The sequence below is a fragment of the Prionailurus viverrinus genome, chromosome B2 (assembly GCF_022837055.1).
Source record: "Prionailurus viverrinus isolate Anna chromosome B2, UM_Priviv_1.0, whole genome shotgun sequence".
In the NCBI taxonomy this organism is placed as follows: domain Eukaryota; kingdom Metazoa; phylum Chordata; class Mammalia; order Carnivora; family Felidae; genus Prionailurus; species Prionailurus viverrinus.
In genome coordinates this window covers 89,477,759-89,539,086 of record NC_062565.1, presented here as the reverse complement: position 1 = coordinate 89,539,086, position 61,328 = coordinate 89,477,759, and the positions used below count along the sequence as shown (strand labels likewise).

Genomic DNA, 61,328 nt, shown 5'->3' with positions numbered 1-61,328 from the left:
AGCCCAGAGCCCGACGCGGGGCTCGAACTCATGGACCGTGAGATCGTGACCTGAGCCGAAGCCGGAGGCCCAACCCACATAGGGAAGATTCTTTAACCTTTGTCTGATTTTTCCTTGACTGTGATGGCAAAAACTTTAGAAAGCTTCCCAAGAATCCATGTACTGTCTTCAGATTTAGGAACATGGCGGCATGCCATTGCTCTGGAGAGATTAGTGGGACTTGACAACGTAATCACTGCTGGTGAAGAGTGGGAAATGGTGATGTCAGGGTAACTTGAGCCTAGGATGTGAAGGACCAGGAGGGCCAGGCTAAACCCCGTCAACTTTATCCTGTGGGGGGTTTGTGGACATCAACATTTTTTTAAACATAGGAAGGCATGATTATAAGAAAGTAGAACTGGGGTCTGTGTGCAGGATGAGGTGGATTCTAAAGACACCAAGACCTGGGTCAAGAGACTATGGTAGGAGTTTAGGTATCAAGGGGATGGTGAAGGGAATCTGCAGTAAGAACTGGTAATAAGCTGGGGAAGGCACAGGCGTGAGAGACATTGAGGCGGATTGAGAGCACCTGGTCATCACCTACATCACTCTATGGGGCAGGCAGTGGTGGCAATAACCTGACCAAAAAAACCATGATTCCTACGATTTATATAGTGTGTACCATGCACCAAGAGCTTTATATGGGTACTTTCATTAATTCTCACAGTAGCCTTGGAGGCAGATACTCTCAGTATTACCATTTTACGGAAGAAATAATTGAGGCACGCAAGTTCATGCCCAACCTTCCCTGACCAAGGAAACAAATCGATTACGTTCTGGGTCTATGGAAGCATTTTCTGAAATAGGATCTGTGTGGGTCAGCCGAGAACATATTAAGTGATATAACAATATCATTACCAACTCTTCACCACTCCGATTCTGTTTTGCTGGATATTTGCAACAATAATTGCTCTATAAATCCACATGTGAAATTTGCTTTAAAAAAAGAGCGAGGGAGAACCTCAAAAAAATGTGACTTTCCTAGAGTTCTTTAAATGTCATGCAAAGTTACATTTCAAGGAGACTTAACTTCAATAATAGAAGCATCATTCATGGAAAAGGTGACCAAAAGCACAGCTATAACCAGAAATAACCTGAAAACTACATTGTTAAATATAATATAATGAAATACATTTTTATCATTCCCTGAAGTTTGTGAGATGTAATCCAATAAATTAAAGCACCTTGATAATTAAATGTATGTTTTTTGGGGGGTAGAGGTCGCAACAGGTGAGAAGTGAATTTTGAAAATGATTATAACTACTTTATTTATTTATTTTTAATTTTTTTAATGTTTATTTATTTTTGAGACAGAGACAGAGCATGAATGGGGGAGAGGCAGAGAGAGAGGGAGACACAGAATCCGAAACAGGCTCCAGGCTCTGAGCTGTCAGCACAGAGCCCGCACGGGGTTTGAACTCACGGACCGCGAGATCATGACCTGGGCTGAAGTTGGACGCCCAACCAACTGAGCCACCCAGGCGCCCCTACTTTATTTTTTTAAGTTGATTTTTGAGAGAGACAGAGAGGGAGAGAGAGCAAACAGGGGAGGGACAGAGAGAGAGGGAGAGAGAGAGATTCTCAAGCAACCTCCACACTGTCAGGGCAGAGCCTGATGTGGGGCTTGAACCCACGAACTGAGATCATTGACCTGAGCTGCGATCAAGAGCCAGACACTTTGCCGACTGAGCCATTCAGGTGTCTCGATTATAACTACTTTACATCTGCATGGTGCCCTTGCCACAGGGGCCTTCATACACTTCAAGATGACTTAACAAATGTACATTGATCCTCCCACCATCCTCAGAGAATATGTGAGAAGTAAACAGTGTTTATCAATAAATTTTGTTCTCTTGCAAAAAGAAACCCAAACCTTGGCAACCTAAAGGTGATAGAACACCTTTTGCTGTGACAATCTCGTAAGCTCATTGACTGTGGACACAGCCAGAATATGGGGACTGAACTGCCAGGTTCCAACGGACCCCTAAATGAAATAGGTTGAGGGGTTTGCTTGCTTAATTGCTTCCTCCCTCCATCCCTCTTTTGACACTTTCTAAAATGGCTCATATTCTAAGCGTTGAAAGGAAATCTAATTCTTGCTTTTTCTCTTTTTTTCTCCCTCTACACTTTCTGTGAAAACACAATTTCATCATAGTAGTTCCTGATTTACATTTCTGCTCCATTGGTGGATTTTCCCCTTGGTGTTCAGCAACATCTCACTCCTAATGACTATTTATAGCCCCCCAGGGTTTCTGTGGCCCTAAGTATCACCATTGAATTTATCAGAGTTCTTGCCTATCCTGATTGCCTAGGCGCACCTGCTGTGGGATTTATAGCCTTGAAAATAAGTACCAAACACCTAGTGGCTTCTAAACTTTTTTTTTAAATCAGTCTTTTGAGATAGGTTGCTTCCCACCCTTTCCCTCCTTAGGAGGTCCACAGTAGCTGTTTCTACATGATGTTGAATCATCCAGATGAAAAGTGAAAATTCTGTCAATCTCCTGTTCTCAGCTGTAGTTTAATGTAAGAGGCATTTGTGTGGTTGTTGGGATGAAAACAAGGTCGGGAGGGGAAAGGAGCTAGATCTCTGCCTCCCAGGCCCTCATGTCTCTTGTCCTGAATTACTCAGCCCACTTTTCCCTCCATCACCTTGAGATCAAAATAGGTGTTTGCTTTCAAACCCCAATCCTGGGTACCAGTGGCTTTTGTCCCCAAGTCGGCTCCTTGTCACCCTGCCCCGTGCACTTGGTCCTGCCACGCACCTCCTCTGTAGTCCTTTGCACAAAGGATGAGTAATTGTTACACAAATTTACTTCCTTTCCATTCACAGGGAATGAGGATTATGTCAGCTAAAGACCATTTGGATGAATGTGTTCTGCGGCATCTGTCAGTTCAGAGCAGGGCAAACGTGAAGAATGAGAGGCTTCTGATGAGAGATGATGGATAACTTGTTTAATCTGGGATTGTCGGCTCCATTTCTTACGTGAAGGAGTGGGAGACTGCATGCATAAAATCCCTGGACCAAGAGAATGGAGCTGAAATCCAAAGGTCCGTTTCTTCTGTAACTCAGACCTCCTATTGCATTCAGTGTACATGATTTACCCTATCACCCAGTTGGTCTTTGTTTAACCCACTTGGTTTACCTTAGACAGGTAAACCTTTCTGTCCCCACGCACTTCTCTGTCCTGTAGCCACTATCATATTTGTCTGGATAAGTTCTTGCTGTCTTGGTAAGGGTTCATCCCTTTGGCTCCTGGTCACTACATAGCTCTCACTGCAGGTCTAGCCTGGTTCCTGACACCTGGGGAAGAAGGCTTGTCAGTGCCTCTTGGCTCAGCAGAGGCAATGCCCTAACTCCCCAGTCTGGGATTTCTCTGTCTCTCGTGTCTAGGAAAACTCGGTTCTGCCCACTCTTTACTCTTCCGTTGAACCAATATAGGTGCTGCTGTGCTCCTTACTGCTTCCAGCGAGGTGGACTTGCTTTCTGAGTTTCTTCTACTTGAACTGTTGTATGCTACTCAGCGTAACCTATACCTGCCTCTGGCTACCCAGACAAACCCCTTTCCCCACTCCCAAGCTCTTACTTTCCACTCTGCTCTGTGTGAGCAGTCCTAGCTCATTGCATTGACTGATTTATATGTTCTGCATATAAACCCTCTTTTTTTATTTTGGGACCCCTCATGCTGGTGATGGTGACGTCATCACTCTTTGCCCACCTCCAGCAACTTCCTTGGCATCTGTATCATTCGTTAGTTATCATTAACAAAGGCGTGCAGCTTTACATGGAAACATAAACAATTGTGTGTGGAGAACCGTAGTTTCTTCACAAGTCTTGTAAAATATGTTAGCACCAACACAGGCCTAAGCAACCACTGAAGTCCATCATACTAGTGGAAAATATCTGGCATGTGGGCTGTTGGGTGTTTTTATTTTTGGTATTTTAACTGCAAATCGGGTGCTGTGAAGTCAAAGACACGGTAAACAAGAACCCATCCAAAGCTGCCTGTTTGGTTTGCTTTTGCCTCGTGGGCTGGACGTTGACCGTCACAGGACGCCAAGGGGAAGGAAATGCTATGCCTTGGACTCATTAAAATCATTCCCAGTGATTTCACTTCTTATTTTTGTTCCAACTACACTAATATTTCTGACGTGACTGATCCCTGTGGTTTACTTCCGTAAACTCTTCCACTCTGACCTTGTCGTCCCTGTCTTTCATCTTTTTCCCAAGAGATCAGAGACACGGGAGCAAGCAGGCATCACGAGCTGCCCATTCATCTGGAGTGTGTGCGAGCTGCCTTCCAGCTGATCTCTTCCCCAATTTCCCTGCATGGCAGCCAGAATAGAAGGCAGACGGGTGTCCCAGCACCCACGAGGATGCTAACAAGTCGCCCTGAGGTTGGTATCTCCAGGGTAATGGGACCTGCGAGAAGATGCACTCTTTCCATAGTCCCTGATATCCTGAGCTCTCTCCCTCTCTTCTGCTGCCTTCTTCTCCCCTTGGGGCCATCGGAGGGGGAGGGGCGTGAAACTTTGGAGACTTGCATGGTGAGAGAAGTGCCACACTTTCCAAACTGTGGCTGTGGCTCTCCACCCAAGACCCAATCAAGTAAAATACTTATCGGGGAGGAAAGGGAGATGTGAGGTGTTATAAGAAGAAAATGTTCCGAGAATTTAGCTACCCCAAGTGATTTTGCACACATTTCTGTTCCCTCTGCTTCCCTCATCCGGGCCAAATTGCCGACTTTAGGCTCGCATGTCACCATGGGCCTCTGCTTGCTAGCACTAGCCACGGCTGCAACTTTATATTTGTTTGTGTGTTTATTTGATTAGTGCTTCTTTTGCCCCCGTGGACTGTAAGTTTCACGAGACCAGGAATAGAATCTGTGGTTCAAACTACCACAGCATACCTGACACAGTGCCGGGCACACAGTAGTGCCCAATACATATCATGACAGATTAAATGCAATTGGTTGTGTGCATATTACCCAAAGAAACCGGGCTAGAAGCCCTTCCGCTAGGCCTTTGTTGCAAATGTTACTGATAAGCAAAACATGTAGACTGTGTGGTGAAGTCTGGCTCCACACAAGATTACCACGCCTTGTATTTGAGAATCTCCCCGTGGAGTTGCTCCCCCACAGGTGACTAAATTAACTAGTTCAACGAAAGCGTTCATTTGGATGGTTTGATTGGTCATTGGGGTGAATCGACCAAATGTTCATTTTGGCTTCAGGTAGCCAGCGTAAACCTTAACCAGTTCCATGTACTAACTAATATTCGGTCCAATATTTAATCTTCTGACTTGCTAGTTTTTCAGCAAAGTAGTGGAAGTCCTTGACACATGAAGAGTGGGCTTCCTGGGATATTTCAACACAATGATTAGGCTCTTGGCATTAACTTCCCACCCTGCCCTTCTATTTGTTTTATGAAGCTGGGGAGGTGGGAATGTTAGGGTATTTATTTATTTTTTTTTTTGATGTTGAAGACAGGTAACACACTTTGGACTCTCCCCAGCAATTCGTTCTCTGCTGTTTCTCCCTTTCTCTAAACCTTTCTGCCAAACACATCATGCCTTCCTTTTGCAGTGCCCGATTCCTGCTCTGTCCTTGAAAGCACTCTTTGATCTTTCTTCTTTTTGTCAGCATTTCATTTTGGTTGAGTTGCTCAATGAATTACTGCATAAATGCTCTTATCAGAGTCTGAAATTATATCCCTGGAGATCTTTGTAGTTTTCTGGTTTCAATGAATATTCAAGTATTCATCCAAGAAGTCTCTTTCCTACTACTGAGAAGTTTACGTTTTTGCCATATATAATTCAATTTCAATTATGCACACACACACAGTGTAATTATTAGTGAGAAGGACACTATTCAGCTGTTAGCTATTGGCTTCATTAACTCATTGACAGAGTCTTAATTCATATATTCATATTCTAATATAGTGGATGAGCTACTTCAAAAGGTGATTATGGTACTACATTCATTCAATAGCTATTTATTGAGCATTCCTTATGTGTCAGGCACTCCTTAATCACTGGGGGTATAATGTTGATCAGACATGATAAATAGCCACACTAAGCTCATTGTATAATAGGAGAGAGAATTTAATCCAATAATTACACTAATAAATATCAAATTGTACCAGTGATGACAGCTAGAAAGTAGAGGTGAGTGTGGTATCCTGAAAGCCTATAAGAGAGGGTTGGATCTAGCCAAGGATGTTGGAGTAGGCTTCCCTGTAGAAACAATGGTTTAGGTAATATCTGAAGAAGAGTGGTTACTAAATAGGTGAATGAGGTGGGAATATGTTGTAAGAGGGGACAAGAGCATGTACCAAGGCCCAGAGTTAGGAGGAAGTATGGCATATTTGGAGCCTGAAGAACTGGATAAAAGAAAAGAAAGAGTGTTTGAATGCATCAGAGGGCCATCAAGGATGCCAGGATGTGCAGGACCAATGTCCAAGAGAGAAGGAAAGAATATTCAGATAAGCCTCACTCTTACATCTGTTAATGCCTTTGCGCATTTGCCAATCCAAGAAATGGAGAAAAGAAGGCAGGCAAAAAGTGATGGCCTGAAGCTTTCTGTGGTTTCATTGAAATGAAAGATAAAAGTCGGAGTTTAGAGTTTCCAAGGTAGCTAAGACTTGAGAGGCCAGGAGAGGAGGCAACCACAGAGAAACGATCTAGAAATTTTCTCTGCAATTTCTTTTTGAGGCATTTGCTGAATTGTAAGCAGTGAAGATGTAAGGAGAGACGTCGAGATACCAAGACACAAAAAGGAGCATTTAGGAAGATACCGAGCTCAGCAGAGACGTAAGCAGTCTCCTGGGTCTGGGGAAGCAGAGTGGGGGTTCTGAGCCCACCGGGGACACTGGGAAACAATCCAAGTTTTCAGTTGAGACCCTAGCAAGGGTATACCCTAAGTATACCATAAAGGCAAGACTAAATCAGAAACATATCCAGTCTAACAAAGCTTGAAACTCCACTTTGACTAGATCAAGGTGGTCTGTCCATATTCTACCTGCAAGAAGAAAATTAAAACTTTTCTGGGAAAACACCAGGAGCCTCTATAATTTCAAAAATATATTGTCCAGGATTCAATAAAAACTTACCAGGAATGCCAAAAACTAGACCAAATGTCCAAAAACAAAGAGAAAAAAAATAGAAAGAGAACTATAGATGATCCAGATGTTAGAATGATCAGGTAGGGACTTTAAAATAGCTGTGGTTAATATATTCAAGAAAGAAGAGAGAGAGACTTTCACAAGAAAACTGGAATATATTTTAAGAAATGGAAATTTTCAATGAAAAATAAAAGAAGGTAAGAACTCTAGACTGTTGTGCTGTTTAGGTCCTCCTAGAAGATGACCCTAAGACAGTAATAGATGTGCAGGAGATTTACTGGGAGAAACACTTGTGCAAGAGGGAGAAGAGAGCAGGAAAAGGTGGAAAGAAGCTTCAAACAATAATGCAGGTCTGATTCCTATGGAAGGAGGGAGGAGGGGTTGATATAAAGTCTCAGAATTCAGTACAGTTCCAACAAAGTTTGGTCAGGCTGATGGGGGGGGTGTGGATCCTAAGGTCAATGTTGCTTTATTGAGGAGTCCTGCATTTTGCTGGGGTGGCCTTCTGTTAGCACCCTTCTGTGCTCAGTCATTGGCTGGGAGTTGCCCACAGGAAGTGTTGCTTCTGTGTAGATGTAGTGGTAGATTCAAAGGGACAGCAGCTGGGGTGATCAGTCAATTATGGTTCCCATAAGAGGTGATCTGACTGGTGTATTTTCACTGCCATTGTGTTCCACCCTTTGTGCCGCACAGCTCTCCTTCTCCATGCAAGTGCAGGGAGCAGCTCCTTCATGGTCCCATTGGCCTCTTTCCCTGAGAAGAAAATTAGAGATAGGAATTAGTGGGATGAACTACTGACCTCATTGCTGCAGTCCATCTTGGGGTGTAAGTGGGGGTAACTTTTCCACACAATCTGTTCTAAATTGCTCTCATCCTCAGCTATTGCCTCAGCTGGTCCTTGTGGCCTTGTGGCTCCATCTCTCTTACTATGGACATTTCATTTGTAGGCCCACCATGCCAGTTTTCAGTTGGCTGATGAAGAAGGCTGACGAGGGTCATTTTGCCTACTTGGTTATTGAGTGCCTCTTGCTTGATGGATACTTCCTGGTGGGCATTAATATGTGATACACAAACTCCCACACTTCGTGCCCAGGCCCCTGTATCACTCATATGCCCCTACCCCAGATCTCTTTGCTTCAAAACTTTCAGTCATTTCCTTCCAGGCCTCTGACTGGCCAGCCACGTCACTAGTCACTACCCAGATATCTCTATATAGTCTCACCTGGGGCTACATGTCCCGTTACAAATCTTTCCCCTCTCCTCTGTCTTTCAAAGCTACTTCTGAATGCAGCTGTAATGTAGCTGCTATGCACATGCAGCTTGTATCCATCTACAGAGGAGACCCATCCATAAACCAAGTTTGGGCCTTCTCCTCCTCCTTCACCTAGTCACGCAGGAACGCCCATATGCCTGTATGTGTGAGCTGGGGGATGGAGGCTGGACACCTGTGGTGGGTGACGTAAGACTTACTTGCTCTTGCAGCCTACTCTACTCCTAGTCTTGATCTGGGTGTTCCATTTCCATCTTTTAATAGACTACTGTTGGGCCCACCCAAATTTATGGCTTGGTGGGTCTGACAGAACCCAGTTTATAATTAACAGTTTAGATACTTGGCCATTTGGTACTTCATTGTCTCTACTAAGACAGAGCAGGAGCTCTGTTCCTAGGTGTGGAGTGTGTTGCCTCCAGAACCCCTAAAGCCCCACTGGACACTATGTTTCCTTCTTTGTTGTAGGGAATGCAAGATTCAACAATTTGTCTTTTTTTTTTTTAATTTGCCTTTTATTTTGTAGGAAATATTCCAGGTTATTTCTGAACTCCTAAAAACTGGATCCCTACAAACTTCACTGAAGTAGAAGTTCCCCTGAGTTTTCACAGCGTTTACTTCCTTACTCTGTGGAGTGCAGGGAACCTAGCAAGGCTTCAAGCATGTTAGCCATCTCTTTCTCATCCTGTCCAATAAGCATGATGTCACTGGTGTAATGGAGCAGTGAGATCTTCTTTGAGATATCCAGGCACTTCAGACCTCTTCAGACTACACAATGACAGAGGGCAGGAGAATTAACATAGCCCTGAGGCAAAATTGGAAACAAATATTGTCCATCCTGAGTTCATGTGAACTGTTTCTTTTCTTCTTTTCTTTTTCATAAAATTTATTTATTTATTTAAAAAATTTTTAATGTTTATTTTTGAGAGAGAGAGAGAGCAGGGGAAGAGCAGAGAGAGAGAGAGCGAGAGACAGAATCCGAAGCAGGCTCCAGGCTCCGAGCCATCAGCACAGAGCCCGACGTGGGGCTTGAACCCACACACCGCGAGATCATGACCTGAGCCAAAGTCAAATGCTCAACCGACTGAGCCACCCAGGCACCGCTATTTATTTATTTTTGAGAGAGACAAAGACAGTGTGAGCGAGGGAGGGGCAGAGAGAGAGAGAGAGAGAGAGAGAGAGAGAGAATGCCAAGCAGTCTCTGCACTGTCAGCATAGAGCCCCATGCGGGGATCAAACCCACGAAACCATGAGATCACGACCTGAGCAGAAACCAAGAGTCACACGCTTAACTGACAGAGCCACCCACGTGCCCCTATGCTCTTTTCTAATTGGAATTCAAAAAGAATATTTATTTGATCAGTGGCAAGATTCCATACATCTGAGGCCTTGTTTCTTTTTGTTTTTTTGTTTTTGTTTTAAAGTTTATTTATTTTGAGAGAGGCAGAGACAGTATGAGTGCTGGAAGGGCAGAAAGAGAGAGAATCCCAAGCAGACTTCACAGCTGTTAGCCTGGGGCTTGAACTCATGAAACCGTGAGTGAGATCATGACCTGAGCTGAAACCCAAAGTCAGATGCTTAACTGAATGAGCCAGCCAGGGGCCCAGAGGCCTTGTAAATCTGTCCCAGAAACAACCTCATGGCACAGCAGATGAAGCCGTGTGAAGTAGGAAGTTCACTTCTGTGAAGTAGGAAAACTACTTGGCTGAGCTAGCAGTAGTCTACAGTCATTCTCCAGGATGTATTCAGTTTCTTCGTTAGCCAGACTGGTGAATAAAATGGACACCTGGTGTGGCCACCAGCTCTGAATCCTGTAGGTCTCTAATGGGGACGTCAATCTCCTGCCAATACTCCTAAGTAAAAGTACTGTTTTTGACTTGCTATCTTGGCTGGCATGGCGGGCAGTCTCAGATATTCCTATATAGCCTACCTCACTATGAGAGCTCTTAACCATGCAAGCTAAGGACCCAACATATGGAGTTACTTCAATTACCAAGTACATTATTTCCAGATGTACATTCAGGACTGGGAAGTGACTGTTGAGTGGGTCTTCAGACTCAGTGGGCCCACTGGGAACTGAATTTAGCCAGGACTCCCTTTATTACCTGGTCTCTATTACTCCCTGAACTACTGAAGGGGTCATGATGACACTTTGGCTCTCTGGGTTTCATGATCAAATATGTCAAATAATTTTCAAAATTCCTAGGACGAAACAACAGTTTACTGCTTAATGGAGACACATTTAAGTCCATGGGCTTAGAAGAGTGTAAAGAAAAAGAATGGGGAGCGATGACAGCAAGATGGCCCAGTAAGATGTCTTCCACTTGTATCCCCCTCCCCCCACTTAACAACAATAATTTGGCATCCATCCATGACAGAAGTGCCTTTGTGGGGATCCGGGATCCAGGCAGGACACTGTGAAACCCTGGTGCAGTTTGAGACTGAGGAGAGCTGTTATGAGAAGGCAGGCTTGCATCCAGGCAACCAATCACTGACTGTGATCCTGGCTACGGACTCAAAAACAGCTCAGTACCCTAAGGACTTGGCTGCAGCCCCTTTTGGCTTTGGTCCTGTCACCAACACTATTCACCAAGGGACCAGAGAGGCGTCGCACCTATCTGTGCATCAGGTAATACGCATACAGACCTTGGACCTAGCCATGGACATGAAAGTGGCCCAGGAATATCTCCAGACCCTCTTAGGTGCAGTGTGGGGAGCACCTGAAGGTAAGCTTGCCAAACCCATTCAGGTTGTAGATCCTTAAAAGGGCCTCTAACTGGGCTTGAGCCCATCATAGCCACAGTCCATGAACAGACCTACTGGCACAGGGACCTGTCAGGAGATACCCCATCTGCTTTCCTGGAGTACCCTGTACCAGCTTCAGCTCCCTCTTGGTCACAGTATGCCAGCAGTCCCACAGGTCCAGGGACCCAGTGGGAGATACTCATGTCTACAACCTCAGAGATTCTGAAAGAGTTCTTTTCTTAGCTTCTGACCCTCCAGCCACAGTCAGGGAACAGTCCAGCCCACCCAAGGACCTGGTGGGAGATATGCCCATTCTTGCCTCCAAAGCCAGGTCTGTAGACCTCAATCTTGCCTATAAACTGAAACAGCCCTAGGGCATGGTTCTAGACCCTCTCAGCTATGGTCAGAGATACTCCTGCCCACCCAGAGGTCCATCCAGTCCCAAGCAGAAGCCTGCTCAGGGATCAGTAAAGACCTTCCATTGGTTTTCTGGGTCAATGGAATTACCTCTGGAAGCACAGTCATGCTAGATTGAAGCCAGTTATGAGGCTGCCCCTGGGTCTGCAGTGGGTCTGTGGTTGGTGGGCTTACTACCAGGGGCTTGGGAAGGTGTGGATACTGTCTGACTTCTGCTGGATAGGATTGCCTCCAGTACCTTGTTTAGTATGGTCATACTAGGAGAAGTTTTCACTTAAGTTTCCATGACTGGATTCTCACACAAAGGGCCTTTAACAGGATCCTGAGAAGGCTCCTGCCTGGTCAGTAGATGTTCAAAGTATAAATCAGAAAGTATCTTGAGGCAAATGAGGATGAAAATACAACATGCCACAACTTATGGGTTAAGTTTATAGTAATAAATGCCCACATTAAGAAAAAAGAAAAATCTCAAACAACTTCACTTTTATAAGGAATTAGGAAAAGAAGAACAAACTAAGCCAAAAGTTAGTAGAAAAAAGGAAAAAATAAAAATCAGAGCAGAAATGAATGAAATAGAGAATAGAAAGACAATAAGGAAAAATATCAGTGAAACTAAGAGTTCATTTTTTGAAAAGATAAAATTTACAACCCTTTTTTAAAAAACAGATTTTTTTAAGTTTATTAATTTTGAGACAGAGGCAACATGTGTGGGGAAGGGAGAAGAGAGACAGAGAGAGTGAGAGAGAGAGAGAGAGAGAGAGAGAGAGAGAGAGAGAGAGAGAATCCCAAGCAGGCTCCACACTGTCAGCTCAGAGCCTGACATGGGGCTTGAATTCATGAGACTGTGAGATCATGACCTGAGCCAAAACCAAGAGTTGGATGCTTAACCGACTGAGCCACCCACGTGCCCCCAAACTGACAAAACTTTAGCTAGACTACCCACAGAAAAAATAAATAGGACTCAAATAACAAAATTAAAAACGAAAGAGGAGACATTACAACAGACACTGCAGAGATACATCAACAGAGGTTATTTATGAGCAATTGTACAATCAACAAATTAGGTAACCCCGAATAAATGGATAAATTCCTAGAAACATACAACCTAACAAGACTGAATCATGAAGAATTAGAAAATCTGAACAGAACCAATAATGACTAAGGAGGATGAAGCAATAATCAAAAACCTCTTAACAAAGAAACACCCAGGACTAGATGTTTCACTGGTGAATTCTACCAAATATTTTAAGAAGAACTAATGCCGATTCTTCTCAAATTCTTCCAAAAAATTGAAGAGGAGGGAACACTCCCAAAATCATTTTATGAGTCCAGCATTACTCTGATAACAAAGCCAGATAAAAACACTGCAAGAAATGAAAAATACAGGCCAATATCCCTGGTGAACATAGATCTAAAAATCTAACAAAACACTAGTAAACCAAATTCAACAGTGCATTAAAAGGATCATACGTCATGATCAAATGTGATTTTTCTCTGGGATGCAAGGATGGTTTCAATCAATAAACATGGTGCAAATCAATAAACCTAATACACCACATTAATGGAATAAAGGATAAAAATCATATCATCTCAATACATGAAAAAATGGCAGAATTCAACATCCTTTCATGATAAAAACTCTCAACTAATTGGGTATAAAAGAAATGTATCTCAACATAATAAAGGCCATATATAATAAATCCACAGCTAACATCATACTCAGTGATAAAAAACTGAAAGCTTCTCCTTTAGAGTCAGAAACAATGATGCCTACTCTTACCACTCCTCACTATAGTCCTGGAAGTCCTAACCAGAACAATTAGGTAAGATAAAGAATTAAAAGACATCCAAATCAGGAAGGAAGAAGTAATATGACTGTCTTTGTTTGCAAATGACTTGATCTTATATTACAGAAAATCCTAAAGACCACCAATTAGACCTAATAAACAAATTGAATAAAGTTGCAGGCAAAAAAAAAAAAAAATCAACATATATGAATCAGTTGCATTTCTATACACTAACAATAAAATGTCTGAAAGAATTTTTTAAAAATCCCATTTAAAATAGCATCAAAAACAACAAAATACTTAGGAATAAATGTCACTAAGGAGAGGAAAGATCTATACACTGATAACTATAAGATATTGAAGAAAGAAATTAAAGAAGACAAAAATAATTGGAAAGATATCCTGTGTTCATTAATCAGAAGAATTAATACTGGGGAAAAATCCACACTACCCAAATCCATCTATAGATTCAATGAAATCCCTATCAAAATTCCAAAGGCATTTTTCACAAAAATAGAAAAAACAATACTAAAATTCATATGGAACCACAAAAGCCCCAAATTGCCAAAGTAATCTTGATAAAGAACAAAGTTGGAGGCCTCCTGATTTCAAACTATGCTGCAAAGCTGTAATAACCAAAATAGTATATTACTATCTCATAACATAGCAAAACATAAAAACAGACGTAGATATAGACCAATCTAATGGAATTGAGAACCCAGAAATAAATCCATATGTACACAGCCAACTAACAGTTAATTGAGAAGGGATTGAAGAATTCTCAATGGGGAAAAGATGGTCTCTTCAATAAATCATTTTGGGATAATATTCACATGCAGAAGAATGGAATTGGATGTCTATCTTACACTCTCAAAAAAAAATTAACTCAAAAATATGAAAGACTTAAATATAAGGCCTGAAACCTTGACAGGGATCTTGAAATTCTTTTTAAGGTATGATACTGAAAACACACGCAACAAAAGCCAAAGTTAAGAAATGGGATTATATCAAACTAAAAAGCTTCTGTAAAGCAAAAGAAAACAAAATCAATCAAATGAAGAGGCAACTTACAGAATAGGAAGAAATATTTGCAAATCATATATCATTTAAAGGGTTAATATCTAAAATACAGAAGGAACCCATACAGCTCAGTAGCAAAAACAAAAACAAAAACAAAAACAAAACTGATTAATAAATGGGCAGAGGAACTGAAGAGACATTTTTCCAAAGAAGGCATACAAAAGACGAACAGGTACGTGAAAAGATGAGCAACATCACTAATCAAAACCAAAATGTGATACCACCTCACACCTATTAGAATGACTATTATCAGAAAGACAAGAGATAACAAACATTGGTGAGGATATAAAGAAAAGGGAAAACTTGTGCACTGTTGGTGGGAAGGTGAATTGATACAGCCACTATGGAAAACAGAATGGAGTTTCTTCAAATAATTAAAAATAGAATTCCATATGACCTAGCAGTCCCACTTCTGGGTATATATCCAAAAGAAATGAAATTTGCTATTTCTAAGAGATATCTGCTCCCCCATGTTCATTGCAACATTATTCACAATAGCCAAGATGCTGAAACACTCTGTCTATTGATGGATAAGCTATTTAAAAAAAAAAGAAAAACCCTTTCATTTGTGACAACATGGATGGCCCTTGAGGGCATTATGTTAAGTAAATCAAGTCAGAGAAATGCAAATGCTATATAATCTCACTTATATGTGAGATATATCTTTAAAAAGCCTGATTCATAGAAACAGAGATTACAATGGTGGTTGTCACAGGCTGGGAGTAGAGGTGGTAAATGGGAAGATGTTGGTCAAAGGATACAAACTTCTAGTTATGAGATGAATAAATTCTGGGAATCTAATATACAGCAAGATGACTATAGTTAACAATATTATATACTTGAAAGTTGCTAAGAAAGTAAATCCTGGGGCAGTGCCTGGGTGGCTCAGTCAGTTAAGCATCTAACTCTTGATTTCAGATCAGGTCATGATCTCACAGTTTGTGAGATAGAGCCCCTCATAGGGCTCTGCACTGACAGTAAGGAGCCTTCTTGGGATTTTCTCTCTCTTACTCTTCCCCTCCCTGGCTCACATGCTCTCTTTCTCAAAATATAAATGAATGAATGAATGAATGAATGAATAGAAAAGTAAACCCTAAATGTTCTCACAACACACAAAAATCATAATTATGTGAGGTTAACCAATCTTTGTGTGGTAATCATTCCATAATACATATGTGTATTAAATTATAATGTGGTCCACCTTAAATTTATACAACGTCTTATATCAATTATATATTTTAAAGCTGGAGCAAATAAAAATAACTAAAAAATAAGAAAATAGAAAAAGGAATGAGAGGATATATTGTACAAAGTTAAAGCAAAGAAAGAAAGCTGGTATAACTTTGGTAATATTAAAGATGAATTTCTGAGGTGCCTGGGTGGCTCAGTTAAGCATCTGACTCTTGGTTTCAGCTCAGGTCATGATCTCTCAGTTTGTGAGATTGAGCGCTGCATCGGGCTTTGCATTGACAACGTGGAGTCTGCTTGGGATGCTCTCTCTCTCTGTCCCTTCTTTGCTCACTTTCTCTCAAAATAAATAAGCATTAAAAAAAAGATGAAATTTGACCTGTCTTGTACTGAATTCAACACTCAGAGAAAAGTAAGTTTGTTGGGGCACCTTGGATGGCTCAGTCGGTTAAGTGTCCAACTCTTGGTATTGGCTCAGGTCATGATCTCATGGCTTTGTAAGTTCCAGCCCGCATCAGACTCTGTGGTGAAACTGTGGAGCCTGCTTGGGATTTTCTCTCTCCTCCTTTCTCTCTGCCCCTACCCCACTTGCACTGTCTCTGTCTCTCTCAAAATAAATAAACTTTTTAAAAATGTAATTTTTTCTAACACTGCAATGCCCAAATAAGTAAATGCGTATCTCAAAAATATCTTGAAAATTATTTCGATGGGTTGTTTAAGTAAAAGGTCATAATTTGAGGCATACTAACTACTTGAAATGCACTCTGAGTAAATATTGATAATGTCAATAATTATGTTCAACTTTGAATGATGTGTTTTTAAGTCCAGAAGGTTTGTGAAAGTTTAATGGTTTAAGGCCCAAGTGTGCAAATAAAAGTAAAATTAAAAAGTATGCTATATCATCATTGTTTCCCAAAGCACTTTTTAAAATTATTTTTTAATGTTTATTTTTGAAAGAGAGAGAGAGCACAAACCAGGGAGAGGCAGAGAGAGAGGGGGGCAGAGGATCCAAAGGGGGCTCTGTGCTGACAGCAGAGAGCCCAATGTGGGGCTCAAACTCATGAACTGTGAGATCATGACCTGAGCCAAAGTTGGGTCTTTAACTGACTGAGCCACCCAGGAACATCCCCCCACCCCCAACCCCTCCCCGCCCAAGGCACTTGTAAAATTTCAATGAAAATCCTATATACAGTGAACCTCTCATTAATTTGAAAAGCAGCAAAAGGCTTTGGAAAGTTCTGAGTGAACTAGACTTAGACCATCCAATACTTTAGTGATGAACAACCATCCACTTAATCCGGTAGGAAATCGCAATTGCTTCAAATTACTCTGTGTTTTGATAAACCATGATCAGACTAACAAGGTATAACTTACCTCATGTGTTGATTGAATGGTCAGTGCTAGTATTTCAGAATTAGTTTCAAAAGTGAAAGAAAGTTAGTGAATATGACAAAGGAAGTCAGGTCAGTATTAGCTTGATTTGACCTTCAACTTGAAAGTGTTTTGCGAGACACAAGGATATTGGCACATTTTACACATTTATTAACCCTGTGTGAAGGCTATTTTCTGTCATAAAGTAGTCTTCTTTTGAATAAATTGGGCTTCATTTGCAAATATAAACACAAATAAGTCAGAAATGGAGCTTTGTCACCAATGCTTTAGAATGTATTAATTAGACGAGACCACATGTATAAAGTGGCTAAGAGTATGGGCTCTGGAGTCAGACTGCCTGGCTTCAAATCCCTGTTCTGCTATTTGCTCAGTGACTTTGGGCAAGTTACTTAACCTCTGCATTGGTTTCCTTACCTTAAAACAGGGATGATAATAGTACCCAATAAAACCTTCCCTGATCAAATCCTACAATAGCATTTTTTTTTTATTTAAAAAAAATTTTTTTTAAATGTTTATTTATTTTTGAGACAGAGAGAGACAGCATGAATGGGGGAGGGTCAGAGAGAGAGGCAGACACAGAATCTGAAGCAGGCTCCAGGCTCTGAGCTGTCAGCACAGAGCCCAACACGGGGCTCGAACTCACGGACCGTGAGATCATGACCTGAGCTGAAGTCGGACTCTTAACGGACTGAGCCACCCAGGCGCCCCTACAGTAGGATTTTTATTTATTTTTTATTTTATTTTTTTCTTCAATATATGAAATTTATTGTCAAATTGGTTTCCATACAACACCCAGTGCTCATCCCAAAATGTGCCCTCCTCAATACCCATCCCCCACCCTCCCCTCCCTCCCACCCCCCATCAACCCTCAGTTTGTTCTCAGTTTTAAATAGTCTCTTATGTTTTGGCTGTCTCCCACTCTAACCTCTTTTTTTTTTCCTTCCCCTCCCCCATGGGTTTCTGTTAAGTTTCTCAGGATCCACGTAAGAGTGAAAACATATGGTATCTGTCTTTCTCTGTATGGCTTATTTCACTTAGCATCACACTCTCCAGTTTCATCCATGTTGCTACAAAGGGCCATTATTTCGTTCTTTCTCATTGCCCTGTAGTACTCCATTGTGTATATAAACCACAATTTCTTTATCCATTCATCAGTTGATGGGCATTTAGGCTCTTTCCATAATTTGGCTATTGTTGAGAGTGCTGCTATAAACATTGGGGTACAAATGCCCCTATGCAACAGTACTCCCAAGTACTCCTTGGGTAAATTCCTAGCAGGGCTACTGCTGGGTCATAGGGTAGGTCTATTTTTAATTTTCTGAGGAACCTCCACACTGCTTTCCAGAGCGGCTGCACCAATTTGCATTCCCACCAACAGTGCAAGAGGGTTCCCGTTTCTCCACATCCTCTCCAGCATCTATAGTCTCCTGATTTGTTCATTTTGGCCACTCTGACTGGCGTGAGGTGATATCTGAGTGTGGTTTTGATTTGTATTTCCCTGATGAGGAGTGACGTTGAGCATCTTTTCATGTGCCTGTTGGCCATCCAGATGTCTTCTTTAGAGAAGTGTCTATTCATGTTTTCTGCCCATTTCTTCACTGGGTTATTTGTTTTTCGGGTGTGGAGTTTGGTGAGCTCTTTATAGATTTTGGATACTAGCCCTTTGTCCAATATGTCATTTGCAAATATCTTCCCCCCCCCCCATTCCGTTGGTTGCCTTTTAGTTTTGTTGGTTGTTTCCTTTGCTGTGCAGAAGCTTTTTATCTTCATAAGGTCCCAGTAATTCATTTTTGCTTTTAATTCCCTTGCCTTTGGGGATGTGTCGAGTAAGAGATTGCTATGGCTGAGGTCAGAGAGGTCTTTTCCTGCTTTCTCCTCTAGGGTTTTGATGGTTTCCTGTCTCACATTCAGGTCCTTTATCCATTTTGAGTTTATTTTTGTGAGTGGTGTGAGAAAGTGGTCTAGTTTCAACCTTCTGCATGTTGCTGCCCAGTTCTCCCAGCACCATTTGTTAAAGAGACTGTCTTTTTTCCATTGGATGTTCTTTCCTGCTTTGTCAAAGATGAGTTGGCCATATGTTTGTGGGTCTAGTTCTGGGGTTTCTATTCTATTCCATTGGTCTATGTGTCTGTTTTTGCGCCAATACCATGCTGTCTTGATGATGACAGCTTTGTAGTAGAGGCTAAAGTCTGGGATTGTGATGCCTCCCGCTTTGGTCTTCTTCTTCAAAATTACTTTGGCTTTTCGGGGCCTTTTGTGGTTCCATATGAATTTTAGGATTGCTTGTTCTAGTTTCGAGAAGAATGCTGGTGCAATTTTGATTGGGATTGCATTGAATGTGTATATAGCTTTGGGTAGTATTGACATTTTGACAATATTTATTCTTCCAGTCCATGAGCAGGGAATGTCTTTCCATTTCTTTATATCTTCTTCGATTACCTTCATAAACTTTCTATAGTTTTCTGCATTACAATAGGATTTTTAAAGCACCATGCCTGACATTTTGTAAGTGTTCCCTAAGTATTAATTCATTGTTATTATAAATACCTGGCACAGGGCAGACCATTAAATATACATCTACACATATATACATATACTTAATATATATGTAAATATATCAGTAATATAACAAGCCATATTATATTACACAGTATCTAATATTATTTTAGATATACATTATATTATATGTATACAGATTAGATATCTAGATGCCTTTAATTCACAGCAAAAAGTATGCTGACAGCCTCTTAATTTCTAAGCTTTGCATGCCCAGTTTGAGGAGATATTTATTCCAATAGTTTCTTATACCACTTACTATAAATCTCTGGAAATCTCTGCTAAGGAAAGACTAGCTTTCCTAGGAAACTCAAGAATTTACATGTGCAAATGTTACCTTTCATTGTAACTATTAACATTGGTTAGAGCTTCACTATGTTGGGAAAAGACAAGTAAGTAAACTGCTAATATCACAGTGTGAGCCACAGGCTATATTTCCCTCACAAAAATCTCTGGATAGTTCAAGGGAAATAAAGAGGTGGTCTCAAACATACATAACAAAAACTACATACATTACTGCTTCAATTTTCTATCAAATGTTTACTAAAGACACTTTCTAAAAACATCCATTATTCCTTCATAGATGACCATTTGAACAGCGATTTTGCTATAGAAATTTCCCTGCAATGAAGTTAATAGCTGTAATATGGCCTCGCTCCCCAGTTAATAGGACAATAGCACATTTTATGAAGCCATTCTTTGGATGTTCCCTTGGAGAATCTTCTCATTCAGTTTGATCTCCAACTGATGATAGAGTAGTGTAAAGAAGAAAAAAGTTTACCCAATTCTATGGGTAGTTAAAATTTGATTTAAAACCTTAAATAAGTAATGCATCTTTTGTGGTGTACACATGTGAAAAAACGGTTTTCCCTTGCAGAAAATGAAACTGTCCTGATAGAGACAGACCCATACAGCCGTGGATCTCTAGTTTGTACTTTACAAAATGCCTAGCACACAGCAAGTGCTAAATAAATGAGTCAGAACCCTGGGATAGGAATTTTCAAAAACATCCTTCTCATCAAACTTACATTCTCTGTCTTCAGTGTCCAACTCAATGCCTAGTTAATTTGTCTGAGGAATCAATGCAAACAAATATGCTAATGATTGACCATTTCTTTTCTTTTTTAAAAAATATTTTATTTATTTTTGAGAGAGAGAGAGCACGTGTGAGCAAGCAGGGGTGGGGCAGAGAGATGAGGAGACACAGAATCCGAAATAAGCTCCAGGCTCTGAGCTGTCAGCACAGAGCCCGACGCGGGACTCAAACCCACTGACCCACTGACCGTGAGATCATGACCTGAAGCAAAGTTGGGCGCTTAACCGACTGAGCCACTCAGGCGCTCCTATTTTTTTTTCTTTCTTGAATGCTATCTGTATGGTTATAGGCTTTTAGGACTAGTGTAGGAAGCAGGATAGAATAGTGCTGAAAAGCCCAACCTCTGGAGCCAATTCAGATCTTTACCAGATCTGTAAACTCAAGTCACTTTGCCTCAGGTTCCTCAACCATAATATGGGAATAGTAATATTATCCTAAAATGAGATAATCCATATAGAACACTTAGCTGCATTAGCATGGCCAGTGGAAAATGTGTGAATTGAGGAGATTCAGAAATTCAGGAATGTGGAGATATTTTGGAGCAACAGAACATTTTTACATCCCACAAATCATGCATCGTAAGAAGCTATCTGGGCAGCTACAGTTAAGGCTGGCCTCAAAAATACTATAATATACGGCTTCCCGCCTGGTTCCCGATTGTGATTACATTAGAGATGAAAAAGTCTGACATTCATTCATCAATATTTATTTAGCACTTACTGTGTGTCAAGCATTTTGTAAGGTACTAACTAGAGATATAAAAACGAATAAGACAGGGAACAGATAATTTGCAATTCAGTGTGATTAATGCTTTGGGATCCTACTTCCTCTCTTCCTGCTTAACTAGCTTTATTCACTGAGAGAGTCGCCTGGAACAATTTACCTGGTCTAATGTAGACGTTTTTTCTGTAGTTCCTTTAGGGCTGACTTTACCTTTAAAAAAAAATCTAGGTACATTTCTTTTCATCTTTCCAAAGTGGCAAAAGCTTTTTCTCATCTATTCCCAGGTTGCTGCCGGGGTCTGACCTCTCACCGCCTGGCAGAGACCCCTAATGAGGGCTGAATTGGCCATGTCTCATTCTGATGAATAATGGGTCTCGTCACCCCTCAGTGCCCTCTAGATTTACTCACAGGTCCCTGGAGACATTGCCAGCAAATAAATCCCCTGACCTGCTGCAAGATCCTTTTCTCCTACTGAGACCCTTCCTGGGGCTCCTCGCCGACTCCTTAGCTGGGCTGCCTCAGCCGCAAGCAATCTGGATGTCAAACCCCAAATGCCCTCAGTCCCCCAGATGCATGTCTGCACCAGCCAGAATTCCAGATGCTTCGGTCTGATGTAGGCAGAGCCACTACCCCATGAGTCTTCTCTTTTAACGTCAGTATGTCCTCAGTCTGTGATCTATTTGTTTGTTAACCTGTAAGAATAGGTTCAATCCCCACATGGACTCTCGTTTCACTGTAACTTATGCCCAACAGAGTCAACCATGTCTCCATACACAGTGTGATCAACCGAGTCCTCTTGGCTCCTCTGAACACATAGCTGATCAGGGTTGACCTCGAGTTACTCTTCTGCTTCCAGACCTTGCAGTGGATTTGATGTGAAATGGGAGACGAACTCAAAGACATGGTGTCAGCTGGGCTGCTGAATGGTTTTCTCCTTGTTTCCGGTTGTCGCAGTGGCTCTGTGACAATCTGTTGGTGCCAAACTCTGCCACTGCTACCGTCAGGCCCTTTGCAAGGCGGTATTTTATCTGATCGCTTTAGAGGAATACTTTTGCATGCAGAGCAGGAGTCCACTTGAATAAACCAAGGTACCCGAAAGAAATCACATCAGGTTGCTTGTTAGGCTTGTTAGCTGTTGTGTGGCATAGCATCCCACGGCCCCTCACAGATGATCCGGGAGTGATTTTTGGCTTTCAGTGCAGTTAGATCAAAGAGACGCCCATCAAATGTTGCCTCTAATCACTTCAGACAGTTCAAGCCTCTGTAATGCCCCAGTGTTTCAATTTAACATTTACTGTTGTGTGCCTCGTGGAAATAGATGCATTTGAAATTTAAGCCCGGTATAACAGGGGGTGGGGGAAGGGGAGGGTGCTGACAACATGGAAAAGAGGAAGGAAGATTTCTACCCAAATTTTAGGTGGCCAAATGCCAGCTCCATGTCTCACACTCATCCTCCCGGGTAGTAACCTCGGGGCACCAGCTTCCATTCATTTCCTTCCGCTCCAAGCCCAGAAGCCCATGTTAGCAGTGACTACAGACTGGATATTATCTAAACTCTCAGTGAATCACAGCTGACAGTGCTGCTATTTCTAAGCCAGAGAATCACTCTTTGAACAAAATGCAAGCGCTGTGTCTTTTCAACCTGTTCTTCAACAGCCCAAGCAGCAGGATTCCAGCAGTGTATAATAACTGTCAGAAACAATTTCTGCTCTGTAAGTGAGGTGAAGCAAAATGTCAAAATATTTGAATACATTTCATTGAGGATATCTTCTTTTAAATTAGTGAAGGCTAGAGAAGAAGAATCCCATTCTCTCGCATAATAAATATGCATGGAACTGAGGAGCCACGTGCATTCTAATAAAGCCGAGTCCTGGCTTGTTAATGCGTTATAGGTCCACAACAATAAAACACAATAATTACTAGTTAAAGAGATGCCAGTGTTGGCCTTTTACCAACACCCCTGAACATATAATTCATAATAAATTTAGTAAGGCTGAAGTCGGCCTGTTAATTAACCTATTTTCTGCAGTGCCTGGGATGGAGGAAATGATTGTGCGATCCGGCAAGGCGCCCTCCCAAATTTGCACATATCATCATTGGCTGGAAGGACTCTGCAATTTGGACTCAGGAGCCTCGCCACAGAGTCCTTCCTTGTGCTAATACAGGTGAGAAAGTTTGGGGAGAAATGGTAAGGGTATATCTCACTGCGCAATTACCATATTTAAAAAAAGAAATGTCAGGACTATATACTGACTGGCGGGTGTAGGGGATTTTTTTTTTTTTTTAAGCCAACAATTTCAGGCAAAGAAAGCTGAGCAGAAGGGATCAGGGACCCAGGGGACCGAATCAGCATGAACAACTGAGGACACAGTCTTTTCCATTCTTTGTATTCAAAACCCATTAAAATAACAGAAAACAGACAAACATGTCACAGTGCTCCTAACAGGACAGGGTACGATTTTCTGCCAGAGACCGAGAAATTTCCGGACTATAGAGAATGGAAGGGATAGAAGCAGCCAGAACAGAGAACACCACAGTTGAACATAAACCAGGAAGAAAGCTGATGAACTTCTACTTTTCTGAACCTGCTAATATCAGCCTGTAAACTCATGGCAAGAGGAGGAAGAGGTGCTGGGAAATCATCAAGATTGTTGTTGGTTCTTTTTAACCCGTGTCAGGACATGTAGGCCAGCCCTCCCTCTCCTCACTGTCTCACACTGAACAACAGGTGGCAGAGGTGCTTGCCACCAAGCTCCCAGGTAGTAAGGCAAGTAAAGATGCCACCCAAGGAGCCCTCGAGGTTGGGTATAGGACTGGAGGGAATGCTGAGCTCCATGACAGATGTAGGGTAGGAGGCAAAGCCATTAACGTCCTCAAATGAGTAATAAATTCTTATTTTACCGGTGGAGAGGAGGGGTTTGCTGTATATGGACATAAAGCAGGCCGGCTGATGGAGACTCCTCTCCTCCTTCAGGGCAGAAGAGAGGCATGATGGAGAAACACAGGAATCCCACTCCACCTCTATGCATTAATCAACCTTGCTCATTATTCGCAGAATGAATGGGCAACCAAGGATTGCCAGACATTGGATACAAACTAACAATATAAAAGACAAGAACTAAGCGGACTAGCATAATGGTTGAAAACAGATAATTTGAAGAACTAAAGAAAATATCGAATCACTTCTATCCTCAGGATATCCTCAGGATGCTAATTCAACAGTTTTTCGAATAGAAATTCTCTTTTAACATCATTATGTTATGTTATGTTAACTTCATACCATAACATTGTTAGGAAAAAGGAGCAATCAGAAAATAAAGATTTCTTGGCAATTAGAATTTTGATCACTGGAATTTTAAAATTAACAAAAGAGCTAAACAGTATAAAGGACATAGATAAAAATATATTACTAATTTGAAAAGTAAAGCTGAGAAAATCTTGTAGAATATAACGGGCATTAGAGACAAAAGTTTTAAGAACTGATTTTACATGGAGGGTCATGGAGCATCAATATCTAAGGTCCAACATCCATCTAATTGGTTTTGTTTTTGTTTTTTTTAGTAGGAGAGAGTCAAGGAGAAGTGAAGACATAATAGAAATCATAGAAAAAAAAATTCCCCCAGTATAAACTTGAGTTTAAGAAAGTTTACTGAATGGGGCACCTGGGTGCCTCAGTGGTTACACGTCTGACTTGGGCTCAGGTCATGATTTCATGGTTCGTAAGTTTTAGCCCCGCGTTGGGCTCTGCGCTGGAAGCTCAGAACCTGGAGCCTGCTTCTGATTCTGTGTCTCCCTCCCACTCTGTCCCTCCCTGCTCACACTGAGTCTCTCTGTCTCTCTTTCAAAAATAAATAAACATTAAAAAAAAATTAAAAGAAAGTTTACTGAATGGTAAGGGACTTGCCATTAATCATATCCTAATGAAATATCTGAGCAAGGATATGTCAGCATTAAGACATTTGTTAATGAGGGGCTCCAGGGTGGCTCAGTTGGTGGCTCAGTGACCGACTTCAGCTCAGGTCATGATCTCTGGTTCGAGCCCCGCCTAGGGCTCTGTGCTGAACACTTGTTCAGAACCTGGAGCCTGCTTTGGATTCTGTGTCTCCTCCTCTCTCTGCCCCTCTCCAGCTTGTGCTCTCTCAAAAATAAATAAATGTAAAAAAAATTTTTTTAAAAGACATTTGTTAATGAAATTTACTACTCTGACAGGTTAAAAGCTAAAAGCTGTGTTAATAGTCAAAATAACAGTTGTGTACACATTCACCATTACTATTCACATTATATTGGGTGACTAAGACAAGAAGAGTATTTACTAGATATAAATACCCGTATATAAACTTAAGAAGAGTTCCAACTTCCTGTCAATAGGAAAAAACAAATTAAGGCAATACAATAGGAATGCATACTCTTCCCTCAAGCATTTCAAATCTGAGAAGGTGGAAACAGGCCATCTCAAACATTGTTGCTGGTAGTGGAAAATGGAAAGCTTTCAGAAAGGGGCACTGCAAAGGCAGAGATTTTTAGAGACAAACTATCCTTCTAGGTGTCTATTGCAGAGAAATACTGGTGGGTTTGCATGGAACTACATGTAGAGGACATTCATTGCCACATTTTTCATCAAAAGAAGGCTAGCAACGCAAATGTTAAAAGTGGAGAAATGTGTAGAAGAAACGAGGATATATTACTCCTGAGAAATAGGTTGTAGTAAAATGTAATAAAATGGAAATGCAGTTCTTTAAAATCCTCCGAAGAAAAATAGTGTGATGTTTGGAGAGGAGATAAAGAAGCACTGGGGTGGTGGGTCTGAGAGCTTGTCTTCTGTATCCCGCGTTTGCCTACTGCTCACCGACCTGCAGAGCCCCGGCACCCCGCCAAGCCAGGATCATGCTTTACTCTATGCCTGCTTGCTTCTCTACAGTCTTGCTTCTCTACAGCCGACGTGGTGCCACAGCAATCGTAACAACACTCTTGTCCTGGTGCAATTTTCCTTTTTAATTCATTCTCCTTCTAACTCAGAACTATGCAGAAGGAAGCATTTTTCCCCCTTAACTTGTGTTTCTCAGAGAAACTAAAGCTCATAGAATTGAGATTCATTGAATTTTTCTGCAAAACAACAACAATGACAACAACCACCACCTGCATCTTAAGGATTTATGTTGTAAGTCAACCCAGTGCCTTGGTATCTTCGGTGAAGGTCACTGCTGGGAGTGATGAGAAAGTAGAACAGTTATGATTCGGGCAGTGGTACATAAGCTTGTAGAAGAATAAAATTCTCTTTGTTTTGCTTGCAGAACCTAAATTTCTTCCACCTGCTTCCCTTCCTTCTTGGTTTCAGAGAAGCTAACCCTGTTATAGCTGGACATTACCGTATTAAAATTTAATCTCCTTTCATCAGTCTGGTCCAGAAAATCTTTCCATTTCAGTACGAGTATTATTACAGCTTCAGTCCGTATCCATTTTGGAGCTGAGCTTCTGAGTTTTCTCTCCCTTAGAGATCCAGTGGGCCCGGGCCTCCATCCCAAAGCATGGAGTGGGTGGAGAAGGTGGGTGGCTGAGATGAAGTGGCCTCCGTTCTCGGCCTCATCTGGTTCTGTGAAGTTGCTGCTGCCTGCTGTGTGCAATGGTGACCAGGACTGAGGCTGATGTTGCATCACCGGATAGCACACGAGATGTCCTTTGGGTATCCTGCCCAACTTCCTAGGGTGAGTAATCCCAGGGAGAAACAGCCACATCTCCCTGCCTCCCCCCAGCAGGGTCCACTTCATAGGGTCTTCATATGCCCAGTGGAATGGTTTCGGGGTGGATCCTGGCAGACTGTGCTTCAGGCTACCTTCTGTGCCACATCCCAACACAAGATTACCCATCTGGGAGACTTCAGGAGCAGTCTTTGCTCAGGTCCTTCAAGGGAGGCCACCCCGTATTCCTGCTGCCCTGTCCATTCTCTGGCAACAGGAGATAGGTTGCAGGCTTTGCATGAGAGCAAACACCAAATGAGATGCCAAATCCACTTTATTTAGAATCACTGCAAATTCAGAGTTTCAGGAGAAATTCTCTTGGGTACCTTGCCTTTAACCACTCTCTCAATCCCCCACTACAAAGCTCCCTCAAAGAAGGGACAACACAAGTGGTTCTTACCTTCCTTCTCAAATTGAGTGCCCATATTCTTCTGCAGCTCTCTCACACCACCATGGCTACCTGCGCATTGTGAATGGTGCTTCAGAGTGTGTTTCCATGAGCTTGGAACCTGAGGAATTCTAAGTTGTCATCAGTTTTGTTTTTTGGGTTTTTTTTCCCCAACTGTGAACGTCTCCATAGTAATCGATGCTCTTTCTGTTTAAAAATCAGATGGAGGAAAGTTCTGTTGGCAGTCCAGAATGACAGGGCAAGGCCCTTTTAGTTAATTATTTATATCATCTCTGCAAGAAAGCAGTACTAAAAAGAATTCAGTGACTGAGAAAGTAAGACAAAATTGATATATATAATGAGCAGCTTGCATTGTGAAGTGTTGTCCTCAATAAAAATTTACAGGTGCACCTGTGTGGCTCAGTAGGTTGAGCATCAGACTCTCGATTTTGGCTCAGGTTGTGATCCCAGGGTGGTGGGATGGAGCCCCATGTCAGGCTCCATGCTGAGCCTCTCCCCTGCTCTGCCCCTCTCCCCTGCTCATGCTGTCTCTCTCTCTCTCTCAAATAAAAAATAAAATAAATCTACAGAAATCTGTATTTTTGCAAGTTCCCTAGGTAAGGCCCTTCATGAGCCAGTTTTGGGCTAGTGACAGTTGACAGTGTTCTCCTTGCCACTGTCAGATAGATAGAACAATAAGATGTATGCTAGCCATTCCAGAACATTGGTGAACATCTGGCGTTTGGGTGGCTGATCATTCAGACTAAGAGAAGCAGTAAGGAAAAGATGCCTAGAGAAAACTCAGATATGAGATGATGAAGCCAGCTGTTGTGTGAACGAGTTTTCACTTCTTATGAAGCTGGCTGTACTTGGTATAATTGGGGTGTGGAAGATCCACTACTATCTTTACGATGAGCCCTCTCTCCTCCTTTTCCATTAGTTAATGGGTATCTGATCCTTCATCTCCCCAAAGGGATGAAAGTCGGTTCTTGGGAGGCAAGTGAAAGGAATCTTAGATATTACAACGGTTCATGGCCCTCCCAAACTCAGCCCTCCTCTAAAATCTTGTTCCTTAGTTTTTAATTCCATTCCTCTCTTTAGGGAGAAAGTTAATCTAATCTAAATTTTAATTAATTAACTAATTAATTAAAATGATTTAATTTAAATTCATTGATTAAAATAAAATTTGCTCTTTGGGGGAATGGTAGAGGAAAAAAAAGTTGAGAAACATCCAACATGACCTGACAGAGACATATATGCTTTCCTCCAAGTATTTCCAAAAAACCAAAGCAAACCAAAACAAAAATTCAACACCAAAACACAAAGAAAAGCAAGGCAATTCTTTCCTCCAAAGTTCCTAAGATTCTCTTACAACATCCACAAAAGTGAATGTTGAGTTAGATGGATCCAGTCCATTCGTAGCCCATGCTTAGAGCAGCAGGAAGTCATCCACATTCTTATCCTGTTGGAGAAAGAGAACTTAGAGTTGTCTTCTGTCCAATACTCAATAAGCCATCTTGCATAGATACTAACTAAACACTGATCTTCAGTTCTCTGTTTTGCACCTAAGATATCAGAAGATCAGTAAGCTTATATGACAAGAAATAAAATTTGACTATAAAAATAATAAGCCAATTGCCTGTTTTATATAGTTCTTTTTGTTAGCAAAATGATATTCTTACTCCCAATACTGATAAAACTTGAGAAGAAGGATTTTATATTTCCCTGTGTTACCATCTTTCCCATGTCACTCTCCTCTAAACTCAGGGAAAAAATTATCTATAGGAGTTTGAAGTTTCTGTTAATGTGTTGTGTTACGTTATGCTAACATAGTCTTTTATAAAACCAAATCAAACATATACCATCTATGGAGGAAGACAAATTCATACAGTGGAGGAACTCTCTTCTATACAGTATAATACTACCACAAGAATCATTTAAATTGGAAAATAAACCAGATAATGAAAGCCATTTTTCTGCCTCATTAAAAATCACCACTTGAAGGTAGGTTGGTCCTGTCTACTTCTACATAATCTTAACATTTGATTGTTGCACCATTAAAACGTTTACCCTCTTATTCATTTCAATAGCTGAAGAACCTCTTTGATGAAATAGATGAGACTCTACTTGGATCCTCACCTATATCTGGGTGATTTTAATCCTAAAGTGGAGTGTGTTTTCTAGGCTAATTGGCTAAGAGGCTCTTTTCCCTTCCACACACTTTTTTAAAAATTACCTTGAGTTCTGAAAGCAGTATGTGTTCTTTCAAGTTGCCTTGTTCACTCCTCTTGAAATCAACTATAAACATTCACCTAAAAGAAACCCGGAATATGGGATGTTTTGAATTTGTAAAAGACACAGTAGGAGCACTAATGGTGGGTAGATTTCTCGATTCTCTGGCTTACCCCATTGATTTAAAACAAAAAAACTCTGACTAACTTTTCTTTAAACCTTTCACTTCATAATAGGGTAAAGTCTGAGTCCTGTGTGTACTCATCTCTACTCATTAGGTAACATAAATGTCATGGATATTTATTTATAAATCAATAGGAAATGTTGCCAGTTTAAGACCAAAAAAAAAAAAAAAAAAAAAAAAGAAAGAAAAGAAAAGAAAAGAAAAAGACATGACTCAATAACAGAAGAGTTAAAAATATTGAATATTTAGGGGCTTTTACTGACATTACAGATCAAGGATTGCCATTGTTATTGATCATCTAAGCTACAGGTAGGCATCATTTTTGTTCATATTAAGATTCCTTTCTCAATAATAAGACACAATAAAGATGAAGAAGATTGTAATTCGTACCCATCTGACTGAAAGGGTCTCTTTCAGATGTGAGTTACAGAAAAATCCCAAAGCGTAGGGAGGATTTATTGGCTCCTGTAAAGCCCAGGGGTAGAGCTGGCTTTCAGGTACAACATTTACAGGGGGAAGTTTCCCTTTGTCTCCTGACTGGGCTGTCTTACTCTCCTCTGTGAGTTGGCCTCTTTTCCAGGCTCTATTCTGTGGCGAGAAGATTGGAAGAGATTCTGAACAATCCTGTCGGGACCTATACTGGGTATTCCCTGTTCCTCCTTGACCTACCTTGACCCCTAGCAATGTGACTTAACACTATGCCTGTTCGGACTTGTACCACCCAATCCCACTTATTCAGAACCCTAGACTATTTCTTCCTGACTAACTTATTTTATTGCCTTCTAGACATCAGTGTGATGTTCTATGAGTGGTTACTTTATTTTTTAGGGATCCATGGTTCTTGATCCTGACTGCTTACTCAAATACCCAGAGAGCATTTAAAGAATACAATTGTCTAGGGCACACCCAGAGCAAATAAATTAAAAAGCTAGGAATGGGACACAGACACTGATATATTTAAAAAACTCCCCAATAATTTCATATATAGCCTTAATTGTTGGTATGCTGGTCAATGTTTAACAACCAGCTCTCTGGAGTGGAGGGATTTGTAGTGTTTGCTGATTTCCATGGTGTTAGTTCCTCCACCATGGCCAATTCAAGCTTCGAATGTGACATCACTTAGCGTGGAGATGGGAAGAGATGCACACTGTCGGCTCTGGTGAGTTCTGACATGTCTACAGCACACAATATGTGCAAGTGGAATCATAGGTTTGGATGACTAGTAGCTTCTCCTCTGCAGCACTTAACACTGTTGACTAATACCTCTTTCCCCCAAGTTGTCTCGGCTTGGTTTCTGGGATACAACAAACCTTTCTTGAATTCTCCTCCTGTTTCTCTGAATGCCCTTTCTCTAGTCATCTCTTCAGACCTACCTTCTTTAACCAAACTTAACGTGGCTGGTCCTAGGTTCTCCTCACCTGACACTAAATTCTCCCTCATTCTTATGGTCTCATTCCTGCCCTTGCCCCAATTACTATCTATGTAATTAAGGACTCCGAATACATTCCTTCAGCAGTGACTTTTCTCCTGGGCAGACCCCCAATATCCAACTGCCTACTCCACAGCTCCACATGTATGTCATATATATATATACACACACACACACACACACACACACACACACACATATATACATATATATATACATATATACATACATGTATATATACATGTATATATACACCTATGTATACATATACATATATACACATATATGTATACATATACATATGTATACATATATACATATACATATATACATATATACATATATATACATATATATGTATATATGTATATGTATATATATATCTGAAATTCAACATTATAAAAATGATATGGCTCTTCCTTCATCCCCCGAAAACCCATTGCCTTCTGGTTTTCTCTAGCTCAGTGAATGGCATGATCGTTCACACTGTGGGACAAGCCAGAATCCAGGGCATTACTGTTGACACCTGCTAACCTTCATATCAAACAGTTGCTACATCCTACAGATCTTCACTTCCTTAAATTGCTCTTGAAATCATTCACTTCTCCCCATGGTCAGTGCTGAAACAAACCATAGAGGAGAGAGATGCTAACTTCCAAGAGAGGTGCATTTGAGCTGACACTTGAAGGCTGAGCAGGATATTGCTGATGAAGGGAAGGAAGGTGTTTGGGGCAGAGAAAGCAGCATGCTGACCGGACCACGACAGACTCACAGATGCCATTTACCTGTCTCCTTGCCTGTCTACCAAACATCACAAGTTTAACACAGGAAAAACAGAGACTTGATTCTGCCCACTTCTCTGTATTTTGAATTATTCTTCCCTATCTCAGGAAATGGCCTAACTTTCCATTCACCAGTTGCTGAAGGCAAACACCTTGGAATCATCTTTCTTTCATCACCACATCCGGCTCCTCAGGACGTTTTATCTACTCTACCTAAAAGGTGTCCTGAATCTACCTTTCTCTACCTGCACTGCCACTATCCTTGTCCAAGCAATCTGCATATCTTGCTTGAATCATAGCAATGTGCTCCTTAGTAGCCTCCGTAAATTCCTTTTTCAACATAGCCGGATGATTTTATAAAGATAATCAGATCATATTTCTCACTTGATGAAAGTCTTCCAGTTGCTTCCCATTACACTAAGAATAAAGGCCATCTCCTAGCCCTAGCCTATGCGTCTCAACATGACTTGCACCCTGATCACCTTTCCTACCGTGTTCATTGCCAACTTCCCTCCGGGCTCCACCAGCATTGGCTTTTTTTCCTGCTTGACAAACATGCAAATCTCCCTTTCCCCTCAATATTTCCCCTCCTCCTAGGTCTTATGAACCTTCATGCCTGTAGTGATCTTCTGGAATGATCTGACCCCAAATCTTCATCTCTTCAAGAAGGCCTCCCTGTCCATAGAAACTTCATGAGCTCCTGGCCTGCCCACTTTTCTTACTGACCACAACATTGCTCTTTTCCATTTTCTTTTTTTTTTAATTTTTAAAAACTTTATTTATTAATTCTGAGAGAGAAAGGGCAGAGAGAGAGAGAGAGAGAGAGAGAGGGAGAGAGAGAGAGAGAGAGAGAGAGAGAGAGAGAATCCCAAGCAGGCTCCACATCATCAGCACCGAGCCCAATGCAGGGCTCAAACTCACAAACTGTAACATCATGACCTGAGCTGAAATCAAGAGTCAGATGCTTAACCGACTGAGCCATTCAGGCACCCCTTTTCCATTTTCTTTGTGGCACCTCTCATTGTGCTCAAAATGTATCCTTTTATCTGTTTACCTCTCTGCCAGCATATATATATATATATATATATATATATATATATATATATATATGTATACACACTCCTTCCTACCTGACCAAAAGTCTCTTTGAGCGCAGCAATCTTGTCTGTTTTATGTATCCCTATTTTCCTAGTATCTAGAATTGTTCCTGGACCATAGTAAGTACTTGGTAAATATTTACTGTTGACAAATATGTACTGTTGAAAATGTTTTCAAAGACTAGGATAAGAATAAAAGAACTATTTGCTTTGTATATTTCTTGTTCAAATGACTTAAATAGCCTCAAGAAATCAATTATGTCCCTTCTTTCGTTGGTCCCTTACTCTGTAAAATGCAAATAATGCTTCCTATATATTTGCAAATATGAAGAGTTTAAAGATGTCTGAGAATATAAAGTATTTTTATGGCATAAATATATGGTAAATAAATATGGGGTAGGGACACCACACCAACTATTAAAGCATGATTATCTACACCCCGTCCTCACCAGCTTCTGAGGAGTCCATTGTGGCCTGATCATGTACATCAGAGAAAAGAACGCGGAGGAAATTGAAGAGGAAAGGGGGTTAATAAGATTTGTATTGTAGATGGAGAGTACTAACTCATTGAAGAGAAAAAAAAAGGCAAAGAGAGTGAAAGAAATAAATGAGCTAGAAAGATTGTTCTGGCTGAACTAGAGGGCAGGTTTTGGATTGCTGGGAGAAAGGAAACAGAATTAGGGTGGGCCCTGGCAGCAAGGAGTTGTGTGTGGGGAGACCGGCAGTGGAGGGGAATGGGGGGGATAAGTCGGGGGAGGGCATGTGGATAGGGAAAGAGGATTTCAAAAAGACTTTCTGTGGTTTATGAGTCCTTTTTGGAATTTCCAGAGATGACAGTAAAGACTTAATTTGCTTTTCAATTAATTTTTTGGCTGCCAGTTTGTTTTCTTTACAGCAAAGCACACCCCCCTTCTGCGAACTGGCCCTGGGGAGAGAGCAAGTGGTCTGGCTTTGTGAGGAATACAAGGGAAATGTGTCATTGGCCAGCCCCCGACCTTCTTCCCTATTACACTTCCCATAGACTTCAATGGGCCATGGGTCTCAAGAGCAGCACCTTGCATGCTGGAAGACTGGGAAGACAGATTAGGAATTCAATTAAATGAAGGCCTCCAATGTGGAGGGCACTGGGCTAGGAGCTTGGGGAAGTTTATTAACTTGCCCAAGGTTATACAGCTGAGCCAGGATTTCACAGGGCTCTATCCAGCTCCAGAAGAGCCTTATGACACAGTGCCTTCCAGCAGCTGATAAAGTGAGAAAACCTTGCTCTTGGCACTAGAAAGCTGGGTGATAGATCGGGCTCCGGCCCTTACCAGCCATGCAACTTTGGGAACCACATGGAACCATATCCGCACTTCTAAAATAAAACGTTGGACCAGGTCAGTGGCTTCCGGACACCAATTTGAGTGCCAGTGACAGTCTGAGAGGAAGTTTCCATTGGTCAGAGGCAAGAAAAAAAAAAAAAAGATAATATTACATCTATGTCATTATATATTTGTTACTGGAACATTGCTAAGTGGCTTTTCTTGGAAATGGCTGTTCTATTTTTTATTATCAAAATAACTTATTTTAGGATATCATGCTGATATAGACACTAATTACTTCTGAGGAAAAATATCGTCTTGGTTTATCAATATAGAAACACCACAACCCTTTGTGGGTCCACCAACAGCTGTGAATTCATTGAATTATATTATATCTGATGTCCCTGCTGCAAACTGAAATGCTTGGTTTGGTCAAGCAGTTAAAATTGAATAAAGTGTAGGACAGCTGGCACTCAGCTGTTATAACACTGCAACTGTAACATTTACTAGCTGCATTACCTTTTAAAAAGCTTGCTCATCTCAGGGCGCCTGGGCGTGGGACTTTGGCTCAGGTCATGATCTCCTGGTTCATGAGTTCCATCCCTGCATGGAGCTCTCTGCTGTCAGCTCTGAGCTCGCTTCGGGGATCTTCTGTCCCCTGCTCCCTGCCCCTCCCTGGCTCCAGCTCCAGCTCTCTCTTTCTCTCAAAAAAAAAAAAAAAAAAAAAAAAAGCCTGCTCATCTCAAACAAATAATAGCCAAATACAGGTATCTGTGGCTAGTATGCGACTGCTGGTTACTACTTTGCAAACCCTACTCAGTTAATTTGTAACGGTTTTCTTGCAGTTCTGATGGTCTGAGGTTCTGTTTTGAATCCCCTACCCAACATTTTAAGCACATAATTATTTTAATAATTTCATGCATTGGTTAACATGGCAATCAAATTATATTAGGGTGCGTCCTATAAGTGCTTCACATCATTGTGGAGACTGTTTGGCAACAACAAAGAGCAGGTTTTTACACACCATTATACAGGCTCTTTGCTTGGGTAAAAGTGTGAAGTCAGGGCCTGTTCAGAATGTTTGACAAAACATAAACTGAACTTATGTATTGACTATGTCACAGATTATGATTGAGCAGCAGAGTTACTAGGTCTCATTCTTTACATTTTTATTTTATTGTTTCTTCATGAATATGATAATAGCATTCCCACCAAATTAATGAAATAAGCAGTCAGGCTATCGCCTGCATGATAACATCTCAAAAGCAAGAAGTGAAGCCTGCTCTAACGATTTTCCAGTTTCGGGACTAGCAACACAGTCTTTTAAACATTTTCCAGAAGTTCTAGTTTTTTTGGCTTCTTCAACTTTGTAAACTATTGGAAACTATCCTTTTCTACGATGTAACTTTAATCCGTCTTCCTTTCTCAGGGGGAAAGAAAAGAATCAGCCAACAAAAGAAATTATTTCCTGGAGGTATGCAAAATGAGAAGACACGCCATCAATCTACGTAATTCTTTGTTTTGATGTGTGATTGTAGACGGGGCTACAAAGGAGAGCTTCCAGGCATGGTAAGTGTCCAACCCTGTGGGTGTTAGTTCCCGCAAAAGTCCAATAAGGAAAAAAAAAAGTGTGATGGGTTTGAGCATTATTTGAAGGAGCACTGAGAATCAAGAACAGGCAGCTCTGAGAGATAAATGACCTCAAGGCTCTCATTTAGAAATGAGGCCCTCCTGGGATAAGGGACAACTGGAGGCCCACCGGCCACTAGAAGCATCAGGATCATGAGAGCACACCTCTCTCTGGCGTGTGAGTGTTCTTTCTACGAGTCCAGATTAATCAGTGAGTAATCGTTGTCCTTCACCATGCTTACAAGTCCCAGCCTCTTCCAGTCTAAGTCTCCAATGTGACAACATTATCCTTAAAATCTTACCCTTGGTCCTATGCCCTTTGATCCATCTTTCAAATTTGAGCTTCTGAGAGAAGTCTTCTGTGACTACCCCTGCCTCCCTGTGCTCATCTTTGCCTTGGTCCAAGTGCAGTGTCATCTACTGATTTATGTGTATTTGGGGATTCTCCAGTCTGAACTACGTTCCCAGTGAAGTCTCAAGGCATGGGGATCTGTCCTGATTTTTCTCTGAACTTTCAGAAGCCATGTATATGACACGTAAGGGCACAATATATCCAAAGTGAGGTCCACACAAAAGTGAAGTTCATGGGATAATTCCATGAGCTTCTGCTATTGTGGGAGCTGAGTGGAAATAGTATTCCATGATTGAGTATATCTAAGAAACAGTGAGTCAAATAACTTCAAACACCTTTTCCTGAATGACTTCTCAGATGGTGCATTTATAAGAGGGTAATTAGTAGGGCTTCTTGTACCGATTTTATTTTAGAATCCTTTTTTATTCAAGAAATGTACTTAGAAAAATTCTAGTCTTATGACAATGATTACTAGTGCATAGAGAATACCAAATACTGGTGCATAGAGAATAACCTGGGGAGTTGACAAATATTTAGATTTGTAAGCCTCATCTTCACAGTGAGTGAGCCAACAGTTCTTCCAGGGAACTCAGGAATCTGCATTTTAAAAAGCGTCCTAAGCGGTGCTTCTTAAACTTTAACTTGAATAGGAATTACCTGGGATTTTGTTAAAATGCAGAAATTGATTGCATAAAAATCCAGAATGCTGGGGCGTTACTAGATTCTGCATTTCTAACAGTTCCTAGGTGAAGTTGTCGCTCCTGGTCTGAAACCCGCACTTAGAGTAGCAAGGCTTCCATGATTCTGACCATCCAGTGTTCTCCACTTCTGTTATCATCACAAATGTCACTGTCTTCCAAGGTTTCTGTCACTTTCAATTCATGAGTAAGTGTTGCCTTATTGGTTCATAATGAAATTCAGAGTTGTAATTTCTTTCATTGCTTATTCTACCATCTGAGAAGTGGAACAGTTAGCAAATATGTCAAGATTTATCAGGTGCTCTTGTTCTAACCTTAACACGATGTCCAGATAGCTGCAGTCTTCATAACTCACTATTCCATCGCCAGTCTGAGCCAGGTTTCTGATCTGACTCAGATACTGCCATCCAGACCTCCAGTTTTACTGAACGTATCTGCTACTTCCTTTTTTTGTTATTGTTGTCATATATTTGACTGTACATTTGACTTCTACATATGTTATAAGCCCCATAAATGTTATGAATGTTTTTGCCTGTAAGAGTAAATTGTCTTTTCAAGAAATTAAGGAAAGAGAAAAATAATCTTTTATATGTGTTTGTGTGTTTATTTTTTCTGGCTCTCTTTTTCCCCATTGTGTAGATTTCTATTTCCGTGGAGTATCATTTTCTTTTACCCTGAAGAGATTTCTTTTGCATTTCTTGGAATGTGGATCCGTTGCTGAATTCCCTCAGCTTTCATTTATCTGAAAATGTGTTTGTTTCACCTTCATTTCAACCCTTGTTTGTTCTTTTTCTCTTAAAATTTTTTTTTTTATTATTTACTTATTTTTTAATTTTTTAGAGAGAGAGCACGTGAGCAGGGGAGAGGAGCAGAGAGAGAGAGAGAGAGAGAGAGGGAGGGAGAGAATTCCAAGTAGTCTCCATGCTCAGCGTGGAGCCCTATGCAGCACTCAATCTCATGACCCTGGGATCATAACCTGAGCTGAAATCAAGAGTCGGATGCTTACCCCACTAAGCCACCCGGGAACCCCTTTTTTCTTTTGAAATAACTATAGATTCATAAGAGGTTCAAAAAACTATGTGCAAGACAGTCCTCACAAATTCATCTTCATTTTAAATGTTATGAATGTGGATACATCTGGGACTCTAAGTTTTTGTATGTTGGTACATTTGATGTCCTAGAAGTGACTGGTGTTCTGTTTAATTTTAAGTCTTTTTCTCTTTTTGACCATTTGAATAATCTCTAGTGACCTGTTTTCAAGGTCATGGATTTTTTTCTTCTGCAGTGTCCAATCTCCTGTTGAATCTATCCAATGATTGTTTGTAAATTTCAGATATGCATTTTTCAGTTCCTGAGTTTTCAATAGTTGTTTTAAAAACAGTTGCGTTGTTCTCCTGCAATAACTCTCTTCTTTCTCCATTGTATCCATCTTTTCCTAGAAGTTTCCTAGTATCTTGATAATAATAGTTCAAAGTCTTCTGCTAGTTCCAGCATCTGCTTGCATTGGATGTGTTTCCTTTTAATATAGTTCATGTTTTCCTATTTATTCTCAAGTCTCATAAGTTTGTACTGGACTCTGAACATGGTGTATAATAAAGTTTGCTATCTTGTTTTACTTATTTCCCAGCACAGCTAAACGCTTTTCTCCATCTGGCCATAGGCTGAGGCCAGTTGGTTCTGATTTCTCCTAGAGTAGAGTGGAGCTGGAGCCAGGCTGCAGCTTTTATTAGATCTGTGGTCAGCCCATCCCCAAGCTCCAGTGCCACCTCTGTGGGTGGAGCTTATCGGTATTTAAGCAGGGAGGGAGTTGGGCTTTGAGTTGAGGGAGTTGAGGAGGGAGTTGAATTTAAGCAGGGAGTTTCAGATATTTTGGTTGACTTTTGGATTCATTTCTGGTAGGGCCCAAGAATTCAAGTGCCAGACTATTTGATTTCCAGGCACATCTTCATTAACTTTGTTTGCATAATTTGACACAGGTTTAGGTCAGGATGGGAAGAAAAGAATTGTCAGGCAATTTGCATTTGGAGCTCTTCCTGATTCTAGGATTCTTCCAGATTCTAAGCCATTCTACCAGCCCACTCTGTTAGAATGTCCCTGCAGTCTCTTCACCTATTGTGGGTCCATGACTACTCTACCCTTCTCAGATCAGACATGTGACCCTGGAGAGGACATCTATTCGTCTATCTATCCATCCTACTTAGATCAGGCATCTGATGCTACAGATGGAAACTTCTACCATTCTTTTCTCACCTGTGAAGTATTCATTTCTCTCTGGAATTCAGTCGATTAAGCCTTCCTTGCGTCCTCTGTTCTTTGCCAGCCCCATCAATAAGTGTGATTTACAATTTTTCCAGGTATTGTTGTTACAATGGGAACAAAGGTCTTTGCTTCCTTCTTCATCTAACCATTTTAAATAATCACAAAATGAACAAATACTTCCCCCGCTTTTTGTTTGAAATACACGAACCTAGAGCACATTTGTTAAGTAAATAATTCTTACTAGCCAACGTTTTGAATGAACTCCCGTGACTTACACTGGATTATGGATACACTCAACTTCCCTTAATTTCCAGTTAGTAGTTGAAATCCTTCTTGAGGCATATGAAGTCCTCTCTGGCTACATTGGGTGTATAGGGCCATTGCTGATTTTATGTGTGCTAGATCAGTACTCCAGCTGGGATAATTTCTGTTAATGCCTTCTTAACAGCTTTCCAAGGAAACAATTCTCTTGAGTGTTTTCCCCTGTTATCATTCTTCTTTTGCTTTTTCTATATATCTGAAATAAAAAGAGAAATTATTACACCTAAGACATACTCTCACCCTAACTCCAGCCCCCATGACTATCTGAAGTCTTCAATTTCTTCTTGACTTTCAGAAAAAAGGTAAACCTCTCTCAAAAGTTTCCCAGCTGGAAATTCCTACCATTAATGTCATTAAAATTCATTTGTAAGTGTTCTCTTGGCAGACCTTTAACAATAATTCAGGTAGCCTCAAATTCAAAATTTCTGTGGTTGTTTTCCGAAGAAATTTTTCACTCTATTAAAATATACATCGAATGAAATTTAAACCTATTTTTAAAAAGGTATTTAAAATGGCTTTATAACATTGCTGTTTGAATTATATTCGTCGTTGTTATCTTACATTTAAATTGGCTATTTATGTTAATATCATTCAATTTCTGCATAATAGGAAAAGGGATTTAAAATGGAAATCGAACCCAGGGATATATATTAGTGATAGTTGCTGCAAACAGCAAACTCCACAAGTTTTCTGTGATCATGGGAAGGAGATTAGGTGGGGCTTCTCTTCCCTGCCGTCTATCTTGAGTTCTCTTCTGTCAGACAATGTTTGTGATCATTACCTTATATATCTTTCTATAGTCTGTATCTTACTGTGGGCTAAGGAAGAGGCAAAAAGGAGCAGGACCAAGACAGAGGGTCGTAAAGATTTTGTGACTGCTTAGTACTCAGAGTCCGGGGATAATTAGCAAAGTCTATCTCTTTGGTTTTCTCCTCCACACTTTTTCCATCCAAATCTTTCTTTCCCCATGTATTTTTCACACCCATTGCCTTCTAAGAAATAGTCATACATTTTCACAAGACCGATGAGACTGTGAAGGTCAGCTCATTTCTTCCTCAGTTTACCTCTTTGACGTTCATTTCAACCTTTGTCGTTGTTACAGTGAAACCATGCTGCTTCTGGTCATTCCGGAGAGCATGAAGGGGTGTGAGTTACTAAAAATGTAGCCACAGTCTTCAGTTTCTACATAGACTAACAAAAGTATGGTAAACTCTATGAGTGTTTAGTATATACCAGGCTAGGATGTTAGTTGAATACAGAGTTATATTGTCACATAAGAAGATTGTCTCCAAAACAATTGATTGTATACACTTGATATGCACTTTATATGGCTTTTTTCATTGACAGTTCTTGCTTGTCTACTATGAGTTTGTCCTATATTGAGGCAAGATCCTGGTAGGGCATGGATAATTATAATTACTCTCTGTCAGCACTTGTGGTTTATGACTCCTGTACCTATTGCCGGAATTGCATTAAGTAAGCAAAAAGCAACCAGAATAACAATGGCTTAAATAAAATAGAAATTTGTTTTTCTTAAGCTGAAAAGAAGTCTGGAAGTTAGGCAGTGGAGTCATTTTGGATGTAAGTTGAAATTATGCAAAATTTGAAACATGAAAATATTTCAATGTTTTGTTCATGTAGTTCAATGCTACATCTATGTTACTCTACCTTCCACTTTAAAATGTCTAAAGACAGAAGAAACTACCAGGAAATGCCGAGAGAGAGGTTAACAGGAAGTGAGGAACATAGAAAAAATATGTTTTTTGAGTAATAGTAATTTTTACCTGTCACTAAGTACACAAAAAGCTCTAGCCTAAAAGGGAAATTCGATTTATTCTATAAGACTCAGGAGCAGCTTTTATTTGAATTGGACTTGTCCAATAATCAAAAAATTTGTCTTGAGATGTACAAATTTCTCTCTACTAGAAAAGTTTATAAAGGATCATAGCTTCTAGAAATGTTTTCAAAGAACTCTCTGGAAAAGTTTGCAAAGATATATGATCATAATTCCAGTGTTTAAAATATCAGTAATGTAAAATAACCTATTTACTTAATAATAAAGAATTGGTTGGATAAAGTAGATTCACACACTATACAAGCTTTAAAGTGACCACATAAATATTTATTGACAGAGAAAGAGGTTCTTGACATATAGTGGATTAAATGAATGAGTTACAAAGCCAACCCCATAGTATGATTTCACATGTGTCTTTAAATGATCGCCAGAGCATATATCCACATACCCATGGAGAGTCAAGGAAAAATCTAGTGGGTGTTGCCAGTGGAGCTCAGAAGGGTTCAGTACCCCATCTCTGAGCTCATTACAACCTACCATGTTGGTTGTATCCCTTTTTACCTTCTTTCTTTATTTTCAGCCCAAATTCTTCGATATCTTGAGTTCTTCAACAACTGATAACTATTGTTTTCTAGGAAAACAATCTACCTGTTTTATTTATTTTATTTTATCTGTGCATTGTTCCTTTTCTTCCTTCGAAAGGTACAACACTGAACCTAAAAACATACTGGCTGGAAAGTAACATCTTAAAATAACTCCCTTGTCTGTAGCTAACAGGAGCCTTGGCTAGAGAGATGGCTATCTAAAACCCCGTTACTCTCGGGGCGCCTGGGTGGCTCAGTCGGTTAGGCGTCCGACTTTAGCTCAGGTCACAGTCTCGCGGTCCGTGAGTTCGAGCCCCTTGTCGGGCTCTGGGCTGATGGCTCAGAGCTCAGAGCCTGGAGCCTGCTTCCGATTCTGTGTCTCCCTCTCTCTTTGCCCCTCCCCCGTTCATGCTCTGTCTCTCTCTGTCTCAAAAATAAATAAATGTTAAAAAAAATAATTTAAAACCCTGTTACTCTCAGAGAGGCGAAACAACAATAACAAACCAAAAACCCGAAAAACTTCTGGAGGATGGACCAAAAGGGTGGAAAATTTAATACTGTCTTTAGAAAATTTCATACTTATGATGATAAAGAATGTACCACTTATTTCTTCCTTAAAATTGTGAACAGGTAAAAGTGCCTATCCTCGTGTATCCTGAAGTTCTTTCCTCGGGGATGTGACATGTTCCCACAGATCAGTTCACCTGGTTCTGCTCTTGACGTGCGACAAAATGACTAGTTGGACTTACACAATTATACGTACATACATAGTTATGGGAAAGATTCATGGTAGCTGCATTTCAGTATCTCACCCACAATCCTGGCTAAGAAATCATGTTCTTGATAGCAAATAAGATTGTTCTTTGAACCAACACAAACACATTACCACATTAAGACTGGTAAATATCTAAGAAAATATGGGAAAAGGCTAATGAGAATATTTTAACAAGGATTATTTTAAATGTAAGCTTACTAGCATAAGTGGCTCAGAAGTCAAAACATGGTTATCACATAGGACTATTTTGAGATGGAGACAGCTGTTATATTATTGAGGAATTTTAACAAATAGTGAGTCCATTTGTTATTTATTTCTCCCAAATGTTAATAAACAGCTCCAGTTATAATTGCTGATTTTCTATATTTATGGAAAACTGGCATTTCATAAATATCAAATTGTGATATCATCTACTTGTATGCTGGTTTTCTATGAATATATAAATTTAGTAATTACTTCGAGAAGTGTGAGTTAATTTTTTTTGTGTGTGAATAAATCAAGAAGGAGAATGACAAGTATGTTAAAATGGTAGAATCTTAAATATCTTTTTCATTGTTCTTTTTAAGAATTTATCTAAAATGATGTCATGAAGTGGCAGAGAAAAATCTGGGATACAAGATTTTCTATTAAAGCCACCAAGATGTTCATCAAAACTAAGTCAACATGCAGGCATTTGACAGGGATAGTGCATAGAGCTTTCTCAAAAGACCAAAAGGTTAGGAAGACTTTCTAGGTCCCAAATAATCAATGTTTAAAGGAAAACAATTGTACAGAGGTTATATTAATTCAAACTAGTAAAGGATTTCTTCTTAAGAGCAAGTTTTAGCTTATTTTAATTCCAGGGAAATGAAATTCTCACTTGATCTATTTACTATTAAAATGCATTCTCTTGGATAGTATTGGCAGAAACTCCCCATTAATATTTATCTTTAGAACTTTGCTCCATTTCATGGCTCAGTAGAGAATTAATATTTAGCAAATGTGTGATGAGTCTTTTTTTGTCTTATGGCTCAAATTCACCAAAGTCCTTCATATGCAAAATTTATTTTTATTATGAGTTTTATAATGAACATGTATTTACCACATTGCGCTAAAATCCTTTCTTTCAAAGGGCTGTAACCTTTCTTTCAAAGTTAAGTTACATCAAAATGAAATGTTTAAAGAGAAAAGATAAGTCTTTGGCTAGAAGAAAATCAATCTCCTATTTATGGGTTTGATGTCCTAAAATATGTAAGATGGGTCAATACTGAAACAATAATCCTAAATCATGATAACACCTTTTAAAAGGCTTAAAAGAGACTAGGCCCTAATTGGAGCAGTATTAAAATTTCCTGTAATAGGTACACCGTGTCTCTCATCAGATCACAGTTTTAAAGAATAGTTTAGGTCTAGCTGGACATTGACATTTGTGCTATGACAGACAGGTTTAGTAGTGTCTTTTTTTTTATGTTTATTTTTTTATATTTGAGAGAGAGAGAGAGAGAGAGAGTAGGGGAGAGGCAGAAAGACAGAGACAGAACCTGAAGTAGGCTCTAGGCTCCGAGCTGTCAGCACAGAGCCTGATGCGGGGTTTAAACTCAGGAACCGTGAGATCATGACCTGAGCTGAAGTCAGACGCTTAACCCACTGAGCCACCCAGGCACCCCAGGCTTAGTAGTGTTAAGGGACCACCATCTACAGTAAATAAATTCTGTCTGTTAACAGAGAGACCACTGATCTGACAAAAGCCATGCAGCCATAGAATCCAGGAAGCAACTTCAAGATCAAAATCTCCCTTAATCAGAGGAATGTGTCCTCATTGCAAATGGTTCAGGAATAACCTGGATGAGGCCTGTTTACAGTTTAGGTGGTGATGCCAACATTACCTCCCCTAAGCCTCTTAATCAGTAGGTGGGAGCACAGATGTGTTTAACAACCTCCTCAGGAGAATTAGAGCCCCACCCAAACAGCTGGCCAGGGCAAGAGTTTAGCATGAGCCTATCTAATCATAATCAGAGAATGTCATGCCTTTTCTTATTAGGGAATTAAAAATAATTCTTGGTGTATTTAAATAAAATTACATATGCCCCAATTGGGAAATTGGGGCATGCTACAAAAGACATGGTTTCTGGATCAGTGTTCTGTGGCAAGAAACCCATCAAAACATCAACTATGGCTTTGATCTTCACAGTTTTTAAAAACAAGTCAACCAAGTGGTTTCCAGAGATGTGTATGAACAATAGGTGAACACAGTTTGGGCCTCTGAGGACACCTGCATAATACTTCACCATCTCTGTGTTTTTAGTAGCAGTCAATTTCAAGGTCTAGAATGTGTCTTGAACACAACTGAGGCAAACTTGTGACACTTCAAGTGTGTTTTGTGCCCAGAACAGGTACAGAATTTTCCTTAAGTGACCTCCTGAGTTCTAACCCATGTGTCATTACTGCAGGGATTTCTTTTTTTCTGGTGGTTTCCATTTGCTTAACATCTTTCAAGTTGCAACTGGCTTTTTAAATTCCTTTTTTGTTTTAGAACTCCTGTTGTTTATTTTCTCCCACACACTGGCTTTGATTTTGTTTATGGGATTGTTTGGAGTGTCAGAGTTTCACGAAATGGTTATTGACAAAGTTGTCATTATTGGCAAAGGTGGCTTCTTCACCAACAAGTAGTCCAACTCCTAAAAGTTCATAAAAGCTATTTGTCATAATTTTATCACAGGAGCTTTCTTCTAAAAAGAAGAATCATAGTGAATACTTTTCCATAGTATGTAAAATGGACCAATAATCATTTTAATCATCTTATTTCTGTGAGTATCTCCATGACTGCACACAAGTGGGCTTGGTTTGGTAAAAGTAATCACAGCTTCTAATAAACATCTTCTTTGTTGGCCATTGTCTTCATCTTCATAGCCAATAAATAACTGGTACAGATAAATGCCTCCCTCACCCTCAGGGCACTCCTTGGGGGCCACTTTTCCAGGCCGCACTATTGCTAAAATATTGATTCCCTAGTTGGCATTCTGATGTGAATTCACAAAACTTCTTGAAGGTAATGATGCTGGTTTTTTAATCCTGAAAATTCATGGGGCTGCACGTAAGTGAGATATCAACTTTTGAACCTGTATTCATGTATGGATTTTTAGCTCAGCTTGCCCTTAAAAACTGAATATCACTAGATAACCCAGCATATTGACTGCATCTAAATGACAAGTTTTCAGGAAGAGGTATAAGGCTCATTTCTCTTCATTGACTGTGAATCGATGTGGGGACCATGAATCTGCAGGACCCCGAATAACAATAATGATAATAATGGCTACTAACACTTATCAAGGACTCATTATAGATTAGCTCTTAATCCTCAAACAACCATTATTATTTTCATTTTAGAGATGAGACAATATTACTCATGGATATAAAGAAACTTGTCCAAGTCCAAAGAACTAGTCAGGGGCAGACCTGGCATTTAAATTCATGTAGTTGGATCCCAGAAACCAGGCTCTTAACCGCTCTGTCTTAACAGTGAAATCTTTCTGTGAAATGGGTTCTATCTGGCCTAGATGTCCTCACAGAGGAACTCACCCAATTAAACTAATGGAGCATTTGTACAGGAGTCTAGGCTGAGCCTTGTTATAGGAAGTGGGGTCAGCAGAATCTTTCATTTTAGGTCAAGGGGAGGGGTGAGATTTACTGAGCTCCACTGTCAAAAATAAAGGAATAGGATACCAGTGGGGTTTCCAGCCACTATCTGAATTTGGCCAGGACATTAGGAATTATAGCATGGGGCTATATTTTCTGAACATACCAAGATCTCTGAAATTCTGTAATTTTCCATGTGTCTTGTTTACTACTTCCTGTTTTCCCATGGTGATAAGTAGTAAAATATTTAAGATTAAGAGAGCTTGTATATTGTTATCTCAAAGCATCAGGAAACTAGGTCTTTGGGAAAGTAGGGTTCCTTGACTAGCCTTGCAGAGAGAATAATTCCAAAGGATGAGGCGGGTGATGAGCAGCTTTAAAGAAGGAAGAATATATATGGAGAGATTAAAAAACATAGTATTGATTGAAAACTGCCAGATGCAGAAGGATATACACAGAAGAGTCCATTTATTAAAATATAAATCTATAAAATAGCACTAAAGAATATTTGTGGATTCATATATGTACGGAAGGAAAAATGGCATGGAAAGACACACAACAGTCCCAGGATAAAGGTTGCTTCTGGGGAAGTGGAAAGGAGGCTTTAGTTATAGTTGCAATATTTAATTTTTTATAACAGAAGGAAATGTGATAAATGCTATTTTTGGATGGTGGAACGTGATGTTAAATTTTTTGAATTTTCCATAAGTTAAATATTTTTTTTCAAAATCAACTCACTTTAAAAAAAAAATAAAAGGAAACAAAAAATAGAGGAAAATAAAGAAGACAAAGTCACTGGGGACATCAAAAGAAAAGATAGGACAAGAGGCACAGGTCAGGACTGACAGTCCTACTATTCTTTGGAGCTGACTCTAATCTAGACTTACATAATGATGAAAATTCCTGGGCAAGATTCATATTATTTTAGAGGTTAAAAACATAGGACTCTTGTTTGTATGTGGGGGCGGGGGGTGGGGGCTGATAGGGAAAGATATTTCTTGGAGGAGGGGCTGGGTTACATGCACACAGGTCCTTACTAACCATCCAAATCTTTACTCTTGAAGTAGAAAACTCAAAAACAGTAGTCTGGTCATTGATTTCAAGATATGGATATACTTATATCCTTTGAGTTTTCTTTTTACAGCCCTTTTTCCTTCCATAAATGATAAACAGTGTATTCCTCAGAGGTTTTCTGTGTGGTACAGGATAGTAAGTTCCCTGAGAGCAAGTAGATTCAATGAATGCCATTAATTGCCTTGAGTTTCTTTTGCTTCAGTGGATTTTATACAATTCCTACTCTGTTTCTATATTTATGCAAGATGCTTTGCCCTTTCATTTAAATCCCAATGAGAGAGCCAGAAGAATTTTAGGAAAAGGTCAGGCTGGAAAAATTAGATATGGCATCAGAGAACAGTGTGATCAAATAAACCATACAGAGTATTGTATTTTCATACCAGTGCTTAATTCAGTAAATTCAGTAGCAGGTGGCAGAAAGTTAAGGTTTTTTTCTCTTATCTTTTTTTTTTGTATCTCCTAAAAATACAAAACAACGAAAACCCCAAACCGAGAAATAAACAAAAACAAGAAATCTCGAGGTCTGATGTATGCAGTGGAAGAATGTTCTCTTATCTGCAATGTGTTATGTATACAGGGGCCTGCCCAGAAGGAGGAGCCATCTCAGGGTTCAAACTATGACCTTTATTCTGACTATAATACCAAGTAAGATAGCCTTAAAAACTTTCAGAGCATTGCAAGAAACCAGCAGGCAACATTTTCTAGCTTTTTGACGTCATTAACATTGATAAGGGTAAGGCAGAGAATCCAGTGGTTGTCTTGACTCTCAAAGAAATATGGAGAGCTTTGTAATGAGCTCCTCCCCTTTCTCCCAGGCTGGTCATTTTCAGATCAAGGTTGGTCCAGTGTCCCCATAGGGCCCAAACTAGGCCAGACTGTTACAGTCCAGCAGCAGCCCTCACTGGACTCTCTAGAGTGACCCTTTGGTGAGGTGCCTAAAGCAGGTATCAGCAAAAAATCAGCTAAGAATGGTAATACATTGTTAAATTGTGAAAAAAATAATCAAGGCTTTGTGTGTGTGTGTGTGTGTGTGTGTGTGTGTGTGTGTGTGTGTGTGATGGGTAACAGTTTATAAAATTCAAATTTTACTGACCACAAATAGTTCTACTGGAACACAGCCATGTTGTCCATTCATATTATATATGATATCTGATGCTTTCATGTTACAATGGAAGAGCTGAGTAGTCATGACAGAGATTTTATGTGGTCTGTAAAGCAAAAAAATATTTACTATATATGACCTTTCACAGAAGATAAGAAGCTTGCAGATCTATGCTCTAGAAGACCATTTGCCAGCACATTTAAAACACTGGCTTTAGAACAACTGCAGCCATTGAGACCGATCATTTTGAGGATCATCGAGCTTGCTTGGGCACTTAGGTACAGCCCCAGTTGGAGTTCTCCAGACTCTTAAGAAGCATTTTCTATTTTACTTATTCTGTGAATCAAAAGTTTGCAGACTTACTTGGGGATGTGCTCCTACCTTATTAAAGCCACCTTCTTAAATATATCCTCCCTCCCCTCCACAGTGCTGCTGTGGAAGGCTGGCTGTTCCGCACAAATTCAGAGTACACCATTCATGCAGACTGTGGTGTGCATGTGCCTCTTGGAGTTGTGCACTACAGTGGCCTTCCTTCTAAAATTTTTGAGAAGAAATACCTAGAAATTAGGAGTGGAGCAGTGAGTGAATGTGTTAGTTTGGGTGTGTGTGAGTCACAGAGGGGAGAATCGACGGTAGGAAAGAGATGTGAAGACACAGTTTGGAGTTACTCTGGTGCCGTTAGTCTGCAAGTATTTTATGTTATCTGCAATTATGATATAGCATGTTCCTGAACCAAGGCTGCGGAAGGCCCAATAGCTGTAGTCATTTCCAATCAGGATGTTTTGAGAAGATCATCCATACATCCTGTGAAATCCCTAATTCAACCAATATTGTTCCCACTTTGCTAAATGCAATCCTTGATTTCCCAGGTAGACTCCTTTCCCCCCAACTCCTAAGATTCCCTTTGAGGTGATCAAGAGGTACCCCCCTTTGTTGAGCCAAAGATCCCTTAAGCCTCCCACTGTCTGTAACACCCCATATGGCGGCGAGCACTACTGTTTCTTAAAGCACAGGCATTTCTGTGATATGATTTTATCCTTATACAATCTTGAGAGGAAAAAGACAGGCATTAGTTTGCTCATTCTGTAAATGAAAACTCTAAGGCTCAAAGATTAAATAATTTTTCCAGAGTCAGACTTCAGGTGTTTGGCTTCTGGCCCTTTTCCTCCCTCCTTTCATAAGACCAAGCGGCCACTTGTTGAAACAAGCCCCTCATCAGGTGACACAGGCAACTTGTAAGGGTCTGTGCTGAACTAATGGTCTCCAGTTGAGAAGGGATCCCAATGTAACGCTCTGCCTTTCTGAGGAAATTCCCCTATGTTGATCTGCAAAGCGACCCAAAACTATAGCCATATTTGTATCACTTAAAAGTTACAAGGATAGAATTCTTCAACAAGAATTCATTCCAGCAAAGAGCAAATATGGTGTGAAAGTAAGCCCCCACTCCCAGAAATTTATCCTTCAGGAGAGAAAATAGAAAAAATGAGATATAATGAAATGGGATGGCTGAATAACCATTTAAGGAAAAAAAATAAAGCTGACTTCTTATACAAAATAGATTTGAAAGGGAGCAAAGATTTACATTTGAAAAATAAAACCATAAAATACTAGATTAAAATATAGGAGAATAATTTTATAGCTCTGGGTAGAGGACATTCTCTCTATGCATGACAAATAGCTCAGAAGGAAATACTAATAGAGTCAGATTCTTCATCAACCCAGTGTTTCTCTGATTCCCTGGTCCCCAAATAACCTGATTGTGATTCATCTTTCCACACGGCAATAGTAGTAAATACTCCACATGTACTTATCACAGTGATAAACATTTTGCATGAATTTCTTCATTTAATTCTCTCAACGGCCTCATGAGAAAACACTATCACTGTCCCAACTGCACCTCTTTGGACACTACAGCACAGAAAGTTTCACGGAGCAGGATCACACGGCCAGTGAATGGAAGGAAAGATGTGAAGGCTAGGTCTACCTGAAGCCAGATTTCCTGCTCTTCTCCACCAGGTGGATTTTCCTACAGGAGAAGGTGCTGAAGAGCCACACTGAATTCCTGATCTGCGGTGACGTTAGGCTTCTCGTGGTAGTTAATAAGCCGGCATTTCCTTTATCGTCTCTCCAGCTCAGTCAGCATGAGCTCAATCCCTAAGCCTGATCAATGCTGGGTGCACAGACTGAACTAAAGTCCCGAGGCACAGGACTCGGAATGGAGATACACGTTGAGGGAAAATGATTGTTTGGGCCAGAGTGGCTATCTGGCCTCCCCTGCCGATAACTTTATACCATCTTTTTTGTGATTTAACTGTAGATTGCTACTTCTAAAAGGGCAAAACACAGAGCAGAGAAAATATAACATAGATAGCAGAGGACTAGTCTGATATGTAACAGCTTTTAGTGGAGTAAATTTCTGGCTTCAGAGGAGACATAATATCAACTGAATTCTCCGCAGGTTTATTGTAACATGACATTATACAGAGCACATGCACAAAATTGGTTATTTATTTAGAATACAATTAACGTGAGATTAAGCTTGAAGTCTGATGAGCCTCCAAAAAATCCACTAAGAGGCAGATTTGGTGTGCCCTAAAACCACGGTGATTTTGGTGATTTCACAGTGTTGACCTAAGTCAATTGAGAGCTGTAGGTGATACACTATATTCTGACGATTTACTACACACAGCATCATGGTTGTTTGTCACAGCTTTCTGAAATCAATAAATATAGCACTGGCAAATTTTCCTGGCAGAGGAATTGTTTTCAGTAAATTCTAGAAGGGCAGCTGCTGAGTGGCAAGGAGGAAGCCAGAACCACAGTACTGCTGTTGACCTTAGAAAGGGTCAATGTTCAAGCCCTGATCCGGACCACAACAAATAATTGCCACACAAACAGGGAATTGATTAATTTGGTGGGAGAAAGGGTGATTTTGAAATATATAGCTAGGGAGGAAGTTCCTAAGATGTCTCAAAACAAAATATGGGTACCTATTATTTTACTAAATAGGCAATGATCGGGATTCTTTGCTAGTGAGTGTGTTGGAAAGGTAGTTGGTGCTCCCGGTGGTTTTTCTGGACCATCTGGCTTTCTGAGAAGAAGTCTTCACGCTCTGTGTTCTTCAGGAGCCGTTCACTTCCTGACGCTCACATCTGGCTTCTGACCCACTGTTCCCCTCACCGGGTTCACTTGGTACCTTGCAACTGTCAGACTCGACATCTTTCTCCTGCGGTTGTCCCCGACCTTCACAGCGTCTGATAACATGCCTCAGGGTTTCATGACGTGACACCCTCCTCTTTCCATCCCTCCTTGCACCTTAGTCTCCCTCACTAATTTCATATCCACCTCAGATCTCCTAAAAGTAGCTGTCCCCAAACAGGATCTATAGTTGATCCTCTCCCCATCTTTCTCTGTGTTCTGCCCCTTCAGTCTCATTTGTCTCTCCTGGCTGGACTGACACACTAGTGAAGGGCTCCCTGGTCTCGGTCCCCAGCCTCCCAGACTCCTGTTGCCATCTCCAGGGCCAACCACCCGCAGGACACTTCATCTAGACCGTCCACCCTGTTCTGCTATTGGTTTCACACATTAGTTTCACTTCCTGCCTGACACGTGAAATGTCCTACTCGTTTACCAACACAACAGCATTTTTATCAACAATTTTCTCCCCACTCATCTGCCCTATACCTGACTCCAGTGTCATGGCTAGTGGTACTGCTTAAGCAGCTGTGGCGCAGAATAAACCCGCCTCATTTGTCTTTTAAAATATCACGTGAGCAGATAACAGAGCCAAATATACATGAAAGTAGCTGTAGAAAACCTGGGGCTGTCAGTTTGCATCCTCTGGGAGAATTAGGGAGGCATGTTTGCTTTAATTTCATTCTAGTTTTGTTTTACTTTCCTATTTTATTATTTTATTTTATTGTGCAGGTGCCAGGTCAACCCTAGTCTAATTTGGGGGCATGGCATCATCCTTTACAGTTTCCCCAACACCAGGGAAGATCTCAGAAGTTACGACTGATATACAAGATCCTCGGGCTTGGGTATTTTAAGGTATAGTCTTAATTTGAAGGCACGCTCACTAGGTCTTCCCATGCGTAGCTTGTCTGTCCATCCTTTTTCATTTTTACATTATTTGCTTTATTTCCAGTTAGCGAATATCTCTGGAAAGACTAATACAAAATATTGAGAAGAAGGCGGTTGGTTATTGATGGTAGATGACATGGCAAGAACAACTCATCTTTAGCCTGGAGTGAGACAAGCTTGGGCTACGGCAGGGGTGTGTCACTGCCCAGGACATGGGGAATTTCCCAGGGGAAAATCCTGGGATAAGCAGAGCCAGCTACAGACACAGCTACAGACACAGCTGGAAGGTGGTGGTGATGCTGGTGGGGGATCTCTGCTTCATGTCTTTGGTGTATCTCAAAACTGCTCTGGGCGTATTTATAAGAAAGGAAGCTTAGGGATACACGGGTATTTGCATTGGGTAAATTGCCACGAAAATACCATTTTCATTGAAACCGAGCAAAAAACGTGCTGCTAGTTAAACGAAGATAGCTTATCAATTTTAGACACATACAAATTTCAGAGATGTTAAATTGTTAAAAAAAAAAAGTCAAGTCTAAGAAAAAGATATAGTGAAAGCATTCCATCATAAAAAAGAAAAAAAAAAGCCAACGCTAAAGAGAAACTTCTTTTTAACTCCCTGCCACTTCAGGCGGGCAGCTAAGGTGAAACAGTACCGTAGAAAGTCTACAATTCACGGAAGGCGACATTCTTTGTTTGACACTGTGAGTTAGTGGAATCCTTCCTTCACCTGTGATTTTTAGGCAAATTTTACTCTTAAAATATAAGAAAAGTTGTTTTCTTCCTGGGGAGCACAAATGAAAGCATCTGAATATAACTTCGCTGCTAGGTTTTTGAAGGAATTTATGTTGGTTAAATAATTCAGAGACACAGGAGACCTTTTCAGAAATGCCCTCCACATCCTACCGGCTGGCAGCATGTTTTCTCTCACCAGCTATGACTCGGTAAGGACCTGCTGTCAGTGGAGGAAGGGTGCTCTCTGTGCACCTCCTGACAAACCCTGATTCACACCAGATGGCAATTTCCGTGGCTTTGACTGATCTCGAGCCAAGGTGATAGTAATTTCCCAATGGGCCGGGTTAGAGTGAGCACTGCCACAGAACAGGCGAACACGCAAGCAGTCGATAGGCAAAGTCGGCTTCTAAATTGGAAACCGCCAAATGCGCAAGAGTTTTCAAAGCCGTTTTCCTGACTGATGTGTCTGCACCTGATTTTCATGGTCCTTGATTACAGCAATTCTCAGAAATTTCCTTCCAAATGCTTCTCATGCGAAGTTGCAAATTATCTGCTTGGCCTCTGCTGTTGGTAGCCGGAGTTGAGGGTGAGAAGCAAGGAGGCGAAGGTTCACCTCAAGCCGGGCCACTGCAGGCCCAGCACAGCCCGGGAGCCTGAGTTTTGAATCGTTTCAGGAGTAATCACTAGATTCTATGAGAGAGAAATTTGGGGGATTTTTCTACCCGGAGAGTGGTGAGGAGATCTGTTACCGCTCCTCTCTTTCTTCTAATTGCCTTGGGTATAGACGCATCTTCCCCTATCCAACTTCTTACTTCCCGAGGCAGAGAAGGGCGGCAGGTTAGGGCAATGATTCTCTTTGTCAACATCAGAGTAAGTGAAAAAAAAATTCTCTTTTTTCTCTAAGTGGCACACATCATAAAATTATAACTGTGTACCTCTTCTTGTTTTGATGCTATAAACCTGAGAGAGATGCTTTTATTGAAAAGGTAATATCTGAATACTTGATATCAGATTGAGATATTTTGTTTTATGACATTTTGCTGAGCTATGGCTTCCAGAGTCACTTAAGTATATTCCTCCCCCCCCCCCCCAACCCCCACCAAATTCTGCTGGGTGAAAAAGAGGATTACAATGCAACATTCAATTCCATTTTCATACAAGTGTCCTTAATGTCCCTGATAGGTACCATAGCCATATTTATATATTTGGGGACTGAAAATATAAATGAAACTGAATTCTTAAGAAGGTGCTTTGATCAAATTTTCATACTCTAAACTAGTAGTGATAAAGCAATACAGAAATTGCAAGACTGTTTCAGGCTTCTCCTGTTTACTAATAAAAGCAGCATTTTTATGCAATCAAGCTTTTGTGTTCTGAGGTGAACATAATATAATGATTGCATTTGCATTTTCAAGTATTGATCATGGTAGCATCTTTCGCAGCACACCTGTGAAATTCTTACTTTGGAAAAATTGCTTTGCGACGTGAGGAGACTCCATTCCAGTTTAGTTGTCTGAGGGTGGCCTTATAGGGTAGTGGTTTAGAACACAGACAGACTTTGGGGTCAGGCAGAACCAGGCTTAAATCCCAGTTTTGTCACACCAGCTGTGTGAACCTGGATGCATAAATTAACCTTTCTTAACATCAGTTTTCTCATTGGTGAAATGGACTTGATGGTAATACCTACTTTCAGGACTGTTTCGTGATGAAATGAGGTAATGCATACAAAGCACTTAGCACTGAAACATGTGTTCAATAATGTTGCCATTGGTTTGTGACGTTGTGCGGCTGATGGAATTGTCATAACATGACTAGCGAAAATGTTAGACCTAGTTGTCTCTGACTTGTGGACAAAAGGGGATGATACCTAAGCCCATGAAGGGAAATGGTTGATAGTTTGGGAGAGAAGAGATAGCCCAGAGGAGGTTCTTTACATATGTAGACTTGGATTTATTTGTCCTGCACCATCAGAGTGGACATTTTTTCTTGTAAAGGAAGGAGGAAAGAAGAGACTGTCCCAGGATGCTTCAGTGCAAACGAAACTGAGGGTTCTAGGATTTTCAGTCTCAACGCCCATCTCAGGGCCCTGCACATGGAAGTTCCTAGGGACTTGGCGTTTATTTGAAAGACACCATATTTGACAATATTTTATTTTTTTCATAGGCAAATTTTCCATTTTCTTATTTTCAAAAACTACCTAAATTGTTATTACTTCAGCAAACCTGGCCTCATTTGGGAGGACCAAATTCTCTGGTGATTTTGATTCACACTCTTTTTCCTTAAGTCTCAGAGGAGTCAGTCAAAGAAGCTCTTTATTCCATGGATTCTTAATCTTGGGAGTGTCATAGATTACTTGGAAAATTTGATGAAGTTTAAGTACTCTTTTCCCAGAAAAAAATGCAAACATATAACCATAAACACAATTTTTTTGTATAGTTATAAGGACTCCCACATTCTCCTAAAGCCCACCCATGGGACTTTGGATTAAGCACCTTTGATATTTTCTAACTTCAGGTATCAAGAAGGAAATAGTCCCTATAATCCATGACTTTGAGTCTGTTGACTTCCGGGAACCATCATAGCTTTCAAAGTAGAGTGGGCATCTTGGTTAAAAGTGGCACATCGGTGCCATGATTTTTGACTCTAGGACTGACACAAGACTGAAGGGGAGACAGATAGGAAGTAACAGCCTAGAAGACAGTAAGGTGAGCAAGGTAGAATACTTGGCCCATGGACACAGACTAACAATAAGAAAAGAGAGACTGTATCTTCTTCAAAGAGTGGATGGCTGATGCTTGAATCCAAGATTGGGTACAATGTTTGTGTCTCAGTTGAGGAGCTAATTACACTTATGGTGGAGGACTCTGTGAAAGCATTGGTTGTTTTGCTAAGATATCTTATTGGGTTCATTAATACCACAAGAGAAAAAAAAACGACGAGAACTCTGTGAAAGAGATGGAAATTCTTCATAGAGAATCTTGGGAAATGAGCTCTGAGGGTGATTAAGCTGTATGTCTGAGGTTACAGAATGGAAGAGGCAAAACCAAGAGCAGAGTATTTTTATGTATTCTTTTGAATATGTATTCCACTAGCAGAGAGGGCAATTCTGATGGGTGGGATGACTTTTTTAAAGATAGGTCTTTATTTCTTGAGAAAGAAGGGAAATTGTTCGAGGGACACCTCTGTAAGAGATGCAGAAAACAAGTCTGGAGTCTGCTGAGTAAGACGAATTCCATTTCCCTGTGAAACTAGATATTACCTCTTAATTTATATTTTCAAGTTTAAGAATTATTGCTTCTTGGTCTTTGTAAAATACTTCCCAGTCATTTCTCTTAGTGTCCTGTTTTAAATAGTATCACTTCAGATATTCAGGTGTGTGGAGTAAAAATATGTTATTGTGAATACATTTTTTTTTTCCTGACTAAAATTGGCCTACCCTTACCTAAGGGGATGGGCTCATGGGATTTTGCCAGGAAAGGTGAAAATAGAGTCAGGCCTGTGGTCCTGATGCATGCCTTGCTGTTTGTCCCCCTCACTTAGCTTGGGGGAGTCCTTAGACCATCACACAAGAGGTCTGTACCCTCAGGAATGGCGTCAGCCACTTACCGCTGGGCACCATGAGCCAGTTTTAGAAGACTGAGCTTTTTCTTCCTAGTTGGCACCCAAGTTCAAACATACGCAGATGGTCCATATGTAGATCTTTGTGGAATTTGTATACACCCCCAAATGCATCTACTTCTCTAAAACTCTTTTTTTCTAAACCATACACCTAAATTCCACCTATAGCTCTTTCAGAGAGAGGAAAGCAGCCACTTGCAAAGACCCACTGTTTTTTTTTTTTAATTTTTTTTTTTTGCATTTATTTATTTTTAAGAAACAGAGTGAGACAAAGCATGAGCGGGGGAGGGGCAGAGAGAGAAGGAGACACAGAATCTGAAGCAGGCTCCAGGCTCTGAGCAAGCAGTCAGCACAGAGCCTGATGCGGGGCTTGAACCCACGAACCGTGAGATCATGACCTGAGCCGAAGTCAGAGGCTCAACCGACTGAGCCACCCAGGCGCCCCAGACCCACTGTTTTTTATGACAACGCTGAAGCTCCCAGAACAATACCTCATAGAATTTCCGCAGCAAACCTCCAGGTAGCACTTTAGAACACCCTTGGGTCCCCTATTTTAATTTTATCACAATGGAGTTCTGAGAATTTATTTTATGTTTAGACCAAAGAGAGATACTCTGTGTTGTTTCTGGCCCATGCTGATGTAGCAGTTTTGAAAGCTTGAGGATCCAAATGCTATGGGAGGCCTGGGATTCATTTCTCCTCCATAGGGAAAAGCTTCATCATTGCTCTTGCCCAGCATTGCACGCCCTGACCCTTTATAGCTACCAGAGCCACATCTCTTCATCATGTGTAGTCTGGAAGGGGGCAGGGGAAAGGAAGATGGTGAGATCACAATGCCAAGAGAGATGCAATATTTGGGACATGAAAAGATTTGTTTTATGTTGTTGTCTCCAGTGGAAAGCCATGTTATCCATAAGACAGAGAAATTATCAAAAGAAAGAGACTCTTTTAAGCAAAATGATTCCCCATATACCCCATGGGGTGACTACGCATGGATTTAAGAAAATTTTTGTTTTTAAAAATTGGTGTAAGGCATAGAGAAATCTAGAGATCAATTACACTAAATAACAGCCTATGGGTAGGAGTCTATGGGCTCTGTATCTTCCGGATTCTTTTTATTTTTCTCTGGCCAGTGGGCTAGGTAGAACTCTGTATGGAGTGGAGAGCACTGTGTTAGGCTCCAGTATTCACCACGTCTATTCTCTTGGCTTTATCTGTCTCTTCTTAGTTGCTCCTACAGTGGCCTCTTCCTCCTCCTAGAGGTTCATACTTTAGGTCTGTGCCATCAGATCCTGCTTTGTAGGAGGCCGTGGCAGGGCCTCCATAGGATCCCACTTAGCACATGTGCATGTACAACCTGAAAATACCCTGTGGGTGAACTATTAACTAGGCCGAGGCAAAAAATGTTGCCCTCTTTTCTCTCTGCACAGTTGCTTCTGAGACACATTGATGGTTCCTCAAACTATCCCCAGGATCCAGCAACCAGGCACTTCGAGTGGGAGGCAGCTCGAGAACATTTGCTCTCTCTCCTTCCCTGTTTTGTTCCACAGTCCCCCACTCTTGCTCCTTGGACCACACTCCCTAGTAAATAGGGTGATCCCAAGTCCTGGTTGTGCCTGGTGGCACCTGTTTAAATTGTTGTCACGATATAATTATTAACAACAATTTCTCCAAAGAATATGTATGAAAGGCCAACAGGTACATTAGAAGGTGCTGAATATCACTAGTCTTTAGGGAAATGCAAATCAAAATCACAATGGGCTCTCACCTCGCGTCTGCTAGAATGGCCATCAACAAACAGACAAGAGATAGCAAATGCTTGCATGGATGTGGAGAAAAGGGAACCTTTGTGCACTGTTGGTGGGAATGTAAATTGATATAGTCACCAGGAAAAACAATATGGAGAATCCTCGAAAAATTAAAAATAGAGCTACCATATGATCTAGCAATTGCACTTCTGGGAATATATCCAAAGGAAATGAAAACACTAACTTGAGAAGATATCTGCACCCCCATGTTCATAGCAGCATTATTTACAATAGCCAAGACATGGAAACATCCTAAGTGTCCATTGATAAATGAATGGATAAAGATGCTGTGATATCTATATCATCCATATCTATGTCTATATCTCCCTATATCATCTATATCTATATTGTGATATAGATATATTGTGATATAGCTATATCACAACACATACATAATGGTATAGGTATATATGATATGTGGTATATATATGTATATATGTTATATATAAATATAAAATGAAATATTATTCAGCCATAAAAAACAAACAACGCCTACCATTTGTGAAAACATAGATGCACCTTGAAGGTGTTACGCTAAGTGAAAGACAAATATTACATTATCTCACTCACATGTGGAATGAAACCAAGAAAGTAAGCAAGAAAGAAAGAAGGAAAGAAATCAAACTCAGAGAAATAGAGATCAGACTTATGGTTGTCAGAGGCAAAGAGTGGGGGGGGGGAGTGAGGAAATTGGAGGAAGGTGGTCAAAAAGTGCAAACTTCCAGTTATGGGATATGAAGGACTGTGGATATAATATACAACATGATGACTATAGCCAATACTGCTGTATGATATATAGGAAAGACGTTAGAGTAAATCATATGAATTCTCATCACAAAACAATTTTTCTTTTTTTTCCTTCTTTTCTTTTTATTGTATCTATATGAGAAGATGGATGTTAGCTGAGCCTACTGTGGTAATCATTTTACAATATATGTAAATCAAACCTTAAACTTGTACAATGATGTATATCAGTTGTTTCTCAATATACCTGAAAACATAGCTTCTCCTATTACTCTCACAATTGTCCCTCTTAGATGATCAGTTATGATATCTGATTATGATCATGACGATGTTATTATCTGCTCTATATTTGAACTTCATAAAATTTTAGGCAGGTAAAATCTACCCAGGTAAAATGGATCCAGATTGTGACTGATTACAAGATGTGTAATAAAGAGAAGGGGTTGAATGCTGACCAGGAGCCAGGCAGGCCCCGTGGTAGGCACTCGGGGTGAACAAAACAAATATCCCTGCCGGGTGCTTACATGCCAGTAAGTGGAAATATGCAACAATAAATGTAATAAATGATTATACTATATAGAAGGTTTAAAAGATAGTATGGAGGGTGGGAACAGGAAAACAAAGAAATTTGGGGGTGACGAAAGAGTTGGTTGCAATTTCTAATAGGATGGACAGAGTAGGTTTCATTGAGAAGGTGACATTTGAGCCAAGTCTTAAAGGAGATGAGGGAGGTAGGCTTACAGTGTGTGGGGGGAGTCAGTCCAAGTACAGAGAGCAGCTCCTACAAAGCCTCTTTGGCATGTTCAAGAAACAAAGAGGTCAGAATGGCTGGACTTGAATGAGCAAGGAGGATGTAGTAATAAAGAGGTCCCAAAGATTAGGAAAGTCAATCCCTGAACAAGTCATTTTCTGCTATCAGACTAAGGCCTTGTGTGGATTGGCCCAAACCTGGATTTTTAAACCAGTTAATGGCAAGAGAGATCAGAACATCATGATCCCACTTTAGGCTTATGTGTCTCAGAACCTGCCCTTGGATCTGAGTTGAGCCCCCAAACCACATTATTACTATTCACCTGGGAAAGGCAGAATGGATGCTGGAATTCAACCACAATTTCCTCTGCTGTTTAAAGGAAAGATTCCCAGGGCCCCTGGGTAGATCAGTCGGTTGAGCGTCCAACTCTTGGTTTAAGCTCAGCTCATGATCTCACGGTTCATGGATTCAAGCTCCACGTTGGGCTCCATGTGGCTGGTACAGAGCCTGACTGGGATTCTCTCCCTCCCTCTCTCTCTGCCCCTCTCCCCTTCTCCCCCTCTCAAATAAATACATAAATACATAAAAACTTTTTTTTTTTTTAAAAGAAAGAGTCCCTGGATAGTCTCTAAAGTCTGAATCCTTTTTTTGGCCAAACAGCTTCTCTGTGTTTTACTATTATACCACTGGTGGTCAGCAAAGAGTTTTTAAGCACAGAAACTGGAAGAAAAGGAAAAGGGCACAGATGAGGTGTGTGGTTGGGAAGATAGACAAGGAAGAACTTCTCCTAGTAGAGAACTGTTTCTGAGAAGGCTGTTGACACCCTCG

At 40.5% G+C, this 61,328-nt stretch overlaps 1 non-coding gene across 1 annotated transcript; it reads right to left on the bottom strand.

Annotated features, from left to right (window-relative positions):
* Positions 1 to 9,439: 9,439 nt before the first annotated feature.
* On the bottom strand, positions 9,440 to 9,524 carry TRNAQ-UUG (transfer RNA glutamine (anticodon UUG)). Its single transcript has one exon. It is a non-coding gene; the product is annotated as a tRNA-Gln (tRNA).
* Between the last annotated feature and the right edge of the window lie 51,804 nt (positions 9,525 to 61,328).